The sequence below is a fragment of the Taudactylus pleione genome, unplaced genomic scaffold, assembly GCF_031769625.1.
Source record: "Taudactylus pleione unplaced genomic scaffold, aTauple2 ptg000400l, whole genome shotgun sequence".
NCBI lineage: Eukaryota > Metazoa > Chordata > Amphibia > Anura > Myobatrachidae > Taudactylus > Taudactylus pleione.
Window position 1 is genome coordinate 2,308,096 of NW_028284802.1, and position 53,132 is coordinate 2,361,227.

Below are 53,132 nucleotides of genomic sequence, written 5' to 3' on the forward strand. Positions count from 1 at the left end.
CTCACTGCCCGCATGTGTGTGGCTATCAACTCGAGAAGTACACACATATATATGTTTAGCTGCCAGCGGAAGCCCCATTCATTTACCATCTAACAATAACACTATTATATACTGTGTCCATGTATTCTGAAAGACATCTCCAGCTAGAAAAAATCCTTTTTAACCAGACACTCTAATTTGCCATTGTGTATCAGTGGAGTGTATTGGCGCACATCCACTTGCCGACCCAGGGAAGACAGTACGATTACGACATCATAATCCTACCGTCGTTCCCCATCCCCTGCAGTGCCTACATTGAACGATATGTCGATCAGTGTAGGCACCTTTCCTCATCCCCGAACATGGTCAATCTGTTGTTATCGGCAGATTAACCTGCATGTTTCGGGAGATGATTGATGTCGGAAACGACCAGCGGGAGCACTCATCGCTGGTCGTTTCCGTCATTTTAGTGCCCGATTCATGCACGATTAATGAGCGATTGAACGATAACGATATCGTTATTGTTCAATCGCTCATTGAAATCGGCAAGTAGATGTGCGCCTTATGAATCTAGAATTTCAGGTTCATTCCAATCCTCTCATAGCAACACAGTATCATGTGATTATATAAGGAAATCAGCTGAGTTGAGCACAAATACCACGCTATGGCCCTGATTCAGAGCCGGACGCTCTGACCAGAGCGCTCGCTCTGAATCAGGGCCCACCTCCATAAATATGGAGCGTCCTCCTGGACGCTCGTATAGCTGTGGGTCAGCACCCTCAGCATATACGAGCGTGCAGGATGATGGTCGCGATGGTCGTGACCATCGCCACTGCGAGCAGAAGCCTGCGGTTGAGTTTTTCAACCGCAGGGCCAGGAGTGATTTTGGCTCTATCAGAGCCAAAATCACTCCCACTGACATCACTAGTGATGTCAGTGGGGCCGGCTTCTGACGGTAGGCGTTCCCTTGGGAACGCCTCCGTCTCGCAGGCACACCCCCGGCACGCCCACCAAAGGGGGCGTGCTGTCAATCAACATCGACAGCACCCCCCTTTGATCAGACACTACGAGCGAAGGAAAGTCCTTCGCTCATCGCGTCTCGCACATGCGCACGACGGAGCTCCCTCCGTCGTGCACATGCGCAGTGCAGACCATCGACCCACTTGCGAGCGGACAGCCGCTCGCGAGTGGGTCTGAATCAGGCCCAATGTTCACTTTTATATATTTGTTTAGAGCCTGATCAGCTCTTTTTTATGGAATTCTATACTGCTATTTAATGTTTGTGTATATTAATTATTAGGATTATCCTCATGGGGTTTATTGTCCCTTTGTGTGCAATTTTTAAATACTGCTATCCATCATTAATTGTATGAGTTGCTATTGTGTTTGTGACATAAGACATTTAAGAACGTGATATAGGTATTTTTTAATTCCATATATTTATTTTTATTTTATATCTTGTCATTATTTTTTCTATATGTTCATTGTGTATATTAATAAATTGACTTATTTAAAAATGATTGCTATAGTTCCTAATTCTGTGAAGGTATATCAGCGCAGTAAGAACCGATGGTCACGATGGTGATCCCAGCTAACGTCCTCGGTCGCAGTGCTGGGATCGCAAATGCAGCAGGGAGGTGTCATAACCTCCTGCTGCATTTGCATATTAGCAAGGACGGAATTGCAAAGCTGCTTGCGTGAAACTTTGCAGTTCCGTCCTAAGCTGAATCACCCCCTTAATCCTTTATTACACGCACTCACACACTTCATACTCACCTACTCCTTGGCGGTGCTCAGCCCTTTTGCCAATGTAGAGATCCATGTACAGCACGCTGTACAGTATAGGACACTGCACTATAGCACCGATTGGCTAAGAGTCAGACCACTCTCAGCCAATCAGTGGGTGCTGCCATAGAAACCGCCCGCTGTTTTGCGGAAAGTGGATTCATGCTTTCATTTGACAGCAGAGTCGACGGATCTCACTCACGACAGAAATCGCTGGGTATCACCATTGAACGTAAATAGTCAAATACGCCGATTAGTAAATGTAGGTTTTTGATCGTAAAATGTCCCGGCGAAGTCCAGCGATTCAGGTTCGACTTCAAAGACGATTCTTAGTAAATATCCCCCCTAGTGTCTATATGCCATACAGTACAAGAGCCCTGACATGACTGAGATGCTCTGAGAGGTATAATGTACTGTACTTTTCTGGGATGGGACTTTGGGCCTGATTCAGAGCCGCTCATAAGCGGCAGTACGCTCGTTCCGAGCGATGTTCGCCCATCTGCGCATGCGTACGGATTTTAATACGCATGCGCGAACCAGTCAGTGCGGCCTAAAATCGTTTGTTCGCTATATAGCGAATGCCTGCTATTTTGAGTGACAGAATGAGGCGTATGTGGGTGGTAACAGAGGAAGGTGCTTGAAAACGGGGAGTGGAGATCAGAACGCAGGCGTGCTTAAAGGTCAAAACGGGCGTTTTATGGGTGTGCATAATTAATACAGCAGCGTCATTGACCACGTCACTGGGTTATTTTATAGTCAGAACTGCTCGCAATATAGTGGTAGGAAAAACCAACCACAAGAATAGCGAGCAGTTCATACGCTGTTCGATGTACTCGATTAATCTAATAAATAGCGGACATGACGTATGGTGCGAGCGGCCAGGGGGGCGTATTTTTCCAAATTACAACCGCAAGTTTTGCTCGCTCGTTCAGACTTAGAGGCGTGAACAGACCGCAATGAGCGAACGGTTCATTTGAATAGCCACCCCTTGTTTTGGAACGAACGACCGCAAATAGCGAGCGGCTCTGAATCAGGGCCTTTATTCGCACAGGAATTAGTATAAAAACAGGTACAAAGTTACAGATGAAGCACAATGAAACTTGGTGGGAGAAAAAGCCGAGGTCGCTGCATTATAGCCATACTTACCTACTTTTGAAAACTGGTTTCAGGGAGACATAAGATTGTAGTAGAATGTGCCGCGTGTAGCACGGCGTTGAGGTGGGGTGGCCATCTCTGCCCAAAAGGGCGTGTCTATCCACCTGGGGGGATACCCATCTACACCCCTATTGTATGGTATACAATACATGTATTGGTATCTACACTGGACTGCCTATATATATATATATATATATACAATATGTAGTTGGCTTGACCTTATTGAATAGCAGCTTGCCATGCATGACAATGATTTGTGTACTGAAATATATATATATAGCAGACAGGGACACTGTCTGGCAATGTGGGCTCACCTTTTCCATGCTCCAGTCCTGGTGCAAACCGTCCTCAGCTCACTCCGCACTGCAAACAGAGTGGAGGGAAGCAGGCTGGTCCAACGCTGATCAAAAGCCCCACACTGGTGTCCAGGGGACATGGGATGAGCTTGGGCCGGCAGCCTGGGGGAGAAGAGGATACAGCTCCCACCTTAAAGCGGGAGGCTCCCGCTGAATTCGGGAGGGTAGGCAGGTATGATTATAGCACTTCAGATACAGATTCAGACTCATTGGCAGATGGATGTACAAATGACACACATCAAATTGGTCAGTGTAATCTAGCAACGTAGTTTTGTCGCTCCCAGTTGCTTTATTTATGTGAATAAGACGAACATTTTGAGTGAGAAAGACGCTCAGTACGGCTGAGTCGCTCAGGACCTGAGAGGGATATTTGCCGCGAGCAACAGTGTATGAGGGCACAGCAGTATGAATTCCAAAAGATGGATCCGGACCCTTCCATCGTGTATTCCTACTTTAGTTTCACTCTGACAGACCAAAAAGTACCTTATAAGTTTGAACAATGTTCTCCTTAGTAACAAGTGATGCTAGGGGCTTCAGATTTTCCTACTGGCTGGAAACTACAGGCCAGCAGGAAACTGGGGATTTTAGCAAACCTGGCTCGGGATATTGGAGAGAGAGAGACTGCAGAGATGAGAGGGTTATCTGCTGGTCTGCTGCTGCTGATATACAGCACTATATACTACTCTGCGACAGGTACAGACAGCGTATATTTACCTATACATACTGATATACAGCACTATATACTACTCTGCGACAGGTACAGACAGCGCATATTTACCTATACATACTGATATACAGCAATATATACTACTCTGCTACAGGTACAGACAGCGCATATTTACCTATACATACTGATATACAGCAATATATACTACTCTGCTACAGGTACAGACAGCGCATATTTACCTATACATACTGATATACAGCACTATATTCTACTCTGCAACAGGTACAGACAGCGCATATTTACCTATACATACTGATATACAGCAATATATACTACTCTGCGACAGGTACAGACAGCGTATATTTACCTATATATACTGATATACAGCACTATATACTACTCTGCGACAGGTACAGACAGCGCATATTTACCTATACATACTGATATACAGCAATATATACTACTCTGCGACAGGTACAGACAGCGCATATTTACCTATACATACTGATATACAGCAATATACTACTCTGCGACAGGTACAGACAGCGCATATTTACCTATACATACTGATATACAGCAATATATACTACTCTGCGACAGGTACAGACAGCGTATATTTACCTATACATACTGATATACAGCAATATATACTACTCTGCTACAGGTACAGACAGCGCATATTTACCTATACATACTGATATACAGCACTATATTCTACTCTGCAACAGGTACAGACAGCGCATATTTACCTATACATACTGATATACAGCAATATATACTACTCTGCGACAGGTACAGACAGCGTATATTTACCTATATATACTGATATACAGCATTATATACTACTCTGCGACAGGTACAGACAGCGCATATTTACCTATACATACTGATATACAGCAATATATACTACTCTGCGACAGGTACAGACAGCGCATATTTACCTATACATACTGATATACAGCAATATATACTACTCTGCGACAGGTACAGACAGCGCATATTTACCTATACATACTGATATACAGCACTATATACTACTCTGCTACAGGTACAGACAGCGTATATTTACCTATACATACTGATATACAGCAATATATACTACTCTGCTACAGGTACAGACAGCGTATATTTACCTATACATACTGATATACAGCAATATATACTACTCTGCGACAGGTACAGACAGCGCATATTTACCTATACATACTGATATACAGCAATATATACTACTCTGCGACAGGTACAGACAGCGTATATTTACCTATACATACTGATATACAGCAATATATACTACTCTGCGACAGGTACAGACAGCGCATATTTACCTATACATACTGATATACAGCACTATATACTACTCTGCGACAGGTACAGACAGCGCATATTTACCTATACATACTGATATACAGCAATATATACTACTCTGCTACAGGTACAGACAGCGCATATTTACCTATACATACTGATATACAGCAATATATACTACTCTGCTACAGGTACAGACAGCGCATATTTACCTATACATACTGATATACAGCAATATATACTACTCTGCAACAGGTACAGACAGCGTATATTTACCTATACATACTGATATACAGCACTATATACTACTCTGCTACAGGTACAGACAGCGTATATTTACCTATACATACTGATATACAGCAATATATACTACTCTGCGACAGGTACAGACAGCGTATATTTACCTATACATACTGATATACAGCACTATATACTACTCTGCGACAGGTACAGACAGCGCATATTTACCTATACATACTGATATACAGCACTATATACTACTCTGCTACAGGTACAGACAGCGCATATTTACCTATACATACTGATATACAGCACTATATACTACTCTGCTACAGGTACAGACAGCGCATATTTACCTATACATACTGATATACAGCAATATACTACTCTGCGACAGGTACAGACAGCGCATATTTACCTATACATACTGATATACAGCACTATATACTACTCTGCTACAGGTACAGACAGCGCATATTTACCTATACATACTGATATACAGCACTATATACTACTCTGCGACAGGTACAGACAGCGCATATTTACCTATACATACTGATATACAGCACTATATACTACTCTGCGACAGGTACAGACAGCGCATATTTACCTATACATACTGATATACAGCACTATATACTACTCTGCGACAGGTACAGACAGCGCATATTTACCTATATATACTGATATACAGCACTATATACTACTCTGCGACAGGTACAGACAGCGCATATTTACCTATACATACTGATATACAGCAATATATACTACTCTGCGACAGGTACAGACAGCGTATATTTACCTATACATACTGATATACAGCACTATATACTACTCTGCGACAGGTACAGACAGCGCATATTTACCTATACATACTGATATACAGCACTATATACTACTCTGCGACAGGTACAGACAGCGCATATTTACCTATACATACTGATATACAGCAATATATACTACTCTGCTACAGGTACAGACAGCGCATATTTACCTATATATACTGATATACAGCACTATATACTACTCTGCGACAGGTACAGACAGCGCATATTTACCTATACATACTGATATACAGCACTATATACTACTCTGCTACAGGTACAGACAGCGCATATTTACCTATACATACTGATATACAGCAATATATACTACTCTGCGACAGGTACAGACAGCGCATATTTACCTATACATACTGATATACAGCAATATATACTACTCTGCTACAGGTACAGACAGCGTATATTTACCTATACATACTGATATACAGCAATATATACTACTCTGCGACAGGTACAGACAGCGCATATTTACCTATACATACTGATATACAGCACTATATACTACTCTGCTACAGGTACAGACAGCGCATATTTACCTATATATACTGATATACAGCACTATATACTACTCTGCGACAGGTACAGACAGCGTATATTTACCTATACATACTGATATACAGCAATATATACTACTCTGCGACAGGTACAGACAGCGCATATTTACCTATACATACTGATATACAGCAATATATACTACTCTGCGACAGGTACAGACAGCGCATATTTACCTATACATACTGATATACAGCACTATATACTACACTGCGACAGGTACAGACAGCGTATATTTACCTATACATACTGATATACAGCACTATATACTACTCTGCTACAGGTACAGACAGCGTATATTTACCTATACATACTGATATACAGCAATATATACTACTCTGCGACAGGTACAGACAGCGCATATTTACCTATACATACTGATATACAGCAATATATACTACTCTGCGACAGGTACAGACAGCGTATATTTACCTATACATACTGATATACAGCAATATATACTACTCTGCGACAGGTACAGACAGCGCATATTTACCTATACATACTGATATACAGCAATATATACTACTCTGCGACAGGTACAGACAGCGCATATTTACCTATACATACTGATATACAGCACTATATACTACTCTGCGACAGGTACAGACAGCGCATATTTACCTATACATACTGATATACAGCACTATATACTACTCTGCGACAGGTACAGACAGCGCATATTTACCTATACATACTGATATACAGCAATATACTACTCTGCGACAGGTACAGACAGCGCATATTTACCTATACATACTGATATACAGCACTATATACTACTCTGCGACAGGTACAGACAGCGTATATTTACCTATACATACTGATATACAGCAATATATACTACTCTGCGACAGGTACAGACAGCGTATATTTACCTATACATACTGATATACAGCACTATATACTACTCTGCGACAGGTACAGACAGCGCATATTTACCTATACATACTGATATACAGCACTATATACTACTCTGCTACAGGTACAGACAGCGCATATTTACCTATACATACTGATATACAGCAATATACTACTCTGCGACAGGTACAGACAGCGTATATTTACCTATACATACTGATATACAGCACTATATACTACTCTGCGACAGGTACAGACAGCGCATATTTACCTATACATACTGATATACAGCAATATACTACTCTGCGACAGGTACAGACAGCGTATATTTACCTATACATACTGATATACAGCACTATATACTACTCTGCGACAGGTACAGACAGCGTATATTTACCTATACATACTGATATACAGCACTATATACTACTCTGCGACAGGTACAGACAGCGTATATTTACCTATACATACTGATATACAGCACTATATACTACTCTGCGACAGGTACAGACAGCGCATATTTACCTATACATACTGATATACAGCAATATATACTACTCTGCGACAGGTACAGACAGCGCATATTTACCTATACATACTGATATACAGCAATATACTACTCTGCGACAGGTACAGACAGCGTATATTTACCTATACATACTGATATACAGCACTATATACTACTCTGCGACAGGTACAGACAGCGTATATTTACCTATACATACTGATATACAGCACTATATACTACTCTGCGACAGGTACAGACAGCGTATATTTACATATACATACTGATATACAGCACTATATACTACTCTGCGACAGGTACAGACAGCGCATATTTACCTATACATACTGATATACAGCAATATATACTACTCTGCAACAGGTACAGACAGCGTATATTTACCTATACATACTGATATACAGCACTATATACTACTCTGCTACAGGTACAGACAGCGTATATTTACCTATACATACTGATATACAGCACTATATACTACTCTGCTACAGGTACAGACAGCGCATATTTACCTATACATACTGATATACAGCACTATATACTACTCTGCTACAGGTACAGACAGCGCATATTTACCTATACATACTGATATACAGCACTATATACTACTCTGCGACAGGTACAGACAGCGTATATTTACCTATACATACTGATATACAGCACTATATACTACTCTGCGACAGGTACAGACAGCGCATATTTACCTATACATACTGATATACAGCAATATATACTACTCTGCGACAGGTACAGACAGCGCATATTTACCTATACATACTGATATACAGCACTATATACTACACTGCGACAGGTACAGACAGCGTATATTTACCTATACATACTGATATACAGCACTATATACTACTCTGCTACAGGTACAGACAGCGTATATTTACCTATACATACTGATATACAGCAATATATACTACTCTGCGACAGGTACAGACAGCGCATATTTACCTATACATACTGATATACAGCAATATATACTACTCTGCGACAGGTACAGACAGCGTATATTTACCTATACATACTGATATACAGCAATATATACTACTCTGCGACAGGTACAGACAGCGCATATTTACCTATACATACTGATATACAGCACTATATACTACTCTGCGACAGGTACAGACAGCGCATATTACCTATACATACTGATATACAGCACTATATACTACTCTGCGACAGGTACAGACAGCGCATATTTACCTATACATACTGATATACAGCACTATATACTACTCTGCGACAGGTACAGACAGCGCATGTTTACCTATACATACTGATATACAGCAATATACTACTCTGCGACAGGTACAGACAGCGCATATTTACCTATACATACTGATATACAGCACTATATACTACTCTGCGACAGGTACAGACAGCGTATATTTACCTATACATACTGATATACAGCAATATATACTACTCTGCGACAGGTACAGACAGCGTATATTTACCTATACATACTGATATACAGCACTATATACTACTCTGCGACAGGTACAGACAGCGCATATTTACCTATACATACTGATATACAGCACTATATACTACTCTGCTACAGGTACAGACAGCGCATATTTACCTATACATACTGATATACAGCACTATATACTACTCTGCTACAGGTACAGACAGCGTATATTTACCTATACATACTGATATACAGCAATATATACTACTCTGCGACAGGTACAGACAGCGCATATTTACCTATACATACTGATATACAGCAATATATACTACTCTGCTACAGGTACAGACAGCGCATATTTACCTATACATACTGATATACAGCAATATATACTACTCTGCTACAGGTACAGACAGCGCATATTTACCTATACATACTGATATACAGCAATATATACTACTCTGCGACAGGTACAGACAGCGCATATTTACCTATACATACTGATATACAGCAATATATACTACTCTGCGACAGGTACAGACAGCGTATATTTACCTATACATACTGATATACAGCAATATATACTACTCTGCGACAGGTACAGACAGCGCATATTTACCTATACATACTGATATACAGCACTATATACTACTCTGCGACAGGTACAGACAGCGCATATTACCTATACATACTGATATACAGCACTATATACTACTCTGCGACAGGTACAGACAGCGCATATTTACCTATACATACTGATATACAGCACTATATACTACTCTGCGACAGGTACAGACAGCGCATATTTACCTATACATACTGATATACAGCAATATACTACTCTGCGACAGGTACAGACAGCGCATATTTACCTATACATACTGATATACAGCACTATATACTACTCTGCGACAGGTACAGACAGCGTATATTTACCTATACATACTGATATACAGCAATATATACTACTCTGCGACAGGTACAGACAGCGTATATTTACCTATACATACTGATATACAGCACTATATACTACTCTGCGACAGGTACAGACAGCGCATATTTACCTATACATACTGATATACAGCACTATATACTACTCTGCTACAGGTACAGACAGCGCATATTTACCTATACATACTGATATACAGCACTATATACTACTCTGCTACAGGTACAGACAGCGTATATTTACCTATACATACTGATATACAGCAATATATACTACTCTGCGACAGGTACAGACAGCGCATATTTACCTATACATACTGATATACAGCAATATATACTACTCTGCTACAGGTACAGACAGCGCATATTTACCTATACATACTGATATACAGCAATATATACTACTCTGCTACAGGTACAGACAGCGCATATTTACCTATACATACTGATATACAGCACTATATTCTACTCTGCAACAGGTACAGACAGCGCATATTTACCTATACATACTGATATACAGCACTATATACTACTCTGCTACAGGTACAGACAGCGTATATTTACCTATACATACTGATATACAGCACTATATACTACTCTGCTACAGGTACAGACAGCGCATATTTACCTATACATACTGATATACAGCACTATATACTACTCTGCTACAGGTACAGACAGCGCATATTTACCTATACATACTGATATACAGCACTATATACTACTCTGCGACAGGTACAGACAGCGTATATTTACCTATACATACTGATATACAGCAATATATACTACTCTGCGACAGGTACAGACAGCGCATATTTACCTATACATACTGATATACAGCAATATATACTACTCTGCTACAGGTACAGACAGCGTATATTTACCTATACATACTGATATACAGCACTATATACTACTCTGCTACAGGTACAGACAGCGTATATTTACATATACATAATGATATACAGCAATATATACTACTCTGCGACAGGTACAGACAGCGCATATTTACCTATACATACTGATATACAGCAATATATACTACTCTGCGACAGGTACAGACAGCGTATATTTACCTATACATACTGATATACAGCAATATATACTACTCTGCGACAGGTACAGACAGCGCATATTTACCTATACATACTGATATACAGCACTATATACTACTCTGCGACAGGTACAGACAGCGCATATTTACCTATACATACTGATATACAGCACTATATACTACTCTGCGACAGGTACAGACAGCGCATATTTACCTATACATACTGATATACAGCAATATACTACTCTGCGACAGGTACAGACAGTGCATATTTACCTATACATACTGATATACAGCACTATATACTACTCTGCGACAGGTACAGACAGCGTATATTTACCTATACATACTGATATACAGCAATATATACTACTCTGCGACAGGTACAGACAGCGTATATTTACCTATACATACTGATATACAGCACTATATACTACTCTGCGACAGGTACAGACAGCGCATATTTACCTATACATACTGATATACAGCACTATATACTACTCTGCTACAGGTACAGACAGCGCATATTTACCTATACATACTGATATACAGCACTATATACTACTCTGCTACAGGTACAGACAGCGTATATTTACCTATACATACTGATATACAGCAATATATACTACTCTGCGACAGGTACAGACAGCGCATATTTACCTATACATACTGATATACAGCAATATATACTACTCTGCTACAGGTACAGACAGCGCATATTTACCTATACATACTGATATACAGCACTATATTCTACTCTGCAACAGGTACAGACAGCGCATATTTACCTATACATACTGATATACAGCACTATATACTACTCTGCGACAGGTACAGACAGCGTATATTTACCTATACATACTGATATACAGCACTATATACTACTCTGCGACAGGTACAGACAGCGTATATTTACCTATACATACTGATATACAGCACTATATACTACTCTGCTACAGGTACAGACAGGGCATATTTACCTATACATACTGATATACAGCACTATATACTACTCTGCGACAGGTACAGACAGCGCATATTTACCTATACATACTGATATACAGCACTATATACTACTCTGCGACAGGTACAGACAGCGCATATTTACCTATACATACTGATATACAGCACTATATACTACTCTGCGACAGGTACAGACAGCGCATATTTACCTATACATACTGATATACAGCAATATATACTACTCTGCAACAGGTACAGACAGCGTATATTTACCTATACATACTGATATACAGCACTATATACTACTCTGCTACAGGTACAGACAGCGTATATTTACCTATACATACTGATATACAGCAATATATACTACTCTGCGACAGGTACAGACAGCGTATATTTACCTATACATACTGATATACAGCACTATATACTACTCTGCGACAGGTACAGACAGCGCATATTTACCTATACATACTGATATACAGCACTATATACTACTCTGCTACAGGTACAGACAGCGCATATTTACCTATACATACTGATATACAGCACTATATACTACTCTGCTACAGGTACAGACAGCGCATATTTACCTATACATACTGATATACAGCAATATACTACTCTGCGACAGGTACAGACAGCGCATATTTACCTATACATACTGATATACAGCACTATATACTACTCTGCTACAGGTACAGACAGCGCATATTTACCTATACATACTGATATACAGCACTATATACTACTCTGCTACAGGTACAGACAGCGCATATTTACCTATACATACTGATATACAGCACTATATACTACTCTGCGACAGGTACAGACAGCGTATATTTACCTATACATACTGATATACAGCACTATATACTACTCTGCGACAGGTACAGACAGCGTATATTTACCTATACATACTGATATGCAGCACTGTATACTACTCTGCTACAGGTACAGACAGCGCATATTTACCTATACATACTGATATACAGCAATATATACTACTCTGCGACAGGTACAGACAGCGCATATTTACCTATACATACTGATATACAGCAATATATACTACTCTGCTACAGGTACAGACAGCGCATATTTACCTATACATACTGATATACAGCACTATATACTACTCTGCGACAGGTACAGACAGCGCATATTTACCTATACATACTGATATACAGCACTATATACTACTCTGCGACAGGTACAGACAGCGCATATTTACCTATATATACTGATATACAGCACTATATACTACTCTGCGACAGGTACAGACAGCGCATATTTACCTATACATACTGATATACAGCAATATATACTACTCTGCGACAGGTACAGACAGCGTATATTTACCTATACATACTGATATACAGCACTATATACTACTCTGCGACAGGTACAGACAGCGCATATTTACCTATTCATACTGATATACAGCACTATATACTACTCTGCGACAGGTACAGACAGCGCATATTTACCTATACATACTGATATACTGCACTATATACTACTCTGCGACAGGTACAGACAGCGCATATTTACCTATACATACTGATATACAGCAATATATACTACTCTGCTACAGGTACAGACAGCGCATATTTACCTATATATACTGATATACAGCACTATATACTACTCTGCGACAGGTACAGACAGCGCATATTTACCTATACATACTGATATACAGCACTATATACTACTCTGCGACAGGTACAGACAGCGCATATTTACCTATACATACTGATATACAGCACTATATACTACTCTGCGACAGGTACAGACAGCGCATATTTACCTATATATACTGATATACAGCACTATATACTACTCTGCGACAGGTACAGACAGCGCATATTTACCTATACATACTGATATACAGCACTATATACTACTCTGCGACAGGTACAGACAGCGCATATTTACCTATACATACTGATATACAGCACTATATACTACTCTGCGACAGGTACAGACAGCGCATATTTACCTATACATACTGATATACAGCAATATATACTACTCTGCTACAGGTACAGACAGCGCATATTTACCTATATATACTGATATACAGCACTATATACTACTCTGCGACAGGTACAGACAGCGCATATTTACCTATACATACTGATATACAGCACTATATACTACTCTGCTACAGGTACAGACAGCGCATATTTACCTATACATACTGATATACAGCAATATATACTACTCTGCGACAGGTACAGACAGCGCATATTTACCTATACATACTGATATACAGCAATATATACTACTCTGCTACAGGTACAGACAGCGTATATTTACCTATACATACTGATATACAGCAATATATACTACTCTGCGACAGGTACAGACAGCGCATATTTACCTATACATACTGATATACAGCACTATATACTACTCTGCTACAGGTACAGACAGCGCATATTTACCTATACATACTGATATACAGCACTATATACTACTCTGCGACAGGTACAGACAGCGTATATTTACCTATACATACTGATATACAGCAGTATATACTACTCTGCGACAGGTACAGACAGCGCATATTTACCTATACATACTGATATACAGCAATATATACTACTCTGCGACAGGTACAGACAGCGCATATTTACCTATACATACTGATATACAGCACTATATACTACACTGCGACAGGTACAGACAGCGTATATTTACCTATACATACTGATATACAGCACTATATACTTCTCTGCTACAGGTACAGACAGCGTATATTTACCTATACATACTGATATACAGCAATATATACTACTCTGCGACAGGTACAGACAGCGCATATTTACCTATACATACTGATATACAGCAATATATACTACTCTGCGACAGGTACAGACAGCGTATATTTACCTATACATACTGATATACAGCAATATATACTACTCTGCGACAGGTACAGACAGCGCATATTTACCTATACATACTGATATACAGCAATATATACTACTCTGCGACAGGTACAGACAGCGCATATTTACCTATACATACTGATATACAGCACTATATACTACTCTGCGACAGGTACAGACAGCGCATATTTACCTATACATACTGATATACAGCACTATATACTACTCTGCGACAGGTACAGACAGCGCATATTTACCTATACATACTGATATACAGCAATATACTACTCTGCGACAGGTACAGACAGCGCATATTTACCTATACATACTGATATACAGCACTATATACTACTCTGCGACAGGTACAGACAGCGTATATTTACCTATACATACTGATATACAGCAATATATACTACTCTGCGACAGGTACAGACAGCGTATATTTACCTATACATACTGATATACAGCACTATATACTACTCTGCGACAGGTACAGACAGCGCATATTTACCTATACATACTGATATACAGCACTATATACTACTCTGCTACAGGTACAGACAGCGCATATTTACCTATACATACTGATATACAGCAATATACTACTCTGCGACAGGTACAGACAGCGTATATTTACCTATACATACTGATATACAGCACTGTATACTACTCTGCGACAGGTACAGACAGCGCATATTTACCTATACATACTGATATACAGCAATATACTACTCTGCGACAGGTACAGACAGCGTATATTTACCTATACATACTGATATACAGCACTATATACTACTCTGCGACAGGTACAGACAGCGTATATTTACCTATACATACTGATATACAGCACTATATACTACTCTGCGACAGGTACAGACAGCGTATATTTACCTATACATACTGATATACAGCACTATATACTACTCTGCGACAGGTACAGACAGCGTATATTTACATATACATACTGATATACAGCACTATATACTACTCTGCGACAGGTACAGACAGCGCATATTTACCTATACATACTGATATACAGCAATATATACTACTCTGCTACAGGTACAGACAGCGCATATTTACCTATATATACTGATATACAGCACTATATACTACTCTGCGACAGGTACAGACAGCGCATATTTACCTATACATACTGATATACAGCACTATATACTACTCTGCTACAGGTACAGACAGCGCATATTTACCTATACATACTGATATACAGCAATATATACTACTCTGCGACAGGTACAGACAGCGCATATTTACCTATACATACTGATATACAGCAATATATACTACTCTGCTACAGGTACAGACAGCGTATATTTACCTATACATACTGATATACAGCAATATATACTACTCTGCGACAGGTACAGACAGCGCATATTTACCTATACATACTGATATACAGCACTATATACTACTCTGCTACAGGTACAGACAGCGCATATTTACCTATACATACTGATATACAGCACTATATACTACTCTGCGACAGGTACAGACAGCGTATATTTACCTATACATACTGATATACAGCAATATATACTACTCTGCGACAGGTACAGACAGCGCATATTTACCTATACATACTGATATACAGCAATATATACTACTCTGCGACAGGTACAGACAGCGCATATTTACCTATACATACTGATATACAGCACTATATACTACACTGCGACAGGTACAGACAGCGTATATTTACCTATACATACTGATATACAGCACTATATACTTCTCTGCTACAGGTACAGACAGCGTATATTTATATATATGTATGTATCTATGTATATATATGTATGTATCTATGTATATATCTATGTATGTATCTATGTATATATATGTATGTGTATATATATATATATATATTAGGGGTGAGCGGGTTTGGATTTCTGAAATCCGAACCCCCCCGAGCCCCCCCGATCCGAGGCAGATCCGAGTCAGGCTCGACTTTTCCCGCCTGACTCGGATCTGAAATCGAGGCAAAACGTCATCATCCCGCCTTCCGAGTCTCGCGGGTTTTGGATCCTATATAAGGTACCCGCGTCGGCGCCATTTTCTCACTCGGCTGTGGACAGTGAAGAGGGAGGGTGGGAGTTAGGGCTGTGTAGTGTAGTGTAGTGTAGTGTAGTGCTGCTGTTGTCCACTACTTCAAAGTCCATAGGGGCTGGCTGTGTTGTGCTGTGCTGCTGTTGTTAATAGGGGCTGTGTCCACTACTTCAAAGTCCATAGGGGCTGGCTGGACTGTGTTGTGCAGTCAGTTCTCCATAGGGGCTGTGTCCACTCCAAAGTCCTGTGCAGTGTCCCAGTCCTAAAGGGGTGCTGTAGTGTTGTCCAGGGGGTGCTCTGTCCATCAGGGGTGCTCCACCCAAGTGCTAAAAAAATAATATATTTTCTGTGTTTGTGAATTGTGTGCGCAGTAGCCGCACGTGCATCAACAAAGTAGTGCCAAGCGTGCGCCTGTGTCATAAGTAAAGGGCCGGCTGGCTTGACCATTAAGGGTGCTGTAACCCCCGAAAGTACACTCCAGTCCAAACCAAAAAAAAATTATTTTCTGTGTTTGTGAATTGTGTGCGCAGTAGCCGCACATGCATCAACAAAGTAGTGCCAAGCGTGCGCCTGTGTCATAAGTAAAGGGCCGGCTGGCTTGACCGTTAAAGGGTGCTGTAACCCCCAAGGTACACTCCAGTCCAAACCAAAAAAAAAAATATTTTCTGTGTTTGTGAATTGTGTGCGCAGTAGCCGCACGTGCATCAACAAAGTAGTGCCAAGCGTGCGCCTGTGTCATAAGTAAAGGGCCGGCTGGCTTGACCGTTAAAGGGTGCTGTAACCCCCGAAAAAAAATTATTTTCTGTGTTTGTGAATTGTGTGCGCAGTAGCCGCACGTGCATCAACAAAGTAGTGCCAAGCGTGCACCTGTGTCATAAGTAAAGGGCCGGCTGGCTTGACCGTTAAAGGGTGCTGTAACCCCCGAAAGTACACTCCAGTCCAAACCAAAAAAAAATTATTTTCTGTGTTTGTGAATTGTGTGCGCAGTAGCCGCACGTGCATCAGCAAAGTAGTGCCAAGCGTGCGCCTGTGTCATAAGTAAAGGGCCGGCTGGCTTGACCGTTAAAGGGTGCTGTAACCCCCAAAGTACACTCCAGTCCAAACCAAAAAAAAAATTATTTTCTGTGTTTGTGAATTGTGTGCGCAGTAGCCGCACGTGCATCAACAAAGTAGTGCCAAGCGTGCGCCTGTGTCATAAGTAAAGGGCCGGCTGGCTTGACCGTTAAAGGGTGCTGTAACCCCCGAAAGTACACTCCAGTCCAAACCAAAAAAAAAAATATTTTCTGTGTTTGTGAATTGTGTGCGCAGTAGCCGCACCTGCATCAACAAAGTAGTGCAAAGCGTGCGCCTGTGTCATAAGTAAAGGGCCGGCTGGCTTGACCGTTAAGGGTGCTGTAACCCCCGAAAGTACACTCCAGTCCAAACCAAAAAAAAATTTATTTTCTGTGTTTGTGAATTGTGTGCGCAGTAGCCGCACGTGCATCAACAAAGTAGTGCCAAGCGTGCGCCTGTGTCATAAGTAAAGGGCCGGCTGGCTTGACCGTTAAAGGGTGCTGTAACCCCCAAAGTACACTCCAGTCCAAACCAAAAAAAAAATTATTTTCTGTGTTTGTGAATTGTGTGCGCAGTAGCCGCACGTGCATCAACAAAGTAGTGCCAAGCGTGCGCCTGTGTCATAAGTAAAGGGCCGGCTGGCTTGACCGTTAAAGGGTGCTGTAACCCCCAAAGTACACTCCAGTCCAAACCAAAAAAAAAATTATTTTCTGTGTTTGTGAATTGTGTGCGCAGTAGCCGCACGTGCATCAACAAAGTAGTGCCAAGCGTGCACCTGTGTCATAAGTAAAGGGCCGGCTGGCTTGACCGTTAAAGGGTGCTGTAACCCCCGAAAGTACACTCCAGTCCAAACCAAAAAAAAAATTATTTTCTGTGTTTGTGAATTGTGTGCGCAGTAGCCGCACGTGCATCAACAAAGTAGTGCCAAGCGTGCGCCTGTGTCTTAAGTAAAGGGCCGGCTGGCTTGACCGTTAAGGGTGCTGTAACCCCCGAAAGTACACTCCAGTCCAAACCAAAAAAAAAATTATTTTCTGTGTTTGTGAATTGTGTGCGCAGTAGCCGCACGTGCATCAACAAAGTAGTGCCAAGCGTGCGCCTGTGTCATAAGTAAAGGGCCGGCTGGCTTGACCGTTAAAGGGTGCTGTAACCCCCGAAAGTACACTCCAGTCCAAACCAAAAAAAAAATTATTTTCTGTGTTTGTGAATTGTGTGCGCAGTAGCCGCACGTGCATCAACAAAGTAGTGCCAAGCGTGCGCCTGTGTCATAAGTAAAGGGCCGGCTGGCTTGACCGTTAAGGGTGCTGTAACCCCCGAAAGTACACTCCAGTCCAAACCAAAAAAAAAATTATGTTCTGTGTTTAGCCGCACGTATATATCAAATCGATATAACATAAATGGAGGACCAAACTTTCTCCGATAAAAATAAAATAGAGAACGATCAAGAACCACTTCCTCCTAGTGCTGAAGCTGCTGCCACTAGTCATGACATAGACGATAACATGCCATCAACGTCGTCTGCCAAGGCCGATGCCCAATGTCATAGTAGAGGGCACATACAATCCCAAATGGCAAAGTTCAGGAAAATGACCTTGAAAAAGACATTTAAATCAGCTGAAGAGAAACGTAAACTTGCCAATATGCCATTTACGACACGGAGTGGCAAGGAACGGCTAAGGTCGATCCCTAGTATGTTCATGACTAGTGGTTCAGCTTCACATGACGATGGAAGCCCTCCTCCCACTAAAAAAATCAAAAGAGTTAAGCTGGCAAAAGCACAGCGAAGAACTGTGCTTTCTAAGAAGATATCACAAATCCCCAAGGAGAGTCCAAGTGTGGTGGTGGTTGCGATGCCTGACCTTCCCAGCACTGGACGGGAAGAGGTGGCTCTTTCCACCATTTGCACGCCCCCTGCAAGTGCTGAAAGGAGCACCCACAGTCCACTTGCTGATATGCAAATTGAAGATGTCACTGTTGAAGTACAACAGGATGAAGATACTGGTGTAGCTGGCGCTGAGAAGGAAGTTGGCGAGGAGGATTCTGATGGTGATGTGGTTTGTTTAAATCAGGCTCCGGGGGAGACAGTTGTTGTCCGTGGGATGAAAAAGCCCATCACGGTCATGCCTGGGCAGAAGACCAAACATTCCACCTCTTTGGTCTGGCAATATTTCTATCCAAATCCGGACAACAACTGTCTTGCCATATGTACCATATGTAAAGGTGAAATAAGTAGGGGTAGGGACGTCAACCACCTAGGAACATCCTCCCTTATACGGCACCTGCAGCGCGTTCATAAAAAGTTACTGTCAAGTTCAGAAACTTTGGCTAAGACCGTAAGCAGTCCAGGGACACCTAAATCCCGTTGTCCTGTTGTATCCAAGCGCCTGCAAACCACACCGTCAACTCCCTCCTCGTCAATTTCCTCCTTAGTCAGGATCGGAAGTAGTCCTGCAGGCCATGTCACTGGCATGACTGACTCTCCTATCCGGGATTCCTCTGGAGGATCCTGCATTGCTACGCCTACTGCTGCCGCTGCTGCTGTTGCTGCTGCTGGGAGTCGTTCATCATCCCAGAGAGGAAGTAGGAACACCACTACTTTTACTAAACAATTGACCCTCCAACAGTCCTTAGCGAGGAGGATGAAGTACGACAGCAGTCATCCTGAAGCAAAACGTATAACTGAGGCCTTGACTGCTATGTTGGTGTTAGACGTGCGTCCGGTATCCGCCATTAGTGCAGTGGGATTTAGACAATTGATGGAGGTAGTGTGTCCCCGGTTCCAAATCCCGTCTAGATTCCACTTCACTAGGCAGGCGATACCGAGACTGTACAGAAACGTCAGAAAAAGTGTCCTCAGTGTCCTGAAAAATGCCGTTGTACACAATGTCCACTTAGCCACGGACATGTGGACAAGTGGAACAGGGCAGACTAAGGACTATATGACTGTGACAGCCCACTGGGTAGATGTATCACCTTACGCAGCAACAGCAGCAGCGTCACCAGTAGCAGCATCTCAGAAACGCCAGCTCGTTACAAGGCAGGCTACGCTGTGTATCACCGGTTTCAGTAAGAGGCACACCGCCGACAACCTCTTAGAGAAACTGAGGGAAATCATCGCCCAGTGGCTTACCCCACTTAGACTCTCCTGGGGATTTGTGATATCTGACAATGCCACCAATATTGTGCGGGCATTACATCTGGGCAAATTCCAGCACGTCCCATGTTTTGCTCACACAATAAACTTGGTGGTGCAGAATTTTCTGAAAAGCGACAGGGGCGTGCAGGAGACGCTTTGGGTGGCCCGAAAAATTTCTGGCCACTTTCGCCATTCAGCGACTGCGTGCCGAAGACTGGAGCGCCAGCAAACACTCTTGAACCTGCCCCGCCATCACCTGAAGCAAGAGGTTGTGACGCGGTGGAACTCAACCCTCTATATGCTTCAGAGGATGGAGGAGCAGCAAAAGGCCATACAAGCCTATACATCCACCTATTACATAGGCAAAGGAGGGGGTATGCACCTGACTCAAGCGCAGTGGAGAATGATTTCCGTGTTGTGCAAGGTTCTCCAGCCCTTCGAACTTGCCACACGTGAAGTCAGTTCAGACACAGCCAGCTTGAGTCAGGTCATTCCCCTCATCAGGCTTTTGCAGAAGCAGCTGGAGAAAGTGAAGGAGGAGCTAAGACGGAGCGATTCCGCTCGGCATGTGGGACTTGTGGATGAAGCCCTTCATTCGCTTTGCCAGGATTCCAGGGTGGTCAATCTGTTGAAATCAGACCACTACATTTTGGCCACCGTGCTTGATCCTAGGTTTAAAGCCTATGTGGTGTCTCTCTTTCCGGCCGACACAAGCCTGCAGAGGTGCAAAGACCTGCTGGTGAACACACTGTCAGCTGAAGCGGAACGTGACACGTCAATGGCTCCTTCTTCATTTTCTCCCGCAACTGGGGCTGCCAGGAAAAAACTTAGGTATCCTAAGCAACCCGCTGGCGGTGATGCAGGGCAGGCAGGACCAAGTTTGGACATCTGGTCCGGACTGAAGGACCTGGCAACAATTTCTGACATGTCTACTGTCACTGCATATGATACTGTCACCATTGACAGAATGGTGGAGGATTACATCGGTGACAGCATCCAAGTAGGCATGTCAGACAGTCCATACCTGTACTGGCAGGAAAAAGAGGCAATTTGGAGGCCCCTGTACAAGCTGGCTCTATTTTACCTGAGTTGCCCCCCCTCCAGTGTGTACTCCGAAAGAGTGTTTAGTGCAGCCGGGAACCTTGTCAGCGAAAGGCGTAGGAGGTTGCTTCCACAGAATGTGGAGAAGATGATGTTCATCAAAATGAATTATCAGCTCTTCCAGGGAGACCAGCCTCCAGAAGGTACAGAGGGACCTGTGGTGGTGGATTCAAGTGGGGACGAGTTAATACTTTGTGAGGATGAGGATGTACACACTGAAGAGGGTGAGGAATCAGTGGATGAGGAGGATGAGGATGACATCTTGCCTCCGTAGAGCCAGTTTGTGCAGGGACACATTAATTGCCAGCTTGTTTTGTGGGGGCCCAAACGAACCAATCATTTCAGCCACAGTTGTGTGGCAGACCCTGGCGCTGAAATGATTGATTTGTTAAAGTGTGCATGTCCTGTTTATACAACATAAGGGTGGGTGGGAGGGCCCAAGGACAATTCCATCTTGCACTTCTTTTTTTTCTTTGCATTATGTACAGTTTGGGGCCTAGTTTTTCTAACTGCCATCCTGTCTGCCACTGCAGTGTCACTCCTAGATGGGTCACGTGTTTGTGCCGCCCACTCGTGTCGCTTAGCATAGTCATCCAGCTACCTCGGTGCAACCTTTTGGACATAAAAACACTATTGTGAGGTGTTCAGAATAGACTGGAAATGAGTGGAAATTAAGGTTATTGAGGTTAATAATAGCATAGGAGCAGAGAAACCAACAAATTCTGTGATTTTAGCTGTTTTTATGCTTTTTTTAAAAAAAATACAGATCCAAAACACAAAACCCAGAACCCAAAACACGGAAGGGTGGTTTTGGCAAAACCAATCCAGATCCAAAACACGAAGAAAGATCCAGATCCAAAACCAAAACACAAAACACGAAAAGTGGCCGGTGCACACCCCTAATATTTACCTATACATACTGATATACAGCAATATATACTACTCTGCGACAGGTACAGACAGCGCATATTTACCTATACATACTGATATACAGCAATATATACTACTCTGCGACAGGTACAGACAGCGTATATTTACCTATACATACTGATATACAGCAATATATACTACTCTGCGACAGGTACAGACAGCGCATATTTACCTATACATACTGATATACAGCAATATATACTACTCTGCGACAGGTACAGACAGCGCATATTTACCTATACATACTGATATACAGCACTATATACTACTCTGCGACAGGTACAGACAGCGCATATTTACCTATACATACTGATATACAGCACTATATACTACTCTGCGACAGGTACAGACAGCGCATATTTACCTATACATACTGATATACAGCAATATACTACTCTGCGACAGGTACAGACAGCGCATATTTACCTATACATACTGATATACAGCACTATATACTACTCTGCGACAGGTACAGACAGCGTATATTTACCTATACATACTGATATACAGCAATATATACTACTCTGCGACAGGTACAGACAGCGTATATTTACCTATACATACTGATATACAGCACTATATACTACTCTGCGACAGGTACAGACAGCGCATATTTACCTATACATACTGATATACAGCACTATATACTACTCTGCTACAGGTACAGACAGCGCATATTTACCTATACATACTGATATACAGCAATATACTACTCTGCGACAGGTACAGACAGCGTATATTTACCTATACATACTGATATACAGCACTATATACTACTCTGCGACAGGTACAGACAGCGCATATTTACCTATACATACTGATATACAGCAATATACTACTCTGCGACAGGTACAGACAGCGTATATTTACCTATACATACTGATATACAGCACTATATACTACTCTGCGACAGGTACAGACAGCGTATATTTACCTATACATACTGATATACAGCACTATATACTACTCTGCGACAGGTACAGACAGCGTATATTTACCTATACATACTGATATACAGCACTATATACTACTCTGCGACAGGTACAGACAGCGCATATTTACCTATACATACTGATATACAGCAATATATACTACTCTGCGACAGGTACAGACAGCGCATATTTACCTATACATACTGATATACAGCAATATACTACTCTGCGACAGGTACAGACAGCGTATATTTACCTATACATACTGATATACAGCACTATATACTACTCTGCGACAGGTACAGACAGCGTATATTTACCTATACATACTGATATACAGCACTATATACTACTCTGCGACAGGTACAGACAGCGTATATTTACATATACATACTGATATACAGCACTATATACTACTCTGCGACAGGTACAGACAGCGCATATTTACCTATACATACTGATATACAGCAATATATACTACTCTGCAACAGGTACAGACAGCGTATATTTACCTATACATACTGATATACAGCACTATATACTACTCTGCTACAGGTACAGACAGCGTATATTTACCTATACATACTGATATACAGCACTATATACTACTCTGCTACAGGTACAGACAGCGCATATTTACCTATACATACTGATATACAGCACTATATACTACTCTGCTACAGGTACAGACAGCGCATATTTACCTATACATACTGATATACAGCACTATATACTACTCTGCGACAGGTACAGACAGCGTATATTTACCTATACATACTGATATACAGCACTATATACTACTCTGCGACAGGTACAGACAACGCATATTTACCTATACATACTGATATACAGCAATATATACTACTCTGCGACAGGTACAGACAGCGCATATTTACCTATACATACTGATATACAGCACTATATACTACACTGCGACAGGTACAGACAGCGTATATTTACCTATACATACTGATATACAGCACTATATACTACTCTGCTACAGGTACAGACAGCGTATATTTACCTATACATACTGATATACAGCAATATATACTACTCTGCGACAGGTACAGACAGCGCATATTTACCTATACATACTGATATACAGCAATATATACTACTCTGTGACAGGTACAGACAGCGTATATTTACCTATACATACTGATATACAGCAATATATACTACTCTGCGACAGGTACAGACAGCGCATATTTACCTATACATACTGATATACAGCACTATATACTACTCTGCGACAGGTACAGACAGCGCATATTTACCTATACATACTGATATACAGCACTATATACTACTCTGCGACAGGTACAGACAGCGCATATTTACCTATACATACTGATATACAGCACTATATACTACTCTGCGACAGGTACAGACAGCGCATATTTACCTATACATACTGATATACAGCAATATACTACTCTGCGACAGGTACAGACAGCGCATATTTACCTATACATACTGATATACAGCACTATATACTACTCTGCGACAGGTACAGACAGCGTATATTTACCTATACATACTGATATACAGCACTATATACTACTCTGCGACAGGTACAGACAGCGTATATTTACCTATACATACTGATATACAGCACTATATACTACTCTGCGACAGGTACAGACAGCGCATATTTACCTATACATACTGATATACAGCACTATATACTACTCTGCTACAGGTACAGACAGCGCATATTTACCTATACATACTGATATACAGCACTATATACTACTCTGCTACAGGTACAGACAGCGTATATTTACCTATACATACTGATATACAGCAATATATACTACTCTGCGACAGGTACAGACAGCGCATATTTACCTATACATACTGATATACAGCAATATATACTACTCTGCTACAGGTACAGACAGCGCATATTTACCTATACATACTGATATACAGCAATATATACTACTCTGCGACAGGTACAGACAGCGCATATTTACCTATACATACTGATATACAGCACTATATACTACTCTGCGACAGGTACAGACAGCGCATATTTACCTATACATACTGATATACAGCACTATATACTACTCTGCGACAGGTACAGACAGCGTATATTTATCCATACATACTGATATACAGCAATATATACTACTCTGCGACAGGTACAGACAGGGCATATTTACCTATACATACTGATATACAGCACTATATACTACTCTGCTACAGGTACAGACAGCGTATATTTATCCATACATACTGATATACAGCACTATATACTACTCTGCGACAGGTACAGACAGCGCATATTTACCTATACATACTGATATACAGCACTATATACTACTCTGCGACAGGTACAGACAGCGCATATTTACCTATACATACTGATATACAGCAATATATACTACTCTGCGACAGGTACAGACAGCGCATATTTACCTATACATACTGATATACAGCAATATATACTACTCTGCTACAGGTACAGACAGCGCATATTTACCTATACATACTGATATACAGCACTATATACTACTCTGCTACAGGTACAGACAGCGCATATTTACCTATACATACTGATATACAGCACTATATACTACTCTGCTACAGGTACAGACAGCGTATATTTACCTATACATACTGATATACAGCACTATATACTACTCTGCGACAGGTACAGACAGGGCATATTTACCTATACATACTGATATACAGCACTATATACTACTCTGCGACAGGTACAGACAGCGCATATTTACCTATACATACTGATATACAGCAATATATACTACTCTGCTACAGGTACAGACAGCGCATATTTATTTACCTATACATACTGATATACAGCACTATATACTACTCTGCGACAGGTACAGACAGCGCATATTTACCTATACCTACTGATATACAGCAATATATACTATTCTACGACAGGTACAGACAGCGCATATTTACCTATACATACTGATATACAGCACTATATACTACTCTGTTACAGGTACAGACAGGGCATATTTACCTATACATACTGATATACAGCACTATATACTACTCTGCTACAGGTACAGACAGCGCATATTTACCTATACATACTGATATACAGCACTATATACTACTCTGCGACAGGTACAGACAGCGTATATTTACCTATACATACTGATATACAGCACTACATACTTCTCTGCTACAGGTACAGACAGCGCATATTTACCTATACATACTGATATACAGCACTATATACTACTCTGCTACAGGTACAGACAGCGCATATTTACCTATACATACTGATATACAGCACTATATACTACTCTGCGACAGGTACAGACAGCGTATATTTACCTATACATACTGATATACAGCACTATATACTACTCTGCGACAGGTACAGACAGCGCATATTTACCTTTACATACTGATATACAGCACTATATACTACTCTGCTACAGGTACAGACAGCGCATATTTACCTATACATACTGATATACAGCACTATATACTACTCTGCTACAGGTACAGACAGCGCATATTTACCTATACATACTGATATACAGCAATATACTACTCTGCTACAGGTACAGACAGCGCATATTTACCTATACATACTGATATACAGCACTATATACTACTCTGCTACAGGTACAGACAGCGCATATTTACCTATACATACTGATATACAGCACTATATACTACTCTGCGACAGGTACAGACAGGGCATATTTACCTATACATACTGATATACAGCACTATATACTACTCTGCGACAGGTACAGACAGCGCATATTTACCTATACATACTGATATACAGCAATATATACTACTCTGCTACAGGTACAGACAGCGCATATTTATTTACCTATACATACTGATATACAGCACTATATACTACTCTGCGACAGGTACAGACAGCGCATATTTACCTATACCTACTGATATACAGCAATATATACTATTCTACGACAGGTACAGACAGCGCATATTTACCTATACATACTGATATACAGCACTATATACTACTCTGTTACAGGTACAGACAGGGCATATTTACCTATACATACTGATATACAGCACTATATACTACTCTGCTACAGGTACAGACAGCGCATATTTACCTATACATACTGATATACAGCACTATATACTACTCTGCGACAGGTACAGACAGCGTATATTTACCTATACATACTGATATACAGCACTACATACTTCTCTGCTACAGGTACAGACAGCGCATATTTACCTATACATACTGATATACAGCACTATATACTACTCTGCTACAGGTACAGACAGCGCATATTTACCTATACATACTGATATACAGCACTATATACTACTCTGCGACAGGTACAGACAGCGTATATTTACCTATACATACTGATATACAGCACTATATACTACTCTGCGACAGGTACAGACAGCGCATATTTACCTTTACATACTGATATACAGCACTATATACTACTCTGCTACAGGTACAGACAGCGCATATTTACCTATACATACTGATATACAGCACTATATACTACTCTGCTACAGGTACAGACAGCGCATATTTACATATACATACTGATATACAGCAATATACTACTCTGCTACAGGTACAGACAGCGCATATTTACCTATACATACTGATATACAGCACTATATACTACTCTGCTACAGGTACAGACAGCGCATATTTACCTATACATAATGATATACAGCACTATATACTACTCTGCGACAGGTACAGACAGCGTATATTTACCTATACATACTGATATACAGCACTATATACTACTCTGCGACAGGTACAGACAACGTATATTTACCTATATATACTGATATACAGCACTATATACTACTCTGCGACAGGTACAGACAGCGTATATTTACCTATACATACTGATATACAGCAATATATACTACTCTGCGACAGGTACAGACAGCGCATATTTACCTATACATACTGATATACAGCACTATATACTACTCTGCGACAGGTACAGACAGCGCATATTTACCTATACATACTGATATACAGCACTATATACTACTCTGCGACAGGTACAGACAGCGCATATTTACCTATATATACTGATATACAGCAATATATACTACTCTGCGACAGGTACAGACAGCGCATATTTACCTATACATACTGATATACAGCACTATATACTACTCTGCGACAGGTACAGACAGCGCATATTTACCTATACATACTGATATACAGCACTATATACTACTCTGCGACAGGTACAGACAGCGCATATTTACCTATACATACTGATATACAGCACTATATACTACTCTGCGACAGGTACAGACAGCGTATATTTACCTATACATACTGATATACAGCACTATATACTACTCTGCGACAGGTACAGACAGCGCATATTTACCTATACATACTGATATACAGCAATACATACTACTCTGCGACAGGTACAGACAGCGTATATTTACCTATACATACTGATATACAGCAATATATACTACTCTGCAACAGGTACAGACAGCGTATATTTACCTATACATACTGATATACAGCACTATATACTACTCTGCGACAGGTACAGACAGCGCATATTTACCTATAGATACTGATATACAGCACTATATACTACTCTGCGACAGGTACAGACAGCGTATATTTACCTATATATACTGATATACAGCAATATATACTACTCTGCGACAGGTACAGACAGCGCATATTTACCTATACATACTGATATACAGCAATATATACTACTCTGCGACAGGTACAGACAGCGCATATTTACCTATACATACTGATATACAGCAATATATACTACTCTGCGACAGGTACAGACAGCGTATATTTACCTATACATACTGATATACAGCACTATATACTACTCTGCGACAGGTACAGACAGCGCATATTTACCTTTACATACTGATATACAGCAATATATACTACTCTGCGACAGGTACAGACCGTATATTTACCTATACATACTGATATACAGCACTATATACTACTCTGCGACAGGTACAGACAGCGCATATTTACCTATACATACTGATATACAGCAATATATACTACTCTGCGACAGGTACAGACAGCGCATATTATTTACCTATACATACTGATATACAGCACTATATACTACTCTGCGACAGGTACAGACAGCGTATATTTACCTATACATACTGATATACAGCAATATATACTACTCTGCGACAGGTACAGACAGCGTATATTTACCTATACATACTGATATACAGCACTATATACTACTCTGCTACAGGTACAGACAGCGTATATTTACCTATACATACTGATATACAGCACTATATACTACTCTGCTACAGGTACAGACAGCGCATATTTACCTATACATACTGATATACAGCAATATATACTACTCTGCGACAGGTACAGACAGCGCATATTTACCTATACATACTGATATACAGCACTATATACTACTCTGCGACAGGTACAGACAGCGCATATTTACCTATACATACTGATATACAGCACTATATACTACTCTGCGACAGGTACAGACAGCGTATATTTACCTATACATACTGATATACAGCACTATATACTACTCTGCGACAGGTACAGACAGCGTATATTTACCTATACATACTGATATACAGCACTATATACTACTCTGCGACAGGTACAGACAGCGCATATTTACCTATGCATACTGATATACAGCACTATATACTACTCTGCGACAGGTACAGACAGCGTATATTTACCTATACATACTGATATACAGCACTATATACTACTCTGCGACAGGTACAGACAGCGTATATTTACCTATACATACTGATATACAGCACTATATACTACTCTGCGACAGGTACAGACAGCGCATATTTACCTATACATACTGATATACAGCACTATATACTACTCTGCGACAGGTACAGACAGCGCATATTTACCTATACATACTGATATACAGCACTATATACTACTCTGCGACAGGTACAGACAGCGCATATTTACCTATACATACTGATATACAGCACTATATACTACTCTGCGACAGGTACAGACAGCGCATATTTACCTATACATACTGATATACAGCAATATATACTACTCTGCGACAGGTACAGACAGCGTATATTTACCTATACATACTGATATACAGCACTATATACTACTCTGCTACAGGTACAGACAGCGCATATTTACCTATACATACTGATATACAGCAATATATACTACTCTGCGACAGGTACAGACAGCGTATATTTACCTATACATACTGATATACAGCAATATATACTACTCTGCGACAGGTACAGACAGCGCATATTTACCTATACATACTGATATACAGCACTATATACTACTCTGCGACAGGTACAGACAGCGTATATTTACCTATACATACTGATATACAGCACTATATACTACTCTGCGACAGGTACAGACAGCGCATATTTACCTATACATACTGATATACAGCAATATATACTATTCTGCGACAGGTACAGACAGCGCATATTTACCTATACATACTGATATACAGCACTATATACTACTCTGCTACAGGTACAGACAGCGCATATTTACCTATACATACTGATATACAGCACTATATACTACTCTGCGACAGGTACAGACAGCGCATATTTACCTATACATACTGATATACAGCAATATATACTACTCTGCGACAGGTACAGACAGCGTATATTTACCTATACATACTGATATACAGCACTATATACTACTCTGCGACAGGTACAGACAGCGTATATTTACCTATATATACTGATATACAGCAATATATACTACTCTGCGACAGGTACAGACAGCGCATATTTACCTATACATACTGATATACAGCACTATATACTACTCTGCGACAGGTACAGACAGCGCATATTTACCTATACATACTGATATACTGCACTAGATACTACTCTGCGACAGGTACAGACAGCGTATATTTACCTATACATACTGATATACAGCACTATATACTACTCTGCGACAGGTACAGACAGCGTATATTTACCTATACATACTGATATACAGCACTATATACTACTCTGCTACAGGTACAGACAGCGCATATTTACCTATACATACTGATATACAGCACTATATACTACTCTGCGACAGGTACAGACAGCGCATATTTACCTATACATACTGATATACAGCACTATATACTACTCTGCGACAGGTACAGACAGGGCATATTTACCTATACATACTGATATACAGCAATATATACTACTCTGCGACAGGTACAGACAGCGTATATTTACCTATACATACTGATATACAGCACTATATACTACTCTGCGACAGGTACAGACAGCGCATATTTACCTATACATACTGATATACAGCACTATATACTACTCTGCGACAGGTACAGACAGCGCATATTTACCTATACATACTGATATACAGCACTATATACTACTCTGCTACAGGTACAGACAGCGCATATTTATCTATACATACTGATATACAGCAATATATACTACTCTGCGACAGGTACAGACAGCGCATATTTACCTATACATACTGATATACAGCAATATATACTACTCTGCTACAGGTACAGACAGCGCATATTTGCCTATACATACTGATATACAGCAATATATACTACTCTGCGACAGGTACAGACAGCGCATATTTACCTATACATACTGATATACAGCACTATATACTACTCTGCTACAGGTACAGACAGCGCATATTTACCTATACATACTGATATACAGCACTATATACTACTCTGCGACAGGTACAGACAGCGCATATTTACCTATACATACTGATATACAGCAATATATACTACTCTGCGACAGGTACAGACAGCGTATATTTACCTATACATACTGATATACAGCAATATATACTACTCTGCGACAGGTACAGACAGCGCATATTTACCTATACATACTGATATACAGCAATATATACTACTCTGCTACAGGTACAGACAGCGTATATTTACCTATACATACTGATATACAGCAATATATACTACTCTGCGACAGGTACAGACAGCGCATATTTTTACCTATACATACTGATATACAGCACTATATACTACTCTGCTACAGGTACAGACAGCGCATATTTACCTATACATACTGATATACAGCACTATATACTACTCTGCTACAGGTACAGACAGCGCATATTTACCTATACATACTGATATACAGCACTATATACTACTCTGCTACAGGTACAGACAGCGCATATTTACCTATACATACTGATATACAGCACTATATACTACTCTGCTACAGGTACAGACAGCGTATATTTACCTATACATACTGATATACAGCACTATATACTACTCTGCGACAGGTACAGACAGCGTATATTTACCTATACATACTGATATACAGCACTATATACTACTCTGCTACAGGTACAGACAGCGCATATTTACCTATACATACTGATATACAGCACTATATACTACTCTGCGACAGGTACAGACAGCGCATATTTACCTATACATACTGATATACAGCACTATATACTACTCTGCTACAGGTACAGACAGCGTATATTTACCTATACATACTGATATACAGCACTATATACTACTCTGCGACAGGTACAGACAGCGCATATTTACCTATACATACTGATATACAGCAATATATACTACTCTGCGACAGGTACAGACAGCGTATATTTACCTATACATACTGATATACAGCACTATACTACTCTGCGACAGGTACAGACAGCGCATATTTACCTATACATACTGATATACAGCACTATATACTACACTGCGACAGGTACAGACAGCGCATATTTACCTATACATACTGATATACAGCAATATATACTACTCTGCGACAGGTACAGACAGCGTATATTTACCTATACATACTGATATACAGCACTATACTACTCTGCGACAGGTACAGACAGCGCATATTTACCTATACATACTGATATACAGCACTATATACTACTCTGCGACAGGTACAGACAGCGTATATTTACCTATACATACTGATATACAGCACTATATACTACACTGCGACAGGTACAGACAGCGCATATTTACCTATACATACTGATATACAGCACTATATACTACTCTGCGACAGGTACAGACAGCGCATATTTACCTATACATACTGATATACAGCACTATATACTACTCTGCGACAGGTACAGACAGCGTATATTTACCTATACATACTGATATACAGCAATATACTACTCTGCGACAGGTACAGACAGCGTATATTTACCTATACATACTGATATACAGCACTATATACTACTCTGCGACAGGTACAGACAGCGCATATTTACCTATACATACTGATATACAGCAATATATACTACTCTGCGACAGGTACAGACAGCGCATATTTACCTATACATACTGATATACAGCACTATATACTACTCTGCGACAGGTACAGACAGCGCATATTTACCTATACATACTGATATACAGCACTATATACTACTCTGCGACAGGTACAGACAGCGCATATTTACCTATACATACTGATATACAGCAATATATACTACTCTGCTACAGGTACAGACAGCGCATATTTACCTATACATACTGATATACAGCACTATATACTACTCTGCGACAGGTACAGACAGCGCATATTTACCTATACATACTGATATACAGCAATATATACTACTCTGCGACAGGTACAGACAGCGCATATTTACCTATACATACTGATATACAGCACTATATACTACTCTGCGACAGGTACAGACAGCGTATATTTACCTATACATACTGATATACAGCACTATATACTACTCTGCGACAGGTACAGACAGCGCATATTTACCTATACATACTGATATACTGCAATATATACTACTCTGCGACAGGTACAGACAGCGCATATTTACCTATACATACTGATATACAGCAATATATACTACTCTGCGACAGGTACAGACAGCGCATATTTACCTATACATACTGATATACAGCACTATATACTACTCTGCGACAGGTACAGACAGCGCATATTTACCTATACATACTGATATGTGCTACAGGCAACTAGACAGTCTGCACTTTCCGGCTGCTGCAATATAATGACTTTATTTTTGTTATTGATCCATGAATGAAAAGGACATAAAGGAGTAAACTCAAATTAGCTGTTCTAAAATCTCGGTTTACTGCGGCTTACTTTAAATCACTTGCCGTGTGTATGCGCTCTTACGCTAGTCATGCTATTCAATTCTAAATGCTTATGCCTGAATTCATGCAGTAATAGATACACTTCCCAACTCTCCCTGACATAGTAGTAATCTCCCTGATTGCACCTTACCCCCATTATGAAGCTGTTATATACTTGGGGGGGGAAAAAAATCAGAGAGATATATACATTCAAATGGGATCATCAGAGCCATTTCCCTGCATTGGTTATAAGGCACAATGGGTCTGATTCAGAGCCGGACGCTATGTGCGCTCGCTCGTTCAGAAAAAGGGGGTGGCTATTTAAATTAACCGTTCGCTCTTTGCGGTCTGTTGACGCCTACATGTCTGAACGAGCGAACAAAACATGCGGACCTTTTTTTGTACAAAACGCCCCCTGGCCGCTCGCATCATATGTCATGTCCGCTATTTATTAGATTAATCGAGTACATCGAACAGCATATGAACTGCTCGCTATTCTTGTGGCTGGTTTTTCCTACCGCAATCTTGCGAGCAGTTCTGGCTAAAATACAACCCAGTGACGTGGTCAATGACGCTGCTTTATTAATTATGCACACCCTTAAAACGCCCGTTTTGACCTTTAAGCACGCCTGCATTCTGATTTCCACTCCCCGTTTTCAAGCACCTTCCCCTATTACCACCCACATACGCCTCATCCTGTCACTCAAATTAGCAGGCATTCGCTATATTGGGAGCAATCGAATTCTGGCCGCACACTGACTGGTTCGCGCATGCGTACTAAAACCCATACGCATGCGCAGTTGTGCGAACATCGCTCGGAATGAACGAGCGGCCGCTTACGAGCGGCTCTGAATGAGACCCAATGATCCCTATGGCTACAGGCATTTTCATATAAGGTTCCTCGTGGACACTTAATGGAACCACTTGTAAAACACAATACATGAGCAAGAACTGAAAAGTATCAGGACCTCATTCAGAGTCTCTCGCTAGCGCTGTGGCTCGCAAGCGGCCCGATGGTTTGCGTACGCGCATGCGCACGCTTCGTTCTGCGCATGTGCGAACTACTCTGTGCGATCGCAGGCCGCTCGCTCGCCCAGCAAAGACAGCCCAGTGAAATGAGTGACAGGAGAGACCGTTTGTGGGTGGTAACAGGGGCAGGACAATAATAACAGGGGAGTGGAGGTGCAAACGCAGGCGTGGCTGAGTGTTTCAATGCCGTTTTAGAGGCGTGCATAGTTAACACGCAGCGTCATAGTACACGTCACATGCTTGTTTTTTACACTGAAGTCCTCGCAGTGCTTGCGGTAGGGTAAGGCAACCACAAGCTCTGCGATCGCTTCTGATTGTCCTCGATGTACCAATGTTTTAATTCCTGGAGATGACGTGTGCTGGTGGGCGGCTCTGACAGTGCGATTGGGCATACGCTGGCCGCTCGTTAAGACATGGTCGGCGTGCTTATGCCTTGGCGAGCGATTGCTTCCCGTTGCGTCACTTTGACAAATTTGCATGTAGCAGTACACACCCACTTTACCACCGCGCTCATAGGTGTTACTTTCACACTCTTCCTGAAATGCTTTTTCACAAGTAGGCAGGTATGGGTAATATAATATTGCCTGGTGTTATCTGCGTTCAGTGTGGGAGTGTGAAAAAAAGAAAAGTGTGGAAATCACCCTGTACCCCCCAAAAAGTGACAACGAACATTGGATAACAGTATTATAAACATCTATTACAGGCCATAAGCAAAGTATTTGGGTCTCTTAAAATGGTTGATTTTGCTTTTTTTTTCTAACAGTGAAAATATGATAGAAATAAATTGTTTATCAGCAATTTAAAGACTGCAGATGATTTTAGGCTCTAAGGTATTTTTTCTGTCATTTAAGCCACTTTGAAAAGTTTGTCAAATAACATCTATAGCTCCAGCCTGCAGGCTTAAAATAACTGTCCCATCAACACTACACCCCCATATACCTGTCCCATCAACATTACACCCCCATATACCTGTCCCAATAAAACTACACCCCCATATACCTGTCCAATCAACACTACACCCCCGTATACCTGTCCCATCAACACTACACCCCCATATACCTGTCCCAATAATACTACACCCCCATATACCTGTCCAATCAACACTACACCCCCGTATACCTGTCCCATCAACACTACACCCCCATATACCTGTCCCAATAATACTACACCCCCATATACCTGTCCAATCAACACTACACACCCGTATACGTGTCCCATCAACACTACACCCCCATATACCTGTCCCAATTATACTACACTCCCATATACACTACACCCTCGTGTACCTGTCCCATCAAGACTAAACCCCCGTATATCTGTCCCATCAACACTACACCACCATATACCTGTCCCAATAATACTACACCCCCATATACCTGTCCCATCAACACTACACCATTGTACATGTGTCCCATCAACACTACATCCCCATATACATGTCCCAATAATACTACACCCCCATATGCCTGTCCCATTAACACTACACCACCATATACCTGTCCCAATAATACTACACCCCCATATACCTGTCCCATCAACACTACACCATTGTACACGTGTCCCATCAACACTACACTCCCATATACCTGTCCCAATATTACTACACCTCCATATACCTGTCCCATCAACACTACACCCCCAGATACCTGTCCCAATAATACTACACCCTCATATCTGTCCCATCAACACTACACCCCCATATACCTGTCCCAATAACACTGTACCTCCATATACCTGTCCCATCAATATTACACCACCATATACCTGTCCCATCAACACGACACCCCCATATACCTGTCCCAATAACACTAGACCCCCATATACCTGTCCCAATAACACTACACCCCCATATACCTGTCCCATCAACACTACACCCCCATATACCTGTCCCATCAACACTACACCCCCATATACCTGTCCCATCAACACTACACCCCCATATACCTGTCCCATCAACACTACACCCCATATACCTGTCCCATTAACAATGTACCTCCATATACCTGTCCCAATAACACTACACCCCCATTTACCTGTCCCATCAATACTACACCCCATATACCTGTCCCATCAACACTACACCCCCATATACCTGTCCAATCAACACTACACACCCGTATACGTGTCCAATCAACACTACACACCCGTATACGTGTCCCATCAACACTACACCTCCATATACCTGTCCCAATAATACTACACCCCCATATACCTGTCCAATCAACACTACACCCTCGTGTACCTGTACCATCAACACTACACCCCCATATACCTGTCCCAATAATACTACACCTCCATATTCCTGTCCCATCAACACTACACCATTGTACATGTGTCCCATCAACACTACACACCCATATACCTGCCCCAATAATACTACACCCCCATATACCTGTCCCATCAACACTACACCCCCAGATACCTGTCCCAATAATACTACACCCCCATATACCTGTCCCATCGACACTACACCCCCATATACCTGTCCCAATAACATTGTACCTCAATATACCTGTCCCATCAATATTACACCACCATATACCTGTCCCATCAACACTACACCCCCATATACCTGTCCCAATAACAATGTACCCCCATATACCTGTCCCAATAACACTACACCCCCATATACCTGTCCCATCAATACTACACCCCATATACCTGTCCCATCAACACTACACCCCCGTATATCTGTCCCATCAACACTACACCCCCATATACCTGTCCCAATAATACTACACCCCATATACCTGTCCCATCAACACTACACCATTGTACAAGTGTCCCTTCAACACTACACCCCCATATACCTGTCCCAATAACAATATACCCCCATATACCTGTCCCAATAACACTACACCCCCATATACCTGTCCCATCAACACTACACCCCCATATACCTGTCCCACCAACACTACAACCCCATATACCTGTCCCATCAACACTACACCCCCATATACCTGTCCCAATAATGTACCCCCATATACCTGTCCCAATAACACTACACCCCCATATACCTGTCCCATCAATACTACACCCCATATACCTGGCCCATCAACACTACACCCCCGTATATCTGTCCCATCAACACTACACCCCCATATACCTGTCCCAATAATACTACACCCCATATACCTGTCCCATCAACACTACACCATTGTACAAGTGTCCCTTCAACACTACACCCCCATATACCTGTCCCAATAACAATATACCCCCATATACCTGTCCCAATAACACTACACCCCCATATACCTGTCCCATCAATACTACATCCCATATACCTGTCCCATCAACACTACACCCCCGTATATCTGTCCCATCAACACTACACCCCCATATACCTGTCCCAATAATACTACACCCCATATACCTGTCCCATCAACACTACACCCTCGTGTACCTGTACCATCAACACTACACCCCCATATACCTGTCCCAATAATACTACACCTCCATATTCCTGTCCCATCAACACTACACCATTGTACATGTGTCCCATCAACACTACACCCCCATATACCTGTCCCACCAACACTACACCCTCATGTACCTGTCCCATCAACACTACACCCCCATATACCTGTCCCAATAACAATGTACCTCCATATACCTGTCCCAATAACACTACACCCCCATTTACCTGTCCCATCAATACTACACCCCATATACCTGTCCCATCAACACTACACTCCCATATACCTGTCCCATCAACACTACATCCCCATATACCTGTCCCAATAACAATGTACCTCCATATACCTGTCCCAATAACGCTACACCCCAATATACCTGTCCCATCAATACTACACCCCATATACCCGTCCCACATTATTTAACACATTATTCTGTGTTCTGCAGAATATCAACACGAAAAAACCATTAATTAATGGCTAAATATTGTTAATCGATAAAGTAGAACAGGGCCACCTAGAGGCCAAAGTAACAATATCACCCAGTGATGTCTCATAGAGCATTTCATGGAGTGTGGAATTCCCCTGTGCTCTTTGAGCAATAGTCCTATAAGGTTACATGATCTTTCAGATGAGTAACTGTCACTTCTTTCTGCAGGCTATGTGATGCAGGAAACCTCCATGTGCACCTATGGGGATAATAAGCAAGGGAACATTACATTCCAGTATTTTATTACATTCAATCGCCAACTACTGGCGGAATATGATGACGATTATAATGAATTTCTTCCGTGTGATAACTGCCTCAACGTTCTAAACAGCACATCCGTGATACTCTGCAACCTGCTCAATGTCTATACACCTATGAAAGAATATGTGAAGAATGAACAAAAAAGATGCAAAGAGGAGGTGAGGACATTCTGGGACAGCACAGTGGAAAGGAGAGGTGAGTGATAGGGGACAGTGTACATGGTGCCCACATAGGGGCAGGGAGGAGGTGAGGATATTCTGGGACAGCACAGTGGAAAGGAGAGGTGAGTGATAGGGGACAGTGTACATGGTGCCCACACAGGGGCAGGGAGGAGGTGAGGACATTCTGCGACAGCACAGTGGAAAGGAGAGGTGAGTGATAGGGGACAGTGTACATGGTGCCCACATAGGGGCAGGGAGGATGTGAGGACATTCTGGGACAGCACAGTGGAAAGGAGAGGTGAGTGAGAGGGCAGTGTACATGGTGCCCACATAGGGACAGGGAGGAGGGGAGGACATTCTGGGACAGCACAGTGGAAAGGACAGGTGAGTGATAGAGGACAGTGTACATGGTGCCCACGTAGGGGCAGGGAGGAGGTGAGGACATTCTGGGCCAGCACAGTGGAAAGGAGAGGTGAATGAGAGGGGACAGTGTACATGGTGCCCACATAGGGGCAGGGAGGAGGGGAGGACATTCTGGGACAGCACAGTGGAAAGGAGAGGTGAGTGATAGGGGACAGTGTACATGGTGCCCACATAGGGGCAGGCAGGAGGTGAGGACATTCAGGGACAGGACAGTAGAAAGGAGAGGTGAGTGATATGGGACAGTGTACATGGTGCCCACATAGGGGCAGGGAGGAGGTGAGGGCATTCTGGGACAGCACAGTGGAAAGGAGAGGTGAGTGATAGGGGACAGTGTACATGATGCCCACGTAGGGGCAGAGAGGAGGTGAGGACATTCTGGGATAGCACAGTGGAAAGGAGACGTGAGTGAGAGGGGACAGTGTACATGGTGCCCACATAGGGGCAGGGAGGAAGGGACGACATTCTGGGACAGCACAGTGGAAAGGAGAGGTGAGTGATAGTGGACAGTGTACATGGTGCCCACATAGGGGCAGGGAGGAGGTGAGTACATTCTGGGACAGCACAGTGGAAAGGAGAGGTGAGTGAGAGGGCACAGTGTACATGGTGCCCACATAGGGGCAGGGAGCAGGTGAGGACATTCTGGGACAGCACAGTGGAAAGGAGAGGTGAGTGATAGGGGACAGTGTACATGGTGCCCATATAGGGGCAGGGAGGAGGTGAGCACATTCTGGGACAGCACAGTGGAAAGGAGAGGTGAGTGAGAGGGGACAGTGTACATGGTGCCCACATAGGGGCAGGCAGGAGGTGAATACATTCTGGGACAGCACAGTGGAAAGGAGAGGTGAGTGAGAGGGCACAGTGTACATGGTGCCCACATAGGGGCAGGGTGCAGGTGAGGACATTCTGGGACAGCACAGTGGAAAGGAGAGGTGAATGATAGGGGACAGTGTACATGGTGCCCATATAGGGGCAGGGAGGAGGTGAGGACATTCTGGGACAGCACAGTGGAAAGGAGAGGTGAGTGAGAGGGGACATTGTACATGATGCCCACATAGGGGCAGGGAGGAAGGGACGACATTCTGGGACAGCACAGTAGAAAGGAGAGGTGAGTGATAGAGGACAGTGTACATGGTGCCCACATAGGGGCAGGGAGGAGGTGAGGAAATTCTGGGACAGCACACTGGAAAGGAGAGGTGAGTGAGAGGGGACAGTGTACATGGTGCCCACATAGGGGCAGGGAGGAGGTGAGGACATTCTTGGACAGCACAGGGGAAAGGAGAGGTGAGTGAGAGGGGACAGTGTACATGGTGCCCACATAGAAAGCATATTTTCTGGACTCACCTCATGGGCGCTTTTGGGTGATTTGACTACACACGTGGATGGAATAAAAATGAACAATTTTATTTGGTGGTCAATCCAGATGATTGGATGATTAGGTACCCGGTCATACGGCCACACACCCATCTTGATGCTGTCATAGACTGACAAATAAAAGGGACATGTTAAGTGGTCCACATACACAAGGCAATATAGGGTCAGACAACATTTGTGGCTTGGAGAAGGAATGCAGCCAATTACAGGGTAGACATAGGGGGAAAATCACTTGCAGAATATTTAGGAAGGCCCTGAAATGTCAGTGAAGCATGTCCAACACCAGCATGTAGGTCCCCAACCTCCTCTCATTGTGCCTACTAGGGATCAGGACTCTCAATAAAAGTTTACTTGCTGTTTGGGTTTACTTGACAAAATGGTCATCACAATAATGGACACTTTATTTTAAGTGTGTTTTGCTTCCTAGCAAAATCTCTTGGTGTTTGGGGTTTTGTTTTGTATTTAAGTGGCTATCATATCAAAGACACATAGGACTTTCTCATGCTTTGAGTTAAGGTTGTTTATCAATATGTTCTAACAGCCCTAAATACACCAAAACAACATATGAATCAAATAAAGTATGTACAGTATAGAAAGGAAATTCTGCCCCATGCTGGATTCCAAATGCCAGATAAGTTCCAGGCCTGTAGTTGTAGAAGACAGGGGAAAAAACCTAGACCTTAATATTGCATCAAACTTAAAATATATTCATTAATTACATTTTATTTGCTCTGAGAGAGTGCTGTAAGGGGAGAAATAATGTAATTTACATTATTATGTAACGTAATACATTGCCACAAATTGTTCTGAAAATAAATGATTACTCACTCTCAAGTCTCTAGCCCCACACTTTCTGCCTTTCGCTAATATCTCATTTTTTCTCCCCCTGTAGTCAAACCGACCATGGAAGTCTTCTCCCCGGTAAAAGTGAATGTGGAAAGCCTGCCGGTACTGATATGCTATGTGTGGGGCTTTTACCCCCAAGATATCATTGTAACTTGGATCAAAAATGATGAAGCCGCGCTCAAGAACTATACAGCAGGGGTGCGGGTCAGAGACTGGACCTACCAGATCATGGCCAAGCTAGACTTGAGAGACTCCCATCCCGGTGACAACTACACATGTGTGGTAGAGCATGTTAGCCTGGACGAGCCAATGGTGAAGAGTTGGCGTGAGTGAGGGGATTGGGTTGTACCAGTATCAAAGCCTTTGCCTTTATTTCCCCCATCGCCATGTATACCGATTTTAGGAAGACTACGCTTGTGCAAAAGTGCGTTAATTGTAGTTTCCATCTTTACATTTTTGAAGAGCGTTACAGTGCAGACACCATGTTGCTCCTTCAGGGAGGCTTTGCTTCCTTTATCAAAATGGATGTCGAGGCTAGTACTGCATAAGCACGATGCCATCTTGTCTACTGTGTTAGAATTCCACAGTGGGCTCCTGAGAGACCTGCGATTACCTGCCTTCCAACGTGTTTGGTGATCCTGCACCCACTACCTGCAGGACACCCTACACCACTCAAGCTCCACTCCATGAGATGTTCACAGCTGATAATTGGATTGCCCCCAGTATGTGTCTGTGAGACACTAGATTTCTGTAATGGCATGACTATTAGGGCAGTGGAATCTGGACCAGACAGTTACAGAGAGACATCGGAGGGAGAGAGTAATAAAATGGTAGTGGGGTCACTGTGCACCTTTGTACAGAGAATTTCAATGAACTGGTGGAACAACTTTAACAGCCTTTTACATCTCTTTAGAACTCTGTGGTATCTCTATGTGACCTAATAACGTTTGATGTTGACCACAATGCTGTATCTATTGCTTTAAGTGTCTTCTGACTTTTACTGACAGATGCAGTGTTGTGTTTTTTTCTTTTCTTTTTTAGGCTAAATGACAGCCATGCTCTGGACACCATGTGTTATTCCCACAATCCTCTCTGTGATAGTTGTGCAGCTAATGGTACCTAATCCGCCATTTGTTTGTAACAAAAAAAGCTCCATCTGCCTGTTCCTGTGTCTCTCCAACTTTATCGAGTCACCACATGAGGGGCCTATAATAACCAATAATCTCACCCATCCTCTCTTGTTCCTTCCTACAGAAGCTGGTTTGACCTCCAGTCAGATAATTAAGATCGGTGTCTCCACAGCGGCCTTCGGTGTAGGACTCGTCCTTCTCATCATAGGGGTCGTATGCTGGAAGAATGCCAAGAAAAGTAAGAAAATATAACTTGGATATAGGGAAGATATAGTTTATTTTCCATCTATTTATGTGGGAGATGTGCAAGTCTGTCCTCAGCGGAAAGTGAACCCCCCCGCCTGATCACAGTGGAGGCGGCCACTTTGTTGGCTGAACTAATATCCATGGGAATGAGCCGTTGACTCTAAGAGGATTTCATCATGCTTGATCCAAGTGGGCTAAAGGTCCTGTGAAGGTCCTCCCATACTGAACATTGACTTTTGGATTCTATCTGTTTTATTAGCTGAGGTTCCATTGCCACATTGCACTAACATTTGCTTCTAGGCTGGTGACTAATCACAGCGCTCTCTGGGTGTTTGTGTTATTCCTATCAGCTATGAGGAGCCTAACAACAGACAGACTGCTTGCAGTTATTACTACACATTGACCTAAAGGACGTTTTCTATATGTGGGTGCACACAAGCCTATTGACTGATTCATTAGCAGTAGCGTCTGGGTATTTTTTCAACGTTCATTACTGGACCTAAATGTGCTGTGCAATTCCGTTCATCTAAAATGCTAATGCAGCAGGAGATGTATGTAGATAACAGACACCTCCTTGCCGTATGTGCGCTGCGACTGAGGTTGTAGCTTGGGATCACCATCGCGACCATAGATTGCGATGGTTGCCCCTTGGCCAGGCTGAGGTAGCTGAAGTTTACCGCAGCCTGACCGGTTCCTGCCAGCTTGCCAGGTCAGGAAATCTGTGTTCACTGACACAGTCCCTGGTCACGTGCCTCCCGTCAAATGGGAGCGACGCCCCCATTTCTGGGAACACTTCCCAGGAACGCCCCCTTCTCCACCTCCCAAATGCTGCACCCTGTCTATGAGCGGACTAGTAGATGGAGGGCTGCACATGCACAGTACACATCCTGCGCAAGCGCAGTCCTCTAACAATCGGAGATGTGCACTAACCATCTGGTTAGCATACATCTCTCAATCAGGCCAACAGTCACACATTAGCGGCTGGTTGAATATTCTTCTTTTCCGTAAATTGATCCATTGACTCACTATTGAATTTTTGACCGTTCTCAGTTGGCTTCCTAAACACACAACAATTTGAAATCTTATATACAGATATACAGCAATGCAAATATTAAAATGTGTCTATGGCCAGATTAGAATTAGTACAATTTTGGGGGTAATCTACAGTATTTATTTACTAACACTCAGACATTACAATCATACCCATATTTCATTGAATTATTGATAATGCTGAAAACTGCGAACTTTTCGTAGGATACATCAAAACGTATATTCACTATAATTGTTCTATTTATTTATGTATGTCTAAATATTTAAGAGATATGTACAGAACTCTTTTAAAGAGACAAATAAAATAAACATTTTAATAAATAAAATAGTAAAAATAAAAAAATTGTCAAAGAGTGCCAAAGAAAAAAGAGTTTCCCTTCCTCCTACTGAGGGCCTGGCTCAGGGTTATACGCTGGTGCGCTTGCTCTTGCGACTGCGATAATAAGCAAATGCTAGTTTTAGCCTCCCCCAAGCACTGAGATGCCCACTTTCAATGTCTCTGCACACTGTGACACCGCAGACAAATCTTGTCGCCACCATCGGTGCACCACCACCACGTGCTCCATCGGGTGCATTTTCTCTCACTGAACATGGCCTCTGTGGTTCTGCATCTGGGCACACAGCTGTTTCACTAACACGACCGTGACACTCTCATAACACACCCATGAGACAGGCTTTTTTTTGGGGTTCATTCAGGCCACCTCCCAGTCACCGGCCAGGAACACCCATCATCTTACCACCCCATCTCTGATTACATCTGTCCCGATCGCAACACCATCATTGTGCTTACACTCTATGTAACGCATGCGCCATAGGGGTTTTCAGAACTTTTCGTGCATGCACGGCTGCAAATAATTACTCAACTACATGAACAATTGCATTGTGTTGGAATTGCGTGCGGCTCTGAGCCAGGCCCTAAAAACAGCATGTAATATACTGTGATGTTCATATTTTCATTATGTTCTTAATCTCTTTGCAGGTTATATCCCAATTCCAGGATACAATGACGTAAACTGACGTCTTTGAGGCAGATGGAGAGTCAGTGCCAGGTGAGAGGTAATGCTCGGTGGGATTTAACGTTGTTACTCTACGGTAACAGGGCCTATCTTTAGCTGGCAGCTCAGTAAACGAGTGCACTCTTGTTTGGCCAGGTTGGAAAGACCTCTGATCTTTAGACTAGAAGCAGACGATGAGGATCACCACTGGGTGGACTCAGGACCTGGTTCAGAGATGGCCGGTATTGCACAACAGCACAGAATCAGCTGTGCAATACCATCCAGCTAAAATACTAATGCTACAAAAGGCGCCTGAAGAGAAGCCTCCTGTCAGTATCTGCGATCCCAGCGCTGCCACCAAGGTCACAGCCTTGTAACAACATCACGATGTTCAGCGGCATCGGCCAGCTGCTTGCGAGGCCAGAGAGTCTGCATCCATGCCCACAGACCCTGGCCTCGGTACTCCCAGAAAACAGGGGGCGATGCACCCATTTCCAGGAATTAAGGCCATCCCCACCCCCCACACTGCCCCCTTTCCCCCAACACTTCTGCCTGTCAGTCAGGCAGGGGCTTGAGGGGACTATATGCGAGATCTCAGGACCCATTCTGCACATGCACACCCTGAGTGGGAGGATGGACCAGATCCGATGTTGGGTGGCCATAGAACATACTGGAATGCTCCCAATAGATAGAAGGCCAGGTATGGTAAGAAGAAGTATAGTCCTCAGCCTCTATTAGGGAAGCAGGCCAATGAAGACAGGCTGGAAGATCCGGAGCAGAGGACAGGCAGGTAGGTAACCATGGGAGTAGGGCTTATAGTTCTTATGATTATCTTGGAGCCCATCAAGTACTATATTCAGAGCCCCAATGAATTGCAGTTAAAGTAAATTCATAGAAACTGGCATGCAGCCGCTGTACAGAGAATAGAGGTGAATTTTGTCAGCAGACAACTTTAAATATTATTAATTATTGTATCCATTTGCAAATCATAATCTTTACATCTTTCACGACCGTACAGGTAAAAGAAGAGACTTTTATCTCGTCACTGGGAAAGATCTCCACGCAGGAAACTCCTAGGATCCCAAGTGATGGAAGACATTATATATTTACATTTCTATGGACAAACAACCAATGACGTGTAACAGACAAACACGTCATCCTGCAAGGACCTGGCCCTTTAAGGTCTGTCAGCTCAGAAAATGGGGCTCATTCTGATTTGGATGCCACAGCAACCGCGTTTAGCATCTGTTGCCATAGTCGCATCTGCTAATGCTGCTGTCAGCCCTTCCCCTGGTATACAGTCGTGGACCTGACCCAGCCCCATGCTCGGTGCACAATCTCTGGCAGAGTGTGGCCACCAATATGCGCAATAAAGCGTCCGGGTCTGAATATCTTTGTGCGCGTGTTTAGCCACCTTCCAGTTACCGCCCATGAACGCCCAATTTATCCCAGAGTCCATGCGGCTCAATCAGGCCGTGGGTCTCATGCGCTATGTGACTTTTTAGAGACTTAGACGCATGCGTACTTGCAAAAAGGTACAAATTAAGTGAACGTCGGCATTTCATCTGAATCAGAATGAGCCCCTAATCATCTGTAAATTACAATATTGATGTAATAATATATTCATAATTGGTGTATCTAATGACTGTTACATTCACGTTTGGTTTATGATAAGACTTCCTCTGTGCCCGTCAGTCTGTCAGTCCGTGCAGTACCTATACTTACAGCTGACATTAAAAGCATATTCTCCATTTGTGAAATTGTTCAGCTTTTTTTTTTTTCGTTACAAGGGCTTAAATGTCCAGAATAGATCCCATGCATGGCTGTAAGGGAAGAGTACCCTCTCTACGACTGTCCCCCTCCTCCGCCGCCACCTTCATCAGAAGCTTGTACATTCCAGTCTATTAGCATGTGGTTAGCACTGTTGCCTCACAGTGCTGGGGTCGTGGGTTGAGTTCGAACCAGCGTCCTGTCTGAAAAAGAAAGTGGTGTGCGGCGCTCACACAGTGATAGCATGACTTAGAAACTAGTGTGAAGGTTTTATACCCCACTGTTCAGACCCCACTACTAAATTCTAAGACATGCCATGACAATGTGAGCACCACACACCACTTTCTACAGTGCCGCAGTGAAGGCACTTACTCATGTGTACCGATTAGCGACTTGATGTAGAAACTCCTAGCTGCACAGCAGTGCCGACATTGCCACAAGTGTGCTGCATAAAACGCACAGTCAGTTTGTAATCCAGACACACCTCTTTCTGAGCTGAGACTTCTAGTTCAGTGATGGTTTTATACAGTGCCTGTAAAACCCAACTGTGTTCATTTCTAGGGGTATGTTATCACTGTGTGAGTGCAGCACATCATTGTAGAACAATGTCGCACGGACTGAGGTTCAGTCAGCCAATCAACGGGTGGTACTACAGACATTGTTTTCTCTTTTTTTGTTTACTCATGCACAGTACAGTTTAGGAAAAACATCTGGTGGATAGAAAGTTGTATTACACTCTTCGGCTTTTCCAGCGCTTCAGTGTGTTACGATGTGACTATATATGCCACAGCACAGCGCGACTAGCAGGGTGCGCTACATGGCGTATGGAGCAAAGATGTAGACATCTGTAAAACTCTTCTAAGCTCAAACAACCAAAGAGAAAAAAAACTATATTTCTAGACTTGGAAATATGTGCTGTCACCATAAGAATAGAGACTAGCAAATATCAAGCTGTCACACTCCTGTCTGGTACAAATATAACTATGGGGCAATTTAATGATCGTGGTTATCCCACAAACTTGCTTGATAATTGTATCAAAGAACTCGATAAGACCACACAAGACAAACTCCTCAGAACAAGGGACAAGAGCCCAAGAAACCCATTTTATTATTTATAACCAAATACAGCAACCAAGATTTTCACATAAAGAAAATTCTTTCAAAACATTGGCATAGACTCGCTATCCTGAAGCAGGTCTATTATTTTCTGAGTTGTAGGTCAGTAATAGTGTGCAAGTTAAAAACTCTATTTCATTGGCCGAGTTGTATCCTCACAATGGCAAAACATCTGGATACGAGTTTTGCCATTGCGAGTTGTGGGGTTGTGAGAAACATGCGAGTTTGCATGATCTCACACCGGGGCTGGCTGAGCCGGGGGGCAGGGTGCCATCCTCCCCCCGGGCCGGTACTATTTCAGTCCTGGGGGCCAGCATCTGTCTGCAACCGAACACTGCATGAATGCCTGGAGACAGGCAAAGGATGCTGCTGGGCCACTCCACTTGTGTACACATGTGGAGCCAGAGCCGGATGTCCCCTCGGAGCAGTTGTCCCCTCAGCGGAGCAATGATGAATTCATCATTGCTCTGGTGTCACATTTCCCCCGCTGCAAGTTGGATACTAAAGTATCCCTCGTAGCGAGTTCTAAACTTCATCATTGGAGGCCATACGGCTTTCGATGATGATTAGGCCACAGAGTCTCTGAGTAATATATGCAAAGTTTTTGAATCAACTACTTGGTACATGCTTCGGCAACTACAATAGATTTCTTTTTAATACTAATAATACTTTGTCATGGACTGGCTGGCTACATAAAACTGTACACAGCGGTGTAAAGATGTATGAAGCCCTTTACCTCTCATCCACCCTCCTCTCCCTTACCCCTCTAAACAATTCTTTTTTTTTTTTTTACTTATGTAAAAATTGTGCTTCGGATGCATATGTTCAACAGCTATACTAATATGATATTACTGTGGGGGGGCGTGGCCATGGAGAGCATGCTGTAGTACACGATCTGGTGTGCTCTCCGGACCCTTACATCCTGCCTGCTTATCCTGATCGCTCCCCCGGGACCTGAATCCGGTGCGCGGCTGGCGGAGGGTGTGGTGAACGCGGGGAGCGGAGCTGGTGCGGCTGCGGGGGTTGACTTACCCAGCGGCGGGCTGTACTTGAGAGACGGGGCCTGATCACTTGCACCGCCGGCGCCATCTTGTCTGACGGGGCAGCGTCCTGGCAGCAGCTCCTCTGAGGCGGGAGGAGGTGATTCCTGGCGGCCAGCGGCAGAGCTGTGAAACACCCTGCGGGCTTCCTGTGTGGCTGACGGTGAGAGTTCCCCTCACTATCCTGTGTGTGCGCTCAGCTCTGCTTCTCATATTGCAGGACTGTGCCTGTGGTCCTGCCTGCTGATATATATGTGGACCCAGCTTCCTCTGCACCTCACCTCCTGGCAGCAGCTATTATTAATACTGCTCTTTCTGTGCCTCATATATAAAGCGCAGGTACGAAGGTAGTGGTGTTGCCAATATCTATTCTATACACTACTGTACCCTGCCTCATACAGTAATATACAGTCAGCTCCTCCTATATATATTGTTATGATGGGGAAGAATTCGGCTGCGGCAGCTAAACTGGAAAAGATTTCCAGAGTACCCCCTGCCCAATCCACTTCTGCTGCACAGGGAGACAAATCCCCTCCTACATCCCCTGCAGAATCAGCAACCTCAGTTGAGTCGTCTGACGCTGCGCTTCAACGTGTTCTTGAGGCGGTGACAGCGTGCGAGACTAGGTTGTCAGAAAAGATTGGGAAAGTGCAGTCTGATCTCTCAATTATACACCATGACCTACATTGTGTGCGGGAGAGAGTTGGTGAGGTGGAGACTCGCACTTCCACTTTGGAAGATAAAATAACACCTCTAAGTGTCCGTGTTGACTCTATGGATTCACAACTTATTTCCATACAGAGGACAATGTCCGACATGGAGGGACGCCTAAGGCGTAATAATGTCCGTTTCGTGGGTTTGCCAGAGAAGGAGGAGGGAACCAATCCTGAAAAATTCCTGGAAAAATGGCTGTCTGATACGTTCGGTTCTACCTCTTTCTCATCATACTTCACAATTGAGAGAGCTCATCGGGTGCCATTTAGACCCCTGCCCCCTGGGGCACCACCACGTACTCTAATAGCGAAGTTCTTACATTTCCGTGATCGTGACTCTGTTCTCAGATTGGCCCGCACTAGCGGTCCATTACAATGGAACGGGACTCGTGTTTCTGTTTTCCCAGATTTCGCTATGGAAATACAAAAAGATAGGGCCCAATTTCTCCCAATTAAAAGGCGTCTACGCGATCTTAATATTTCATACGCCATGTTATACCCATCCAAGCTTCGTGTCATTGTTGATGGTGAGACCAAATTCTTCACGACTCCGAGGGAAGCGGCGTTGTGGCTGGACCGCCGCAGGCCAGCTAGGGAAGCGCTGGCTAATGATTGATATCCTGCTTTTTTATCTTGTGTTACACCAATTATACGTGGTTACAAGTTTGCCACATAATGTGTTTCTGTTATAGTGTATATGATTTATGCTCTAACGGTATTGTTATTATGTAGACAAATTATCGTATATCACTAAGGGTCTGATGCTAACATTATATATTCTTAGACATATTCATATTTATGTATAGTATTTGTGTGCAGTAGCATTGTGTCGTATATGGTCAGATCCATATATGTTTTCTCTGCTGGTTAGATACCGGATAATATATATTGCAGTTTCTAAAAATATGTTTTTGTTCCCGGGGGAAGACTCCGTGTTCGGAGGCCTCCAGGTGTTTTGTTCTTTGGTTATTATATATTTTGCTCCACTTATCTTATGCAAGCAAGGTAATATATTTTATTGCATTGTTTAGTTTAGATTAATAGCGTGGATAGAGGTGTTCAGGTATAAGGTATGCCTAGGTTGGGTGTGGTATACAGGGTGGGGGGTGGTATAGGGGTTGGGTCCATGCTAGTTGTATGGGATAGTTTGTTTATT

At 42.4% G+C, this 53,132-nt stretch overlaps 1 protein-coding gene across 1 annotated transcript; it reads left to right on the forward strand.

Moving 5' to 3' along the window:
* The first annotated feature begins 3,892 nt into the window (after positions 1-3,892).
* On the forward strand, positions 3,893-49,050 carry LOC148506510 (HLA class II histocompatibility antigen, DM beta chain-like). Its single transcript, XM_088446527.1, has 6 exons — positions 3,893-3,968; positions 41,023-41,310; positions 43,963-44,241; positions 45,171-45,284; positions 47,322-47,391; positions 48,356-49,050. The coding sequence occupies exons 1-5, from the start codon at positions 3,905-3,907 to the stop codon at positions 47,357-47,359; spliced, it is 783 nt and encodes a 260-aa protein (XP_088302653.1). The 5' UTR covers positions 3,893-3,904; the 3' UTR covers positions 47,360-47,391; positions 48,356-49,050.
* The last annotated feature ends 4,082 nt before the right edge of the window (positions 49,051-53,132 follow it).

Bases quoted from the DNA above. Each gene is read 5' to 3' on its own strand.
- LOC148506510 (XM_088446527.1), top strand. From the start codon at position 3,905: ATGAGAGGGTTATCTGCTGGTCTGCTGCTGCTGATATACAGCACTATA. The intron at 41,311-43,962 runs GTGAGTGATAGG...CTCCCCCTGTAG, and splicing joins CAGCACAGTGGAAAGGAGAG to TCAAACCGACCATGGAAGTC. The intron at 45,285-47,321 runs GTAAGAAAATAT...ATCTCTTTGCAG, and splicing joins CTGGAAGAATGCCAAGAAAA to GTTATATCCCAATTCCAGGA.